General features: G+C 36.1%; 5 protein-coding genes across 5 annotated transcripts; 4 read left to right on the top strand and 1 right to left on the bottom strand.

The window, feature by feature from the left end:
• The first annotated feature begins 648 nt into the window (after window positions 1-648).
• LOC136812424 (acid-sensing ion channel 2-like) lies at window positions 649-2,469 on the top strand. The gene has a single exon (XM_067068922.1). The coding sequence runs from the start codon at window positions 649-651 to the stop codon at window positions 2,467-2,469; it is 1,821 nt and encodes a 606-aa protein (XP_066925023.1).
• A 7,850-nt stretch (window positions 2,470-10,319) lies between these two features.
• Window positions 10,320-15,352, top strand: LOC136812269 (uncharacterized). The gene is made up of 3 exons (XM_067068762.1): window positions 10,320-10,615; window positions 14,603-14,743; window positions 14,973-15,352. Exons 1-3 carry the CDS (start codon window positions 10,381-10,383, stop codon window positions 15,269-15,271), a joined length of 675 nt encoding a protein of 224 aa, XP_066924863.1. The 5' UTR covers window positions 10,320-10,380; the 3' UTR covers window positions 15,272-15,352.
• A 673-nt stretch (window positions 15,353-16,025) lies between these two features.
• LOC136812261 (transmembrane protease serine 13-like) lies at window positions 16,026-23,667 on the bottom strand. Its single transcript, XM_067068751.1, has 12 exons — window positions 23,526-23,667; window positions 22,897-23,001; window positions 22,683-22,694; window positions 22,263-22,388; window positions 21,447-21,554; window positions 19,427-19,543; window positions 18,967-19,104; window positions 18,684-18,752; window positions 18,073-18,313; window positions 17,261-17,469; window positions 16,713-16,936; window positions 16,026-16,428 (listed from the first exon to the last, which is right to left on the bottom strand). The coding sequence occupies exons 1-12, from the start codon at window positions 23,575-23,577 to the stop codon at window positions 16,309-16,311; spliced, it is 1,521 nt and encodes a 506-aa protein (XP_066924852.1). The 5' UTR covers window positions 23,578-23,667; the 3' UTR covers window positions 16,026-16,308.
• A 2,016-nt stretch (window positions 23,668-25,683) lies between these two features.
• On the top strand, window positions 25,684-32,957 carry LOC136812279 (chymotrypsin-C-like). Its single transcript, XM_067068774.1, has 9 exons — window positions 25,684-25,818; window positions 26,226-26,336; window positions 27,184-27,327; window positions 27,747-27,881; window positions 28,288-28,422; window positions 29,583-29,817; window positions 30,128-30,339; window positions 32,060-32,286; window positions 32,552-32,957. The coding sequence occupies exons 1-9, from the start codon at window positions 25,755-25,757 to the stop codon at window positions 32,702-32,704; spliced, it is 1,416 nt and encodes a 471-aa protein (XP_066924875.1). The 5' UTR covers window positions 25,684-25,754; the 3' UTR covers window positions 32,705-32,957.
• A 716-nt stretch (window positions 32,958-33,673) lies between these two features.
• LOC136812228 (uncharacterized) lies at window positions 33,674-38,625 on the top strand. The gene is made up of 14 exons (XM_067068709.1): window positions 33,674-33,875; window positions 34,394-34,516; window positions 34,940-35,058; window positions 35,472-35,603; window positions 35,798-35,881; window positions 36,244-36,300; window positions 36,387-36,446; window positions 36,533-36,592; window positions 36,679-36,738; window positions 37,116-37,175; window positions 37,407-37,466; window positions 37,636-37,695; window positions 37,808-37,902; window positions 38,581-38,625. Exons 4-14 carry the CDS (start codon window positions 35,561-35,563, stop codon window positions 38,623-38,625), a joined length of 684 nt encoding a protein of 227 aa, XP_066924810.1. The 5' UTR covers window positions 33,674-33,875; window positions 34,394-34,516; window positions 34,940-35,058; window positions 35,472-35,560.
• The last annotated feature ends 14,294 nt before the right edge of the window (window positions 38,626-52,919 follow it).

Genomic DNA, 52,919 nt, shown 5'->3' on the forward strand with positions numbered 1-52,919 from the left:
CATATACCTCTTAGGAATACCTTGCTAACAACATCAAAGCTTTGACAAAAGTCTCCATTGTTCTAAGTCTTTTATCTATATCATAACACAGAAAACAGAGGCAAAATCATCGTCAGCTTGTTAAAATTTTAGAGAGGATGGGGTTCACATTATGATGTTCTTATGACGCAGACTTTGGCATAATATTTTTTTTCAAGTCATAAAAAATTATTGGAGTGACAAAAGTGATTCAAAAGTATACACGCAGTTGAAATTCTGCATTTTAGAGTTGAAAATGTTGTTAAAATATATTGCAAAATTTGTTTGTGAATTGCGAGTAATCTTCAAAGTCTATTAATCCTTTTATCTAAACAATTCAAAGAAATAAAATTATGACGTAGTATTGTCGGATTTTTCATACCAATTTTAAAAATACAGGCGGCAACGAATCTCATTCCAAAGAAGCAATAAAAGATAGATGTCCAGTCGTTTATATGTGCATGTTGCAATCATTAGCTACTTCATTCTATAAGTATTCAAATTATATTTCAATCAACTTTATTCAAAAACTTAAATATTTCATGAAAAGCGACGAACTTGATTCAGTTCCACTCACCAATAAAAAGCAGGGCAGAGATTTTGATTTGGTTTTTTCTTCATTTGTTAAACATGGAATCTTCCTTAGCATTGGAAAAAGAAGTGAAGAGTCTTAAAAAGAAAGTTTCAAATTGCGAGCAAGCAATTCACGAATTAAATTTCAAACTTCAACTTTTTCTGGTGGCTGCACAAAATGATTCCAAAAAGCTGGTTAAAAATAAAGAAGTTTTGAAGGAAGTAAACTATGAAACTGTCAAATCTGAAATGAACGGAGGTTTCTTGGACGATGATACCTCGGCAAAGTCTGGTAAATTATCTTTCGTTGAAGTCACGCCACGGACAAACACCAATATCAATGAGCGAAATGGACAAAGTTCTTCAATGAAAAATCTCGAAAATTCTGACGAAAACTCTCCAACAAAATTTGAAACTACAGAGAAAGAAGCAGAGACAAAGTCGAGAAACAACGTGAACATCCAAACAGAAAAAGAAGTCCGTAAAGTTTCTTTTCCATTAAAAAAAGGCGATTCTTCTCAGGAACAAAACAAAGACAACACTATCGATATAATGTTGAAACCTTTGGAATCACATAGGGTGTCTAACAATCGCCAAAGTATTATTGATCATATCAACGAACAACAAAAAAATCATCTGGATCAAATTGAAGAAACAATAAGCAATGAACGACAAAGTTATGCTGAAGGCTTAACAATACATGGAGCCAATCGTATAGCAACTGGTCGACCATTCAGTAAAGTCGTTTGGACCATATTGGTCATTGGTTCGGTGATAACAGCTATCGTCATATCCAAAGAGCACTGGGACGACTTCCTAAGTAAGAAAAGTTTATCCAACATCAAAATCAATGTTCCCGATTCAATCCAAGTTCCTGCCATCACAGTGTGTAATTATGTGGGTATCAACAAAGAGAGACGACGTTTTGAGCGCGGCGCCCCTCATTTTAGACGTCCAAAACTTGTAGATATTCTAGTACTCGGTAACTGTGGCTTCAATTTAACAAGGTGTGGTTATGAGAATTCAACATTAATCCAAATACGCACAAGTCCCCCTGATTATGTACAAGAAGAAACGAGAAATGACTTGGTGAAATTTGATAATACCACAAACTGTTTTACATTAAGCGATTATCTTCAAAAGTCGGCTTCTAATATTCTAACAGTCCAAGCGGTAGCTAACCAGTCCGATATGGATATATGGAGCGAGATTCATATCAATCCGGCAACTGAAACTTTCCCAGAATCGTCACCAACGATATATTGGGTTAGTAAAGGTTTTTATCAAGCAACGATGGAGAAAAAGATCATCACCAATCTTGGCAAACCATACACCGATTGTGTCGAAGGGAAAGGGTCTTATACTCAGAATAAATTCACAGGAAACTACACAGTGACTAAATGTCAGAAAGGCTGCTTTTGGGAAAAAGTGTTCGAAAAATGTGGAGCTATACCAGTGATGTATAAAAGACATATGCAAGAACCACATCGCTTCGATAACAAAACTTTTGTGAATGACACATTCGGCCAAGCTTGTTTGAGTACTATCGAAGATGATTTAAACATAAAAGAACGATGCAACCATATTTGTGATCTACCCCCTTGCTACAGGGAGGATATTAAACTTTACCTTGATTACCATCCGTCACCAAAAGTGAACTATTTAGAACTAGCATTCACTTTCCAATCATTCATTATAGAAACTGTGGAGGAGGTACCAGCGTACACGTGGCATGATTTGTTCGCAAATTTCGGAGGGTGTCTTGGCCTGATGACAGGAGCATCTATTTTGTCATTCTTCGAACTTTTCATTTTCTTTGGGTTAATTGTTTTTGATTTTTTCGATATTTACACAAAATGTACAAAATTGAGGAGTTAGTCCAGGGGAATTAAAGCTTGACCCAAAATCGGCGTACACATGGAATTTTCTGATTGAAATGCCTTCATTGGGTCCTTAGGATCGAAAAACCACCGAGTGCCACCAAGCACACCTTAAGCATTTTCCATAATGGCGGAAATTTCAAAATGGCGAATTTAAAAATTTGATGTTTTCAAACATAGACATATTATATACTGTTGGAAAGGATTTTTCATGCTGAACAACTTTTTTGCTCACGAAAAAGTCTGAAAATGTACTGAATGTGAGTAATAAGCGTCCGGAGTCAGGTAGGTGATGTCAGCATTTTTCGGACATGTGATTTTTTCCCTCAAAACTATCAAGTGTTGCATACCGTTTTAAAGGATTTTTCATGCTGAACAACTTTTTTGCTTACGAAAAAGTAGTCTGAAAATGTACTGAATGTGAGTAATAAGCTTCCGGAGCCAGGTAGGTGATGTCAGCATTTTTCGGACACGTTATTTTTTCCCTCCAAACTATGAGGTGTTACATACTGTTGGAAAGGATTTTTCATGCTGAACAACTTTTTTGCTTACAAAAAAGTCTAAAAATGTACTGACTGAGATTAATAAGCGTCAAAAGCCATGTAGGTGATGTCAGCATTTTTTAGAAATGTGTTCTTGTATTCAAGCAATGATTTTAGTGACGCTTTATAAGAATTTTTTGGAGAAAGTATCTAAAGAGAAGCTTGACAGCAAAACATTGGGTAAACAGTCTTATCAAGCTGATTTTTATCTGCCTCCTTTTTGTGCATGCTGAAAGCATAGTATAAGAAAGCCGCGGCTGGAATGATAACATCTGAATTTCTGTTGTTCTATCTCTGTCGTATTTGATGACTATTTGTTGATCAAGAAATCAGTAATGTAGCATCTTTAATGGTAAATTTTATTAGTTTACTTCTCAGTGCGTTTTAGACGTTAATGATATGCCCTTGATAATACACTTGTATTATAAAATCATTGTAGAGGAAAAATCAACACTAAGAAATTTAAACAAGCACAAAATGGCTGGGCTAAAAGAACTCAAAAATTTATGAGGTGCCTCGAAATGCCTTCACAATATTTCAGTGAAATCTTTTTAAAAATCAATGAAAAAGTACATCAAGATAATACTGTGAAAATTTCAAGCCAGCACCTTCAAAATTTATCATTTAAACTGACAGGAAAGTTGTCATCTTGAATATAGTTCTTATAATTTCAATTTTGGCGAAAAAACTATTGTTTCCACAAAATACCTCTAAAATATGTCTAAGATTAGTTCAAGTGTTCTATTGGGTACAGATTCAAAGATATCTACAATCAGTGTCATAATATATTGGCACTTTTGGCTAATTTACAATTTTTCGAAAATTGAAGTTCGAGCGAGAATGTCAATTTTTAGGCCTTCAACTTGATTTCATCAAGTATTTCGATCTGGGAGGGATTTATGGGTTTCTAGGCTATATTTCAAGCCCTACTAGACCATTTTTGAACTTTTGGATCCTCAGATCCTAAGGTCCTAAGTCTTAAGTCTAGCGTTAAAACTCAGAGTTAAAACTCTACCCTTCGAACCTACTTTAGAGCACTTACAAATCGATTGTGGTTTCAAAACACCCCGGTGAATTTCCCTTTTGTGTCAAATATTGTGTCCCTGATTGTCTTTGAAAATTAAAAATGCCGATTTCTGCTCTGCGGGGGGTCTAAAATTATGAGAAAACCCAAAAAATGTGAAAAATAACCCTTTTCCGACCATTTTTAGGCATTTTCATTAGGTCAAAATCAATTTTTTGTGAAATATTTAACTTTTTGAAAAGGTCCAATTTACGAAAAGTCAAAAACGTGAAAATTTCAGAAAATTTTGACTTTTTTTCAAGTTTTAGCCCCTAAAATTGACAAAAGGCGGATTTTGAGCCCGAAAAATTGCTTGAAACTTGAAATTAGACCCCCTGGTGAGCAGAATTTGGCATTTTTCAGTTTCTTAGACAATCAGGGTCATAATATATTGGCACTTTTGGCTAATTTACAATTTTTCGAAAATTGAAGTTCGAGCGAGAATGTCAATTTTTAGGCCTTCAACTTGATTTCATCAAGTATTTCGATCTGGGAGGGATTTATGGGTTTCTAGGCTATATTTCAAGCCCTACTAGACCATTTTTGAACTTTTGGATCCTCAGATCCTAAGGTCCTAAGTCTTAAGTCTAGCGTTAAAACTCAGAGTTAAAACTCTACCCTTCGAACCTACTTTAGAGCACTTACAAATCGATTGTGGTTTCAAAACACCCCGGTGAATTTCCCTTTTGTGCCAAATATTGTGTCCCTGATTGTCTTTGAAAATTAAAAATGCCGATTTCTGCTCTGCGGGGGGTCTAAAATTATGAGAAAACCCAAAAAATGTGAAAAATAACCCTTTTCCGACCATTTTTAGGCATTTTCATTAGGTCAAAATCAATTTTTTGTGAAATATTTAACTTTTTGAAAAGGTCCAATTTACGAAAAGTCAAAAACGTGAAAATTTCAGAAAATTTTGACTTTTTTTCAAGTTTTAGCCCCTAAAATTGACAAAAGGCGGATTTTGAGCCCGAAAAATTGCTTGAAACTTGAAATTAGACCCCCTGGTGAGCAGAATTTGGCATTTTTCAGTTTCTTAGACAATCAGGGTCATAATATATTGGCACTTTTGGCTAATTTACAATTTTTCGAAAATTGAAGTTCGAGCGAGAATGTCAATTTTTAGGCCTTCAACTTGATTTCATCAAGTATTTCGATCTGGGAGGGATTTATGGGTTTCTAGGCTATATTTCAAGCCCTACTAGACCATTTTTGAACTTTTGGATCCTCAGATCCTAAGGTCCTAAGTCTTAAGTCTAGCGTTAAAACTCAGAGTTAAAACTCTACCCTTCGAACCTACTTTAGAGCACTTACAAATCGATTGTGGTTTCAAAACACCCCGGTGAATTTCCCTTTTGTGCCAAATATTGTGTCCCTGATTGTAGCAACAAAAAAACTTTTTGTGAAGGAAAATAAGAGAACAGTTTCAAAACTATCTACCAATAATAAACTGAGCATCTTGATGTTCTTATAAAGCTCGGAGACAGAGATAGAACAGCAATTAACTGAGAAGACAATGCGGTACATATTCCAGCCGCGGCTTTCTTATACTATGCTGAAAGAGAGTGGTTGCTTCATCTGTCAGTAGTTAATAGTATGATGCCGTATCTTTGTAGCTGGACACCAAAACTATGCTAGATACGCTTAGTATTACCTATTGAACATGGAGAGCTTACCGTAGGAGATTCTTCAAAGGTTTATGAAAGGGGAGCACGTCATGAGGCATCAAGAGGGTTTCGGAACGGTATATGGTCAGACATGTTCATTGAAATCACGTTCATGCGATATGGAAAGGGTCCAGGCGGAATCGTTGAGTGTCACGCTCAAGCCGATCGTGGTCAAGAAGTGGGCAAACAGTCTGCATATAAAAACCTAGACGATGTTATCGTCCGTTACAGTGATAGTAAAGGCGGGAAAAAATGGCGGTATGGCGTTATGGCGGTATACGGAAAAAAATCGGCAGGAGAGTTTCGAAGAAGACTGGCAACTCTACCGACTGTTAACTCTTTTCGGCAAAAAAACCCGTTTGCGAATTCTCTTCGGCTTTGGGCTTTTTTCTTAGATAGTGATTCGTCTTAGACTATAACATAGTCTAATAAAAACCCAAATCTTGGCGGATCTTGATGACATGAGAGATCAACACCAAAATCTCAAGATTTCCACAAGGAGGAATCCAAAAGAAGAATCAAAAGTGACGAGACCGACCGATCTGGTATCAGAAAAACACTGGAAAATGCATCGACCCTTTCAAGGAAGACTTAGATGGTTTGGTCAACATCTTTTCTAGATTCATTGCGAAAGGTGAGGTGAACGTTCGTAACGCTATTGAGGATGGAAAAGACCAAAGAAATGAATTTATAAAGAGCTTACCAGAGGAATTCCACGATAAACTATCCAGCAAAACAATCACCATGAAATCAAGAAAGAAATCTGTGGTTACCAGTGCCGTAAGAAGCATTTTAATATTGGGGGGGCTGAAGTTTAGTGGACACCGCGAGGGCCAACCATGGTTTGGCCCGAGGGGGGAAATTTTGAAAATTTGAGCTCTAGATTGCTTAAAAATACACTCAAAACACGCACATAAAAGACAATTATGACAAATTGAAAAAAAGAGACTTTGCATTTTGCAAAATAACCATTTTTGAAAAAATTATTGGGGGGACATAGCCCCCCTTGCCCCCCTTGCCCCCCCAGTTGCTACGGCACTGGTTACTGGAGAAAGCAAAATTTTCAACACTGAGGTAATCTATTCATGCGTTATGTGTTTATTGAGTATTGGCAGAGTCAAGTTAGAGGAAGTCCTGAGGTTCGAGCTATCACCCATCCCTCTATCAATCTTTCAAAAGAATGGGGACATGAGACCCCCTAACGGTAAATCGCAATTAAAAGAAGCTCTCAAAGTTACTACGTCTCAAAGAAACCAAATGAAGCCAGAGGTCACCATTGTGGATGGTTGCGCAAAATTTTGGGATATCAGTTGGTCAAAGGATGGTACCGTCATAGGTCTGGCTTACAAAATGTACACGTACGTAACTTATCAACTATCACAGGAAAATACTGACGTATTTCTCGTTTTTGATCGATACTTTAAGTATTCAATTAAAGGTGCAACCAGGGAACAAAGGACAGGAAGCATTTCGCACAACCATATTCTGACACTTGATGCATCCCTCCCAGCAAGAGAAGTTACCATGACATCATCGCACAACAAAATTTAAGTAATCGATGTCGTCTCAAAGTATATAGTTGATATGCTCACTGTCAATCGTTTCGAAAATAGACTTGTCGTGACATTCTCAGATGCAACACCAATACAAGTTGAAAACGGCGTCGTCACACCACGGGAGAATTTGAGAAGTCAACATGAGGAAGTGGACGTCAACATCATCAAGCAGTTAATGAATGATTTTTCGTAAGCAAAAAAGTTGTTTAACATGAAAAATCCTTTCCAACAGTATATAATATGCCTATGTTTGAATACATAAAATTTTTGAAAATTTTTAAATCCGTCATTTAGAAATTTCTGCCATTATGGAAAATGCTCAAGGTGTGCTTGGTGGCACTCAACGGTTTTTCGATCCTAAGGACCCATTGAACGCATTTCAATCAAAAAATTCCATGTGTAAGCAAATTTTGGTTTCCCTCAAAAAAGGCAGAAATTCCCCCGGACTAAGTAGGATTGCAACAAAAGTGTAGAGAGCTCTGGACTTCTTTGATTTGTGTGTTTGTTCGACAGTTGCCTTGTGGGTGTCCGGACAATTCCCCCCCTGGTGAATCCCCCCCGGTGAATTCCCCCCTGGTGAATTTCCCCCCCGGAAAATTCCCACCCGGTGAATTCCCCCCTGGTGAATTGCCACTCATATATTTTCATATGTGTTTTTAAGTTTCGAAATCATGGACTGTAACCCCGGGGGGTACTAGGGTTGGCGAATGAGAGGTATGTGCGGACGGGACCTCCGAAAACCGACCCTTACAGAGACTTTTTGATTTTTTTTTTTTCGATTTTTGAAAAAAGTCATTCCCTTAGAGAGACTTTATTACAATTTTTTCTCTGGAAATCAAAAAATTTCCTAAAAATCCTGGATTTTCCAACCCTTAGAGAGACTAATTTAAAACTTTCAATCGAAACAAACCTCCAATTTTAGGGTCAAGGATTTTTACATGATAGTCTACAAAGTTTTAAGAATCACAACGCCCATTTTCTTTGATTCTGAGAAAAGAACTGAAAGATTTTTACATGATAGTCGTCTACACAGATTTTTATAAGATAAATAGTAAAATCGCTTATTTCAAATTACATGATTTTTTAGTTCACCAGGGGGGAATTCACCGGGTGGGAATTTTCCGGGGGGGATTCACCAGGGGGGAATTTACTGGGGGGATTCACCGGGGGGGGAATTCACCAGGGGGAAATTCACCAGGGGGAAATTGTTCGGGAATCGCCTTGTGTTTGTAGAAATTGGAAAATCACAGTATCAAAAGTTTCCTTGAGAAGCCTTTTATGATCGCGAAACAACAATCTATACGTGTATCCGGGGGTTACTACCCTTGCCGATCGACGGGGATGCTCCGCTGAGGTTAGAAAAATGGACCCTACGTGGAACTCGTTTTTTAAAAAACTTTGCCGAAATTTGCGAAAAAAGTGACCCTGAATGGGACTGAAATTCCAAATTGTTCTCAAATTTTCTACTTTTTTCCCAAATTTTCCAAAAAAGGCACCCTACGAGGGACTGATTTTTCTATTTTGGTGTTTTTGCGACCCTAACTCGTGGATGTTAAAAAAGGTACCCTGACCAGCAGCGCAGCCCCGTAACCCATTTTGCCCTAGTACCCCCCGGGACGTGTATAATATTTATCCATTATTGATTGTTTTCTTCATGGGTAAAGTAAACCCACGGTTAACAAAGCATTGTAAATACTTTTGAAAGTTCGAAGGGCGGTAAAACAAGCGCATTGATTGTCTCAATATTACATAACAAACTATTACAAACAACGATGTTTATTTAGACGTCAAGTTCATGTCTTGTAATATTTGAGGTCGCGAAAGTTAATTCCTTAAAATACGTCGGCAAGGATCAAAGAGGGCTTATACTCACGGTTATGCGTATAAAACTGTAGGTTGACTTGCCGATTTCAATCCAAAGATTCTATTCAGATTTTGCTTTCGAACACCGAACACATATTCAGTTTACAGAGTGGGAAGATAAGGAGGACAATGTAGCTACACATCGTCTGTGTTATTTCACCTCTTCGTAATTTTACTTTCGCGGTCCTCAATCACGGTCTTCTCCACCAAGCTAATCTTTTAATAAATAAAGGTGTCAAGACATACGGGGCAACCAGAAACATATAATAAGATTGAATATAAATGAAGAACGCTCATCAATTAGTCTTTCAAGGAATACAATTCTTCCATTAGAATGAAATCGTGTTTTTCGAGGTTCAATAAGGTAACAAATGTGTGTTTAATTTAGACATGAGTGCTGATATAGGGATGTTTCGACGAGTATAGCGTTGGCAGAAGAGAGTGTAACCAAGTAACCCGAACACGGATAGAGAAGTTTTTGATCTGAAATTAGAAAATCTACTTGGCTCAATCCCATCACCCTCTATTTATAACCCTACCTTCCACAAAAGATTTAGATTCACTTAATAACAAAATATGAATACTATGCTGAGAATCTTTCTAAAACATAGGGAAGAGCGTGTGTACCATACTGAGTAAAAAACACTGACCAATATATATCAAAAAGAAAATATGAATTGAGATTGATAAAGATAGATAATAAGATGCCTTTTTGCTTGTTACTGTGCATTGAAAGAACTCTTGATAATGACTCACATAATACTTTCTCCTCCTGTTGTCATCCTTTAATAGATTACAAATCTATGTTTTAGTTGAGTCGAAGAGAGAGAGAGGAAAGAAAGATTTAATCGGTTTGTTTAGATATGACTTGATTTGCTGTGTTGTTCGGTTTGGTGTAGAAACTTAGCGACTTATGTTGAGCGATTCTCTTGAAAATTCTTTTTGCTATTGGTTTATTGGTTGAATTTTTGTATAGCTGTCCCACTAGTCCCAACAGTAGATGGAAAAAAATATATTAGAAATAATAGTAGAGAAGGCAATCTAGTGGCTAAATTTCTGATAAAAAACTTCAAAACAAAGTGAAATGGTGTGTGCCAGCTGGGCGAGGACCAAAGAATTTAGCGCGTCCAGAATATTTTGGGTTGGAAAAAAGCACTTAGAGCTCTTTTCTCATTTTAACAGGGACTTCTTTTCGACCATTTAGAATTAGAAATAATAAAAATGCGGTGTTGCCATATTTTGGGTGTTTCGATTATTTTCATATTGAGTGTCGCTGCAGTCGGCCTACTGGTTGCTAGTGGTGTGGCTTATGATGTGTTAATAGAGGATAGTTTAAACGGCACCTCCAGTTCACGGATAGGATTGTGGAGAAATTGTACAACAATGAATGGTATTGAAACATGTTCCGTTGATGATAATATTTTGGAATTTAAAAGTGAACCGAACATGAGAAGAGGTAGGTTAAGACTGTCCAACACTTAAAAAAGTTTCAAAGATTACCCAATTTTTATTACTTCGACCCCTAAATTGCTTGAAATTGAGTAACTCCAGGCTCAGAGAACGAAGAAGAAGTGTAAAGGTTCTTGAAGACAATATCTTCAAAAAATGGTAAATTTAGTTGTTTTGCGGTTATTTTCACCACATCAATCTAAATACTCGAGACAATAGTTTAGACTTAAAGAATAGAGGTTGAAACCATTGTGGCAAATCTTCCTCTTGCATCTTCAACTCTATATATCCTCTTGACCATTACACCCCTGTCTCACAGCCCCGATGGTAGCCCATGGTACTCAGTGGGACAAAAATTCCTATTGAAATCTCAATGGGGATAGAAATTCAATTGTTCTAAGGTTAATAAACCAAGGAGGATGGTTTTAGAGTTCAATTTCTAAACATTGAATTTCGAATGGGGATGAAATCAAAGCAAATTTCCCATCGGGGGCGAAATTTTTGCCAAATTTTCCAGTGGTCCAACACGGGTCTGTGACACAGATGTGTACCGATGAACCCCACTATTAAAGTGAAAAATATTTTCATAAAGAAGAAAACGAAGCAACAGCCTGAAATACTGTGCTTTTTTATATTTCACATTTCCTTGACAGAAAGCTTTTGACATATTTCCATCACAGTGTAAAAAACTATTTGTCATAAAACAATCAGATTTGATATAATCTCTTAATTTTTGTTTTGATTGACATTTAATTAAGAAACTGTTGGACTTAATTGGATCTATTTCATTAGCACAAACCACAAATTGAGAAATCAATCCTGTCATATACTGAACTATCCTCTCTGACATGAAATTAATTTTTATAAAATCAAAGTGTACGGACATTTAAATCCCTCTACTAAGCAATGTCTATGACGTATAAAGGGAAGGTTTCTTATGAGGGGGGTTTCGGCTCATAATTCGGTTGAAAACAAGAAGTCGTGGTTGGGGGCGCCGTCTTTCGAAGGATGTCGTGGTTGGGGGCGCCGACTCTCGAGAGTCGTCGTGGGTGGGAGCGGCGTCCTTCGAAGGTCGTCGTGGGACAGGTGGTCGTGGCACAGGACGTCGTGGGAGCCTCTCTTTCAATTTTTTCTGGTCTTCTATTTCTCAATATTTTCTAGCTGGTCCTTAAAATATCACTTAATATACCCACACCGCCCTTCGAGAGCCACCGAACAGTGCGGCGACCTTCGAGAGTCGTGGTTGGGGACGGCGAACAGTCCGGCGACCTTCGAGAGTCGTAGTTGGGGACGGCGAACAGTGTGGCGACCTTCGAGAGTCGTGGTTGGGGACGGCGAACAGTCCGGCGACCTTTGAGAGTCGTGGTTGGGGACGGCGAACAGTGCGGCGACCTTCGAGAGTCGTGGTTGGGGGCGGCGAACAGTGCGGCGACCTTCGAGAGTTGTTGTTAAAACCAATTAAGTATAAGCCGGAAGGGCTAAAATTGAATTTTTAGCCTTTCTCAGGCAAGAAAAGTGAAGCAATCCTTATAATTTACTCGGTGTTTATTATCACTAAGGCGATCAGTGAATCACACGTCATTAGAGTTGATGGACCCGCCAAAATAAAAAAAAAACGTATTAATCTTATTCCGAGCTGGTAATTTTGTTAGGTCCTTAAAACTTTAAAATTGGCTCACTAAAAAGATAGCTCTTGAAAAGAACTAACAAACTCAAATATGACATGTTTTGCTTCAGCCAAGGCAGAGAAGTTGAAACATCATCATTATTAGAAAAAAAAAATAGGTTTCCCACTGTATTGAAGGAGTTAACAGGCCATATGAAATAGCTCAGGAATCTGTTATTGCAACTACTTCCCGGGGGGGGGGGTTACTACCCTTGTCGACCGACGGGGGTGCTCCGCTGAGGTTCGAAAAATGGACCCTACGTGGGACTCGAAACTTGCGTAAAAAGTGACCCTGAATGGGACTGAAATTCCAAAATGTTCTCAAATTTTCTACTTTTTCCCCAAATTTTCCAAAAATAGGCACCCTACGAGGGACTGATTTTGCTATTTTGGTGTTTTTGCGACCCTACCTGGGACTCGTGGAAGTTAAAAAAGGTACCCTGACCAGCGGAGCATCCCCGTAACCCATCTTGCTCTAGTACCCCCCCCCCCCCGTGAACTTTTTGCAGCATTTCAAAAACTTTTGCGTTTAAATTTAATGGTGTTTTTTCCGCCGAACTAAGATCAGCATGCCGACATCCGACAAACCCGGTTGATTGACATCCCCTGGCCTATTTTATTTGTTATTAAATAAAATTTATCTTTATCAATTGTTTTCGATCGAAGATTCTCCCATTTCAAATTCATGCTTTTTCTTAATCTTTGTATACCTCTTTTGGTAGCAACACCAGATTTCAGAATTTGCAACTATATATTTCCAGGCGTAGTCAATCGATGAAATCGATGCGGAAAAATAATCCATACTAATCGATGGTCAATCGATGATAATCGATAATAATCGATACGTAATCGATAGTTAATCGACGATTAATCGACGCGAAAAGTTACGTTCCATCGATCGAGTACCGTCGATGAAACGATTATTACCGAGTACATCGATAATCGACGTCGTCAATTGACTACGCCTTGATATTTCCCAGAGGCTAGAGAAAAAACTCAAAAATGTAGCTACTATCGATGTTGAACAACTTAGTGTTGTTAATATAACAGAAACTTTCTGGAAAGGGTCTAGCAATGGAAGCAAAAATTTGCCCCTGAGATCTCAACGATTTCTGCAATACCCTGCAAGCTGTAGATGAATGTTGTCATTTGTAAAAAATAAATTTTGAAGTTTATAATTAAAAATTTACAAAAGTTGCTGCTTGACCCAACCACGACTCTCGAAGGTCACCGCACTGTTCGCCGTCCCCAACCACGACTCTCGAAGGTCGCCACACTGTTCGCCGCCCCCAACCACGACTCTCGAAGGTCGCCGGACTGTTCGCCGTCCCCAACCACGACTCTCGAAGGTCGCCGCACTGTTCGCCGTCCCCAACCACGACTCTCGAAGGTCGCCACACTGTTCGCCGCCCCCAACCACGACTCTTGAAGGTCGCCGGACTGTTCGCTGCCCCCAACCACGACTCTCGAAGGTCGCCACACTGTTCGCCGTCCCCAACCACGACTCTCGAAGGTCGCCGCACTGTTCACCGCCCCCAACCACGACTCTCGAAGGTCGCCGCACTGTTCGCCGTCCCCAACCACGACTCTCGAAGGTCGCCGCACTGTTCGGTGGCTCTCGAAGGGCGGCGTGGGTATATTAAGTGATATTTTAAGGACCAGCTAGAAAATATTGAGAAATAGAAGACCAGAAAAAATTGAAAGAGAGGCTCCCACGACGTCCTGTGCCACGACCACCTGTCCCACGACGACCTTCGAAGGACGCCGCTCCCACCCACGACGACTCTCGAGAGTCGGCGCCCCCAACCACGACATCCTTCGAAAGACGGCGCCCCCAACCACGACTTCTTGCTTTCAACCGAATTATGAGCCGAAACCCCCCTCATAGTTTCTTTTAGTGAAGGGGGCCCTCAACCCACGGAGAAAATCTACCGAAAGATGGAAATTTTCCTCTTGAAAAATGCACATAATAAAACCTGGTGCAGACTGGGATTAACACTAACGTTTTGATTGATAATTTAAAAACCCCATTTTTGGCTGTTTTTTTCTTCACATCAACGGGTCACCTTACTTCTAGAGTCTGTAACTTTTGCTGATATACTTTTTTGTGAAAATATTTCAATAGTTGAAATATAAAAAAGCTTCAAAGTGCCTCTTTACCAAAAATGAAGTTAATAGCATCATCATGTCATCTTCATTTTCAAAAAAAATGAGATCATGATAATTTGTTCTTATCGGCACAAAGGCAATATCAAGGCTAAGTAGTGCGATTTTCATTTTCTCCTACTGCGCAGTTGAAAAACTATTTTCCCTTTTTATTTCATTCAGATAAAGATATCTTGATCGTGATGGACATAGCAGCTGTTGCAATCATTCTGATCGCCATCTTCCTCACACTCTGTGGTTTGGCTAAAAGTCATCGCTCAAAATGCGTCGAAATCACTGCATCACTCTTATTCATTTTAGCAAGTAAGTTCGACTGGAACAATCGCATGTAACACTTACAATCACTCTTTTTGAACAACCCATTCTCAGATATCAAGCCTAGAGGGCTGCTTCAAATGTCCAATTAAATTGTATGCCATTACAAAACATTATCATCACATATATTTCAAATACGTGAAATCCTGAAGTAGCTTCGGTATTGTTCTTGAATTTTTGTTGGATATTTTTGATTTTTCTTCTTATTCTATTTCAGCAATATGCATTCTGTTTATGGTTGTCTACTTAGAAGTTGAAATGATAAAAGACTCTTCATTCAAGCGTGGTTGGGCTGTTTTTACTTTATACGGTGGTCTAGCGGCAACACTCCTGACATCTGTCGAAGCTATAGTCTACGCTTTGTGTTGTTATGATCCTTATTTAGAAGGTATCGAGAAAAGTGACTCTTTAGTTTTACGGTCGAGACCACCAAATTTGGAATACAATAGATCATATAACAACAATGCAATGGACACCTCTTATAACCCATACGCAGTTCCAACGAAGGATTATTGAACTACTTAAAGAGTAGTTCTTATTGCTGGATGACTGGAATAATTTGTTTTGGTGGATTATAGGAAAAACATGGAAACAAGTGTGTCGTACTTTTTGTGAACATAGATCCCATCCGTCACATGAACCTTTTGTTGACATTCAGCTAACGTTATCTCACGTTACGGGCGATATTGGCGTTAGATGAACGTTTTTTACCTATTGTGTTGCCATAAACATGTAAAAGCAATACAATAAAAATATGATGTCGGACAACTTATATGAAATGCAGTTTCAAGAACCTATATTTTATCAGGCAGCCAGCAGGTGCAATTTGCCTGTTCCAAATTCAGTTATGGGTCTATGGAGCCTTTGAGTAAAAAGTCCGCCCATTTGTTGATTATTTTATATGTAAAATATTTTTATATTTATTTTCCATAGCATTCTCTCACGTTTTCTAAACGTGGAATATAATTTGGAAACCAAAAAAACCTTTCAACCCTAGAATCTATAAACGTGTTACTGGGATAAACCTGTATTTTAGTCCGCACAGAAGTTGCAAAAACATTAGAGAAAATTTTGAAAACTGCTTGAGAGGATATCAACAAACGCCAAATCAACCTCAGTAACAATATCAATCTAGTGTGTCATACTTTTGGGGGATGACCAGGGAGTCATATTAAGCATGTTGTCTCTAATCACAAGAAAAATACATTATCCAGTTTAATCCTCGTACCCCAGGACATTTGATTCCATATGAATCTATTGATTTTGAAGATAAATTTTTGAAAATCAATTTCTTCTTTGATCACAATATAAAGTGGTATCAAAATCTTTTTTCTTATACAAAATTATTCAAAATGTTCATATTAAAGTTAGGGTTAGTTTAATCGGATAATTTTCCAAAATCATTAATCAATATTCCTTCCTGGACGAGTCAGAAAGAGGATGGGGCAAGGGTTAGTTTTGTTTTTTTACGTACATAAATTATCATATCCCTTTTTACAAAAACAAAAAAATGTGTGATCCATACCAATACCATCACATTATTGATTGGTTACTCAACCTTCAGCCATCTGTTTCTTGATCCAGTCAACATAGTTACCAACCCTGGCAAACACTGGATACATAATGCGACTGTCACAGAATTGACTTCCCCAACTGACCGCACCTTGTAATGTCTGAAAGAAAAGAGAGAATAATTTTCATAACCCTTTTTCTGACTCATCTTATGCTCTCCTAATAGTCTTTCCTCAAAGTTTAGACCAAATCTCAGTGTTATTCAGTCCATCGTGCAAAATTGTTTTGGTCTTCTCATAGATCATTAGTCACGCTGTGTTGCCAAGTCAACAACAACAGATAGGGCCTCATTCTTAGTTGATAAAAACAAGAATCAATTCTTAAACTAGGATTTCTGATGGAGATTTTTATTAAGTTGAAAGAAATCGAATTGTTCGCAGCTTACCCATTGTTTTTTACTATTTTGGCAAACCAAAGGTCCTCCAGAATCACCACCACAACTTCCTTTGTTTTCTTTGGGGCTTCCCGCACACAGCATGTTCTCGTTGATCATTGAGCGACCATTTGGATCTTTGTTTTTTCCACCACAGATCTTGTTTGATACCAGTGGTAATTTGACTTCCTGCAGCTTCTTTACCACACTGGATGTATCTGAGAATTTTCCCCAACCTGAAAAGACGAGTGATTTGAAGTCAAACTTATACATACCATCAAACACAATTCTCCAAATTCCTAAAGGCACTCCGAAGATTAATTAAAAATTTGGGAAAGCATGAAGGACGGCAAGGCACTTTCTTATCAAAAATATAAACCGTAAAAGAAAATATAGTAGGTAGACTATGTTTTGGTCATTAAACCCTTGGAAAAAATTGTATCAAACACCAAAGTGCAAAAACATCCCCTGGAGTTTGTTCTTTGGGAAATCCCCTGGAAATGTTCGTCCTCCCCACATGTATGAATATAAATAGAATGGTCTGAAAGTCTTTCACTAACCTGATATGTAACATTTCGAATCCAGTGAGACTTTTTCGTATTGCGAGGGAAGACAAGCAACTCCAACAGCTCGGTTCAATGTGGCAGGTTTTGATAATTTTATCACAGCAATATCGTGATCATAGTCGTAATTGGTTTTGTAATATTTCGGATGTGCCCAAACTTTCTCCACTCTGAATCGCTGCTCTCTCATTGTGTCTTTATCATCTCTAAAAGTCAAAAGAGAACTCTAAGAAAAAATGATGTTTCGGGAACATTTTTTCAAAAACTGTAAAGGGGACGAAATATCCAAAATACTAATTTCGTGGAGTCTATTCTGCTTCGGTGAACGACGAATTTCATGAAAGAATTTATGTGGTTGGTCTAGATATTTCATTTGTCAGCATGACATATTTTTGGTGATACTTCAATAACCAACTGGCCGGCCTGGAATACCGAATTTTCCAACTTTAACTTGCCAGTATCCATCCGGGGGGGGGGCACTTATGCAAAATTGGGTACGGGACATGCCACTGGTCAGGTTCCCTTTTTTAGGCTCTGAAGACATCTGACAAGGTCCCAAATCTACTAGTTTTTCGTCTACCTTTAGCCATTTTTGCCACTTGTTAGGGTGGAAGTTAGAAAAAATTTCAATCTAACAGGGTCACTATTTTACCAAAAATTCATATCTGACAGGGTCAACTTTTTTTAACTCCAGCAGCACGTCCCTGTCGGCCGTCAAGGTCAGTGCCCCCGCCCGGGTATCCACCCTAAAAGATCTAAAAGCCCTGATCTAAGTCAACTCTATACGTGGAAACGTTATTAAAACAAACCTATCCCAATCGCCAAGGACAATATCAAAGCCTTCTTTATCCTTCATATAACCATAATCATTGACACAATGAGCTGCAGTAACCACATACTGCTTATCCACCAACGTTCCACCACAAAGAAATATGTCGTAATGATAAATGGCTGCTTGCCATATCCATTTCTCACGTGTAGTAATTTTTCCACCAACAACAAAACTGATGAATGGATTGTTAAACTTGTTGATACCGCACCCCAAGAAAGCTGGAGAAAAAAGTGTTAAGCTCTAGGTCTTTGTATCTAGAGTCCTAAGTTAAAAGCTAAAAAGCTCAGATAGGTAACAAGTGTCTGAATTAGCCTATTTCATAGGATTCGTGTTTTAAGTACATAATATTTTTCTACGTTATGGCGGTGAACACTCTTTTGCGAATTGAGAATATAAGTTTTACAAAGGCAACAACAATAGATAAGAGTTCATGAATCCCCAAGTCAATTTAATGGTGGCAAAAATCAAATTTATGTGCATATTTTCTCTGTGAATTGAATACTGTAGAAAAAAACCGATGTAACAGATGCACGTTTCCTATGAAATAGATTAATTTCAAAATCAAGTTCTTTTAAAAATTTCACGAACCTGAAGGATGAGGTCTTTGTGTAAGTCGAGGTTTCTTTGTTGTGGTCGTTGTTGTGGTCGGTGCCTCAGCTGTAAACAAAATATGGAAAATCAGAACAGAAAAACGAATCAACGGCTATCTAACATTTACGGAATGAAAACCTATCAGAGAATGTGAATCTAAGGAACCTGGATATTTGCTTGCGAACGTGGTAACTTTCAGTATGTAACAACCCAAAGATCCGAGGATAATTTAGTTACTTTTTGTTTTGAAAAATCTCGGCGAAGAAGAGTCTGCACTTACTATAATATTTCTTTGTTGTTTTTCGATGAGGTCTTCTGGTGGTCCTTCTATAATGCGGCCTTTTAGTTGTCTTTCTATAATGCGGCCTTTTAGTTGTCTTTCGATATGGTTTACGTGTTGTCATCGGCTTTTGATGTCCTAGAGAAAAAGGTTGTTCTCTTTTTAAACATTTTATTAACATTCTTGGAAGTTTCGAATCTAAAAAACCTTGCATAGCGTAATGGGAGGCACAGCTAAAACAGGCGCAAAGTTGATACACAAATGCGTGTTGATTTTAAAGACAATATGGAATTCATTCGGGCAGTATGGAAATCGTACCGGATATTTTGTATATTTTTCCTCGCCTAGCTCTATCAAAAAACTTTGGAACTCGACAAAAATATTTTGCTAAAAATGTGATACTCCGATTTATATGAGCTGGCTGGAAAAAATCTTAAGGCAACAAGAAAAACATTTTTACCACATCCACCGACTCTGCAAGATGTTTTGCAATGGACGTTCATGTAGCCTGGATTCTTTCGACATTCTCCACTGTTCGCCCAATTTCGACAGTTCTTGTTTCTGTCCGCACAACCTCCTAAAGATGTACATGGACATTTTTCTATATTTCTATATTGTGTATTACACTGTTAACATAGACACGTGGGACCCCACCCTTATGAGAGCGTTAACGGAAAATCTTCCGAATACTCGAAATTCTTCCTAATTGGAATAAGTGCACTCTTAATTCCCGCTGGATGAGATGTTCTTAAGGGGTCATTGATACAGAGGTCTTTGTCACATGTTGTTTTCATGACCTGCTAAAAATACCAAGCAAGTTTACTCAGCACTTTCACTGAAAAAAAACCTTTTTTCTCTTACGGATTTTAAACGTCATATATACAACATCACATATATGGAAATCTAGCTTTGTCTTAACGCTTAAGTTAACATATTTTTATTCTAGGATTGTCCAACCATAGAGGTATAAAGAAAAACAGGAGTTGAATGTGTCGGTAATTGGTCGTTAAAGTCTTTTGATTTCTTTTATAAAATGTATCAAAAGAAATTCTAAGCTCGCCCGATGAAATAAGACTTTTTAATAGAACTCAAGTTTGCTATGAACATTCTAATAATCAGTATTGAAGATTCTCGCCTTTTAATATACGAAAATTAGATAAAAAATCGTCCACGAAGCAAGTTTATGCTCAATTTCGCTATCCGTTCAATTTTGTTTCAAAAATATATTTTCTCAAGTCAGAAAATGAAAAGTTCTTTATAAGCACACACGATTTCAGACTCAATGTGTAGACATAAAATCGCTGGAGGATTTTGGAGGAAAGTATCAAGCAATAGAGTTCACCTTAAGGAATACATTGATCGAAAAATCTTATCATTTGATGAAGGATTGCCAAGTTTACAGGCCTTTTTTTAGTCCAAATATTTTCTTACACTGATGTCAGAAACAATGAATCTCGTCTCATCTAATTTCTAAAGCTTAAATGAGCCAATAGGATTTCACCTATGGATAAAAGAGCTCATTAAGAATGCACGATATATGAGATTATGAGCATGCATACACCGTAATTTTTTTAATCGTAGGGCGAGCTTGGTTACAATAGCATACTTCTCCTGTTTCTTTATACCTCCATGGTCCAACCAAGAATTTATTATAGACACTGGATAAACAACGAGCTATATTTTCATTGATTTCTCATGTTCTAGTCTGTCCGCAGTAATGACATTATTGCTCACTCTCCTTCCTTCATTAAACGATTTTTCGTGACATTTTAATCATTTTTTTCATCTTAACACAGTCATTTCAATTCCAAAATGAAAATTAAGTTTTCTTTAGAGAGGCTAACGCATCAAAATAATTGCTAATTATGTGTCGTTATGACGTTTCAAGTCGCAAGAAAGCTACGAAAAACATCCTATGTATAAAAAATCGAATATTGACACCATAAATTTTCAAACTTTAACCTCAATAAAACCACCGGTCCACCACGAGCCTCCAAAATATTTTCATATCACGGTGAAGCCAAGACACTCAAGCCTAATATATATCAATCTTAGCTCTTCTCAGAAAGATGTTAGAAAGATATCGCCAACTTAAAATTCTGTGTCATTTTAGGCCTTTTGTTTCATTTTTCTTGTCTGATGACGTTTTTGTCACGCCAGTTTTAATACATGTGTCCGTTAAGTATTTTAGCATTTATTTCCAAATTTTTGGCGAGTAAAAGTACAAAAATATAAAGATAGAGGATTTTTTAGAAATAAGATTATTAATCATTTTTCAAAATCAGAGAACTTCGAGCCGCCATGACAGTTGTCCTGACAAAGCTAGATCCTCGATTGTTTTCTTAAACAAAAGAATAACAATGCTTCGCTCTCCACCGTTTTATATGTTGTTTATCCAGTGTCTATATCAAATTTATGGTCCAACTAAAATCAGAGACTCTTGATAAGAAATATAATTTGGCAAAACATTACAATAATACCTGCCGTTGGGCACTTGTTGCATGTTTTCAAGCAGTTAGCCTTAACATATGGATGGCTACCACAGTGAGACCTCCAACCTGAACATCTAGCATCTTTGTCTCGACATGCTGAAAAAGAAAAACAAAAAATTATCTATACAGTTGTTCCTTTGGATTTTTTCATGAGTCTGCTTGTCCGTCAAAAAATACATCTATGAACCCTTAGGAGCGCGGTTGGGTTTTACAAGTTGTAATTTTCTCGGCGCACGGCAATCTAACGCTGCCTCTAAATCAAACCAAGCAAAGTTCAATTTATGCAGTTGTTCCTTTGGATTCTTTCTTGAATCGTTCTGCACACATCGAACTAAGTCTGGTTGGAAAGATACATCTATGCACCCTCGGTAGCGTGACGTAAGGCATTCTAAGGCTCCCTCTTAAATAATCCAAACCCATTCCCAGCAAAACTTTATCGTCTAAGCAAAACTATGGTCCATATATATGAAGGAAATTTACCTGAGTCTCTGTGGTAGAGTCAAAGCTATCTTTAGCATTCTAATAGCTTAACTTAAACTGACGTTATGCTATTTTAGATTTTTCAATTCTCGCGTTTTCGATATCGTCGTTAGAAAGGCTTTTACATGTTATTTTGTTACCAGTCTCCTCAAGCTGACCGCGAGACTAAGGGTTGATAAACAAAAAGAAAATATCTTCCGTTTGAGTTTAACGAAAAGCCATCCGTCTAAATCAAAGAAGGTCAATTTATGAGAAAAAGTCGTATTAGCCAGAGAACATGAATGAGAATTCTCAAAGAATTGTCTACAGCAATTTCCAACATACTGGAGGTGGTAATAACTGGATTACAGACTGGATTGTTGCATGTTTTGTAGCAGTTCTGTTTCACATACGAGTTGGAGTTGCAAAGGTTTCGCCATGAGTTGCACCGCCCATCTCTATCCACACAGTCTAAAATATGCAATTGATGGTTATTAGTTAGACAACATCTAAACGTTAATGATCTAAATGGGTTTCTCACAAGGGACCAGAAAATTCATACGATTTAAGGAAAATTAATTTTGTTGTGAATAAAGTATTTCAATTTTAATATTAAAAGATTATATTTAAGACTCGAAAATCGATGCTAACCTCTTAAATTTACTAGTTCTTTTCAAGAAACCGTGTTTATCCTACTGTGGGATGGCGTGGTTATTAATCCTAGTTAAAAACTCAAAATAATTTGAACAACAATGACATACATACCTCCAGCTGAAGCTAAAAAAATAAAAATAAAAGAAATTAGAGCAAAATAACGATAATACCAGAAAATACGATCTACATTAATAAGGGTCAAATTATATTCCCAAATGATGGGAGCTATAGTAATGGTGTTTGGCCAAAAACACGAAATTGGTCAAAGAAAAACCTCAGGGTAGAAATTCATGTTAGAATCGGTTATTCATTCGAGCTTTCTTACCTACATAACATTTTCCACACGTGCGTTTACAATTTTGTTTGACATGCGCATTAGAGTTACAATGATGCTTCCAACTTGAACATCTGTTGTCTGTATCTTGACAACCTGAAGATGGACAGAGGGAAAGATAAATAACCGATATTTATTTGAAGAGAAATGACTGGGGCTACTGACAGATCGGGGAATATACTGGCCCAACGCTTCTTTTGGACCAGTGACTCTATCTTAGTGTAATATATCTGATTATAAGATTAGAGACTTCCTTTACTGATAGAAAGTTAAATCGGATTCATCGGTTGCAGGCCACTAAATATAATTTTCACTGAAACATCTACATGCGCGAAAATTATTTCCAAACTTAAATACTAAAGACCAGCGTATGTGAAAAAATAAACTGATAACCTAGTTTCATTCAAAAGCACACTGATTGTTAGCCAGGCATCACAAGATAGGGTGAACCCTTTTCCCCTTATCATGATAAAAACAGTGTCACATCTCTTCATGTATAAAGCATCACAGGTTTATCTAATCATTGTCACCCTCGCTTTTGACTACTGGGCAACGTGAAGTTATTGGTTCCAGTCAGATCAACAGGGAAGTGTTTTCCACCTGATTTTTGTTTATCTTACCGTAAGTTGCAACCACAAAACAACCAAACAAAAACAAATAAAGCCTCAACATAATGGGCCAAAATAAATACTTTAATGGCGTTAATTCTTTAAACGCCTTATATCTTTAGACGATCCGAGTCCTTAATCCGTCTGAAACTGTTTGCTAACTATTTTCTAAGCGAAATTTTCCATTTTCTATAAAAACAGAAATTTTGTCATTTACGTCGTAATGTTTTGATTATCAATCTCACACCTTTTTAAAGATTCGGAAGTTTTTATAAGAACAAATGTCTGTTTTTTGCCGAAATTCCAAAATCAGAAAAATCTCAGTGGAATCGATATTGAAAAACTACTGAGAGAATACTCGATTCTGATTACATTAGCCACCATTTGCTTAATTTAGAGTTCCAGAGATGACTGGTGACCTCGTAGAATTCATAAACCTACTTTAATATGGGACTTGCTTTTTCTTATGGCAAATTGAAATCAAGATTGCGTATACTGTGTATATTGCTGACAGACAAAATCCATTTTATCAAAATTAAGTGATTGAGGCGTGAAAGTGTACCTATAACGTCATCGCGAAGAAAAACATATCAAGTTTCCTTTTAACGAGATGATATGAGAGCCGTGCTACAAAAATAAAGGTTATTTATTTCTTTATTTAAGCCCTTTTGACCTTTAAGTTTCTGTTTTACTGGTAAAGATAGACTGAATGTTGATTGGACCTAACTGATAGGTATAGTCAACAGATTCACTGAAAAAAAACAGAGGAAAATATAAAGTTTATTTGATATTTCGATTGCGTATTGGCAGCTGCCCACGCAATAGTTTTTAAAAGTCGAGTCAATATCTCATTAGAGTGCAAAAATGTCATTATTTTATTTAGTGACGAAATCAGTCCATTTTAAAAATTCTTACTCCATCAACCTTGAAAATAGTGGCTGAAGTTGACCATCCAACAAAATGCTTTCCAAAAATCCATTTGTAAATTGCCTTCCGTGGTTGGGTAAAATTTTGAAATTCAAACCATTTTCCTACCAACGGACAGACAGAAGAAAATTTTAAGTTAATACAGTATGGAAGCATCCAGGTTGGCTCAAGAGTGCGATCAACTTTTTGAGGTCATATTTCAATAATATAAAGTATCACGTCTATCGATTACACAAAACGTGTATATTAAGTGTTTATTAGTTGTCTTCTCATGATACAATTCAGATCTTCAAGATTCCAATAACTGGGTAACATTGGTGACGCAAAAGCCCTCCCCCATAACGGGTTCCCTTACAATATACTCTAGTCAGTACTTCCGTGTTATGATGTCCATTCTCTCTAGAATACGCCTATCTAACCAAACTCCAAAAGGTTGAGTTCAGACGTCAAAACATGTTTTTCTGCGAGCGCGCAAATGATTAGACTGGAACCCAATTCCATTTATGCAGTTTTTTGCGCAAGGTTTTAGGCGTTCAATGTGTCCGAAAAAAGGAACAGTTCAAAGATCCATTTTAGAAGTGCAGTAGGTTGAAGTTTTGAATAATCTGTGTGTGGTGGAAAAATCAGTGTTTATATTGGTTACACAGACAATAACGAACAAAACCTACAAATTTCATGCATAAAAGCAACCAAAGAACAAAGAATTGCTTGATTTAGAAATGAGGTTAGGCATCCTACCATATAACAGAAGCCGAAAACATTTAGAGGGACCAAGTTGGCGCCCTGCCTTTTTCAATTTCCTGCCTTCAGAAATATCCACCCATGAAAGATGATATGATATGGAGGTACTTAGGTTGGAGCATATCGAGTGTGTAATCATCAAGGGCCAAAACAGGCCGTTTCAGAGACTAAATTTTCGTAAAAAAGTAACCCTTAGAGACACAACACTTTCAAAGAATTTCCTGGTAAGCCGATCCTTTAAGAGACTATTGATTTTGTTTTGCTTTTCTTACCTTTAGAAAGACCTGGGAAGGAAAAACTGACTAAGTATAACACCCCCGAGAAATTGGGTGCTTTTGTAAAACAATGTAAAGAACAGTCCAAAAAGATATAGATAACTTCGACCTTATAAAGATTAGGGTGCAAAACCATTGAAGCAAAATGTAATTGTCGATAGAAGTAAAACAGACGTATAAAATATGATATTTTGTGGTGTAACTTAAAAATCTTGTCGTCAAGACACAAACTATAAACTCTTCACGATATGTCATAGTAGGCGTAGAGCTTTGCATAAAAGAACTGTCCATATCAATAATGGGTTGGTTACATTTAGTGACCCTGTTGGTTCTTGGGTTTGCATGCATTCAATGCCAGGAAAGTAAGTGTTTAGTAAGTGCTTCATAATCTACTATTTAGCTGGTAGTTGATAATATACTTGTCATCTCTTTGCTTGCCAAACTTTTAGCTGCCTTATGCTATATACTCTATCAGGCTTTTGAACACGAGACCATTAAATGTCCATGTTCAGTTTCCCAGGGTTTTCTAAATACTTTGTGAAATTTAACGGGGAAGAGACCATTGTAAGGGTATAATAATCTAAATAGGAGAAAAACCACACAGGATCGACCAATTTTGTTGTTATACTTATACCTTCTCCATTTCAAGCCATTTCTTTCCTTGAAATACATCATTGTGCAAAAAAATATCAAAACTTGGAAAAGTACGTTTGCTTTTTGAATCAGAAACATTTTAGTTGCATGAAACCCTTCAAAATTCGTTCTATAGCTTGCGAAGACAAGGACGATCAATGTCGAAGGTGGTACAGTTCTTGCAGTACCAATAAATATGTCAAGATTAATTGTAAGAAAACGTGCGGTACATGCCCAAAGAACAAAGGTACATTTCTTACACAACATTTTTTGAAGACGATTTGGAAGTTCCCCAAATTGTCATTTCAGTTTAGATCTTTGTCGTGGTCGATTGTACGATTTTGTATAAATTTTTGCATAAATTCATTCTTTAAAAACATATCCTCGCAGATCCTCGGACTCAAATGAACAATATCTCAGATCTCTTGAAAGAACCTTAAGGATAATTTGTCTCGATATCTTCTTAATTCGAAGCCAAAAAGGATAATAGTTCCCATTTTTGGGTTCCTACTTTGAGGTTCCTACTTTGGGTTCCCACTTTGGGTTCTTACTTTAGGGTTCCCACTTAGAGTTCCCACTTTTGGATTTCCATGTTTGGGTTCCAAATTAAGGGTTCCCACTTTTGGGTTCCCACTTTTGGGTTCCCACTTTTGGGTTCCCCCTTTTGGATTCCCACTTTTGTGTTCTCACTTTAGGGTTCGCAATTTGGGTCCCCACTTACGGTTCCCACTTCAGGGTTCCCCCTTTTGGGTTCCGACTTTTGGGTTCCGACTTTTGGCTTCTGATTTTGAGGTTCCAACTTTTGGGTTCTAATTTTTGGGTTCCCACTTAGGGGTTTTCACTTTGGGTTCCCACTTAGAGTTCCCACTTAGAGTTCCCACTTTAGGATTCCCACTTAGAGTTTCCACTTTAGGTTCCCACTAAAAAGTTCACAGAACGGTTGCAGCAGGTGGAAAACACCGATGTTAAAGCTCAGTTTGGCTGACTAATTATTAGTTCTACTTTGAATTCGAGCTAAATACGAAGATAAAGACTGTGACTACTCTGCTTTTCTTAAACGCACCTGAATTCACAACATTGATTTTTGTCTTTAGATGCTGCTGAAGAAACAGATTCAGAATGCAAAGACACATACGCCAAATGCTACATCTGGCAAAACCAGAATTGTAAAAAACGACCACTTCATATCTATTTGCGAACACATTGTAAAAAATCCTGTGGATTGTGCAAATCACCTAGTAAGGCTGTCCTTAGTTGTTGGTGTTTTGAAAACCTTTGATAAGACTTTCTGTATGATGGGTAGGACCGATTTTGGGAAATTTCCACTCCCTGGTAGGATATAAAGTAGATTGTTGAACAATAGCCAACATGTAGAAACATCATTTAATTTAACAATATTCTTTAAAAGGAAAATATTTATTGAAGGATGCTTATGAGAGAAAAAGGAGCTACTCTGAAACCACAGATATCACATTTCTTTACACACTAGATAGGCTAATTTCCCTCCCTATTTTCTCGTCGAAATGTGTCTAGTTTTGAAGTCATTAGTCCGCTGTGAGTTTTCTAATTTACCATAGTAGTTACAGATCAATGTCTGAAATCTTCCTTAATATCGCGTTGTAACTTTATATAATCTACAATTTTCATTTTCATCCAGGTTCCTTCTCGTCGTGTATAGACAGTAACAAGAATTGTGGGCGTTGGGCGAAGGTTGGATATTGTGAGCGAAATAAAGGCTTCATGTACACATACTGTAAGAAATCGTGCAGACAATGTAAAGCTGACGAAAATGGTATGTTCATTTATAGAATCAGAAAGAATAATCCTGTGCTGCAACATGGTCACTCATGCAATGATATTCTTTCTATTAGAAACATCATCCTCTACTTTCCAATCAGCATATATTCATAGTGGTTATGATAACCCATATGACATTTCCAATCTTCTTCTGACAGTTTTATGTGGATGGATGTTTCAATGATTTTATGGTGGTTTTTGATAGAGAAATAAGCTCTTCAAAAATGCTTTACAATAAATAAAATTAAGTCTGTTGAATTTTCAATTCTTATTGCGATAAAGTGTATAATCTTACAGTGCTACGGGTTCGTAGTTCTTGTATCTCGTTCTTTAATTTCCCAATTAGTGAATTTATGATAGCTACACCAATAAAAAATGACTTGTACAGATTTTTTCCATAGTGAAGCCAACGGTATCATTAAGAACGACTTCATCAGAAAAGGAACAGCAGAAACAAGGACCAAAAAGACCAACCACGACCACCATAACGACTACCACAATAACAACCGTTCCTCCATATGCCTCGAGAAATGACGGTATTTTTCTTTTGTTGACAATAGCAGAATCAAAAAATCAAAAGATCAAAAAATCAAAAAAGGGGTTGGGTTCAGTGGCGTTGTGGCAGGGGGGGCCGGGGGCCATGGCCCCCCCAGAGGAGCTTGTTTGAAGGGGCGCCAAAGAGCAAGGGGCGCCAAAAGAGATATTTTTCAAACGCCCCAATCTTAAGAATCATACTTTATGCTTCTTAAATTGCGCCCAGGACCAGTTTTACTGAGATAATTTTAAAATACTTGCAATTTTTTTCGTTCGCTCGCAATACAGCTAATTTATTGGTAACTTCTATACAATCTAGCTAATTTACAAGTTTTTTTGTGTACAATATAGCATTATTAAAGGGAAATCTAACTGCGCCCCAAGACCAATTTGCTGACAACAATATTGAAATCATAAAACATCAATTTTTTCGCTCGCTTCGCTCGCATTACACATTGTTTTTTTAAGTTTCTTTTCACTCTAGCAAGTGTCAGATTTGTCACTATTTTTATTTAGTGATTTAGGGTCTTGCCAGTCGACTTTTGAAAATTTTCTAGTCGGCCCCAACCATGGTGGGGCCTGTTATTCCCTTTTCCATTCATCAAAGATGTATCTACTCTTCTCAACTAAATATTTCCTTCCTCGTCATACCTAGGCAAATGAATTAGTAAAAGTTTAGAAACTGGTGGGTGGGGGCACCACTTTGGAAAATTGGGAAGGGGGCGCCATTTAAAAAAAATTGACTTTGGCCCCTCCAGAGAGATTTTCCCACAACGCCACTGGTTGGGTTTCAGTTTAACATAGCCGAATGATATCCAATCTGAAGTTTATTTAGGAAGAACATACATTTGACCATTTTGGAAGCTGGTGAACTTGAACCAAATCTCTTTTTGGCAAGGGCGAAATATGTTTATCAACTTGAACTAACCCTTTTGTACTATGTTGATACATGCATGCCACACACATCAAATACATATGTAATTAAATATTGTGTACCTATTTGTGGACACTGGTTTTTAAGATGTTTGCATTACTATAACCATAGCAATAAGTGCGAGGCCGGACAGCCTAAATTCATAGTGCCTCGAATAATACTTCCCTGGGCTGACGCGATTAAAATGACCAAAAGGTGCCCAATGATATATCAGTAATAATATTTTAGCTACCTGTGGCTACAATACATTGAGCAAACAGATTTCAGCCTTCATTGTCGGTGGTGAAATCTCCAGTCGTGGTAAATGGCCTTGGCTAGCTGCAATCTATCTGTATGGTGAGCACCATTGTGGTGCGACGTTGATACATCCACAGTATCTGATGACTGCAGCACATTGTGTTTTTGATGGTGGATTCTATAAAGAAAAAGAAGATATGCATATTGTGTTGAACGATTTTAAAAGGTATGAGGTTATTCTAGGTTAGATAAGAAGTTAACCCATCTTACTAACTCGACTCACACAAACAATGGACATCAACATTTTACTTTCCCAGTGAAAAGGTGCAGCAGGAAATTCAAATAACTCCATTTTTGAATCAAAACTTAGAAGGGGTTTCTGATGCATTTTTCTACAATGAAAAGTCAGCAAAGTACCACCATATTTTTAATATCCCACAAAAAAGTCACATAAATCTGTCACCTCTCACTCACTGTTTCGAACCTACTCTTCACCAATAGACCCTTTTAGCCAAAAAGTATTGACTTTATCATAGAAACATAGACGAGGGTGGCGAGCAAGTCATACAAGTGGAGAAATACTGGGTTCATCCACAATATGCAAAAGCATACACAATACAATTTGAACATGATATAGCAGTCATCAAGTTGAAAGAACCTGCTAAATTGTCGAATACAAGTGTCAACACTGCATGCCTACCACAACGAAATGAGAAGATTCCACTCAATTCAAAGTGCTTCATCACAGGTATAAAACAATTTATTATCACAAAAATTATCCATAGTCCTGAGCAAAATATTTTGTTTATAAAGTAACATTCTAAACCTAATGGACAATTTGAAATCTCAAGTCTTTGAAACTGACTGTTGTGCGCAGATTTGTAATACTTGCGCAGATTTGTAATACCTGCGCAGATTTGTAATACCTGCGCAGATTTGTAATACTTTCTGCGCAGATTGGTAATACCTGCGCAGATTTGTAATAAATTTTGCGCAAATTTGTAATACTTGAGCTGCGGAGAAATGTAATACTTCTCTGCGCAGATTTGTAATTTGGAAATTAGATTTTTACTTCGAGGGCATATGTTTCCCACAAAGAAAAGTTTCGAAAAAAAGACTTAGAAAATAATCAGAAAATCACACAAAGGTTGTATATCTTTTGTATGAACATTAACTTTATAAGAAACAAATCAATATATTTTAATCTAATGGAAATTGGCTTTTGGCAGTTGGTTCTTTCAATACAAACATGGGATTTTGCTTATTTTAAGTATTTTCATTTTACTTCGAAATAAACAGTTACCGACAAGAAATAATTTTTATTTTACGAGTTGTTGATTAGTTTCTTATAAAAGCAGTTCTTATAAAAAATGTACATGTTGATGTTATTCTTCGTACCTTGTTTACTTCGAAATAAACAGTTACCGACAAGAAATAATTTTTATTTTACGAGATGTTGATTAGTTTCTTATAAAAGCAGCTCTTATAAAAAATGTAAATGTTCATGTTATTCTTCGTACCTTGTTCACTTTGAAATAAACAGTTACCGACAAGAAATAATTTTAATTTACGAGTTGTTGATTAGTTTCTTATAAAAGCAGTTCTTGTAAAAAATGTAAATGTTCATGTTATTCTTCGTACCTTGTTTACTTCGAAATAAACAGTTACCGACAAGAAATAATTTTTATTTTACGAGTTATTGATTAGTTTCTTATAAAAGCAGTTTTTATAAAAAATTATGTCCGCGCTTTTCTCATAAACAATTTTTATATTACCAGATAAATTTCTTATAAAAGCACTGCTTAGAAAAGAAATATTAATTGATTATTTATTTGATGTGCTCGATAATCACAACTTTATTTGGGTATTATTTTCTAAGTCTTTTTTAGTGCATTTTGTTCGCAGAATAGAATTTGGTTACCAATAAAAATATCAATTCCAAATTACAAATCTGCGCAGAGAAGTATTACATTTCTGCGCAGCTCAAGTATTACAAATTTGCGCAAAGTTTATTACAAATTTGCGCAGGTATTACAAATCTGCGCAGGTATTACAAATCTGCGCAAGTATTACAAATCTGCGCACAACACTGACACATACATAACTCACAAGTAAAATTATTGTTTTCTAATGGAAATCAAAGTCGATATTTCGACCGTTCCAGTGCAATATTATTTTCATAATATATATCGATAGTTCTTTTTGAAATTTATATTTATATTAAAGTTTCAATGTCAATACGCCAAAGATTGCGTGATTAACCAAAACATTGAAATAGGTATACACATTTTTCTTCGTCAAATCTTTCATTAACAGCTTTGAGTTTTTCATGTAAATGAAATTTCTTGGTATATCTTTTACTCCCAACAGAAGTTGGCTCTGATATGATTTCAGGTCGAAAAATGGTTAGAGTTGTTAATGTCTTTTCTAAAGTTTCAATCCTTACTGAGATTTCTTAATCTATTTAGGGTGGGGAAAAACGGACGGCAGTTATTTGGGTGAAAAATCAGAAGTACTTATGGAAGGCCAACTTCCTTTAATGACGAATAAAAAATGTGCAGTCAAGAATCGATTCAAAGGAAAACCACTGATCAACCATAATATGATGTGCGGTGGCTCAGAAGGGAACATCCTGAGCACGTGTCAGGGTGATAGCGGTGGCCCATATGTCTGTATGAACGCATCCAAACGATTTGTAAGTCATGTTAGATCCAATTTGAGAAATTTTTCTGTTATTACTCCTTTAATGGGAATAATTGCTCTCCATAAAATTTTTGAGTACCTTCTGAAACTGCTGTTACTTTTAAAAGTAAAAAAATAATCTACATTCTTCAATCTTGTCGATTCAAGCTAAAATTCTATTGACATTCAATTAAAATAATGTTTCGAGATTTAAGATTCGAGATCTATTGTTCAAAAGTCATTTCGATCGACCGTTAAGACTCCTTTCTTTATTCTAGGTATTGCAAGGAGTTGTCAGTTTTGGTCATGACGAATGTAAAACGTCTAAATTATTCCCAACTTTTACACGAGTCAGTCAATATGTCGATTGGATTTATAAAACAATGGACGAAAAGGGCGACGATGAAAATGATTTGGGCAATGTCAATTGATATGCTATGGAGAGAATAGCACTAACTATATCACATCTATTGTTTCGAACATGTCCAACATGTCAAGAAATAATTGGCCTTGGTAAATTGGAACAAATTAGAGGAATATACATACATTTTTTGAGCAAAGGATGAACTTCGAGAACTTTTAAAGACGTGCATATTATGGTATTTTCTGTATACTCAAGATAGAATTTTATGAAGTTTTGTATAAAATATAGAAATTTTGAAGAACTATCTTGTATAAACTCAATTCGAGAAAACACGTTTATGATGAGTGTGGACTTTGTTTTCATGTGGAAACCATATCAGTGTAACTATAAGTCAAGCTGCATGGCGGTTTCCACATTCAACATGTTACCACTCGTAAAAAAGAGTGCACTCTTTGTAAACGCATTAAGTTTAAAACCCAGAAGGGGCTAGAGGTGAATCCTTAACCTTTCTCAGGCAAGAAAAAGTGAAACCTTAAGATTTGCGCCGCATTTCAAACGACAGATTGAATCTAACCAGTTCTTCGTTTCTGTGAGTCATATTCTTCAAAATCTAGCAAAGGATTTTATTTTTAATCTGGCATTTGTTGAAAACCAAGCTGGTCATGCGTTTTGGATAGGAAATAAGTGATTTCATTTCCCATCCTGGAGTGTCGGGTCTAGCACCTTCGGGGCTTTGAGGTCAATAGGTGGACGCGCTTTAGCCTTGCTTTTGAACTTGACAATCTAGTCTAACACAAAACAACCATTTATGCGGGAAAGAAGAACTTTATAAAATGTCTATCAAATTCCCCCAAACTTTTGAGAGTGGTTTTAACTGTTTGATAGGGGTTCTTGCGTAAAAACATCGAGGTGACGAAAACTCGGTTAGGACAAATAATATCTGGCTCTACGTCTGTTGTCCGCAATTATAGTTGTGTTGAAGGATGATCTCCTGCTGTCCACTAACGATAATGTTACTTCTTAAAAAGCACCGACAGTTTGGTGATGGTGATCTATCATTTTTTTTATTTTAACCTGGTAGTGTAAATTTGAAATGAGAGGAAATTATTGTTGACAATTTCAGCAATTTTTGAATTAAGTTCATCACACTTCAAAGAAAGGACGAGATATCCTGGCTATGAATTGGTTAACTATATGTTTAGTTGCTGTGACGTACGTCATAGTGGCTAAATCGCAAGGTAGGACTCTTAGACAATTCTTTCGTCCGTTGGATGGAGAGTATTCGCGGAGAAATATACATATGTACGGAGCTTATAGCCGTAATGGGCGACAGTAGAAGCTTGAAACATAGTAAAAACATCCACCACTTCTTACTCCGACCCGGTCTTCCCTTGCATTCCGAATTCTTTCCACTTCCTTGACTTAATGGTTTTTATTTCTAAGGCCCTCAATATGTTGATTAAGAGACTGTTTAGTAATCAACGAAAAGACGATTTCATCTATATTCCCCCTCTATTGACAATTGGAGCAAAAGAGGTCACGCAACACTCTCAAATACAATCAAAAGCGACAAGATTTCATTTCTAGATTGAATTTTAATAGATGATTAAGGAGTCTTTCTTAAACATTTTTGGAAACGTTTTCCTAATTTATCGTCAGCTTTGAAAATTGACTTTTAATGTAACTGATTTTAGTGAAAAAGTCTCAATTTCAAAAGGCAACTATTTTGACACTAGATCTTTCGTTCCACCTACAGTATGCATTGACTCGAGCAGAAGATGTGTATATTGGTCACGTTACTGTAGAACAAGCACATATGTTGCACTACAATGTAGAAGGACGTGTGGACGGTGCCTTATCCCTCGCCCAAGACCAGTCGGTAAAGTACCTTGGACGCATTGGACGAGAACAATCGAAATAGTTGTTTGTACAGGCCCAACTTACCCTAAAAATCAAAAATTCAAAATCAATCACTTTCCTCAATCACTTCTTTGTTCGAATTTCTATCCGGTTGAAATTTTACCCTTGTTTCTATTCTTTTCTCACCTTACCTTATTTGAATTTGAGTAAATTCATACGTAAAATAACAAAACTCTTTCAGGGAAAGAAGTCAATTTGAGCAGATTTGAGATATATTTTGGCAAAAAGAGGCAAATCTTTTACAGTCGAAATTTCTCCTTATCTACTTAACATGGACCGTCGTCCGATAAAACATCTGTCACGTGCAGAATTAAACAGCTATAAGAACATTTTTGAGTCGTTTTAGGGATATTTTTGGGTTTATTTCCTTTATATCCGCCAGTTCCATCTAGAAGATGTTTCGATATTGACCGTCGTTACGTGTGTACTGGAGGAATCACGGCTATTGTCGAAGATATTATTATCAAAATCGATGTCAAAAAACTTGTGGTGTTTGTAGAGGTAAGAATTTTTTCATTGCAAAAAGAATGTTTCAATGATTGGGATTAGAATATAGTTCTGGGATAATGCAAAGTACAAGATCTCAATGCAATAGATACATGTGTTATCAAGCTAATTCCTTTACGTTTAACTGGCCTAACTTAAGAGAGTTTTCAGGCTTATACAACAAGATTCAACCATCATTTAGTTGACAGCATCAGAAGAGAGGAAAGAGGAATAAAGATAGCTAAATAGACGTAGTCATAACATCGGGTACGGACCCACAAATAATATAAATCTGTACTAAGCCGTCAGAAGATGACAACAATATAAACATAAAGATATGCAATAAATTATGGGTAGCCACTTGCTTCATATCGACTTAAGATCGTATTGACTAAAATTCATTAAACTACTTTTGTCTCTATCATTAGCACTTCCAACGACAAGAGTATGCGTGGACAGAGACTCGAGATGTCCTTTTTGGGCAAGACGCTATCAATGTTTCCTCAATTCAAGATATATGAATCGGAATTGTCAAAAATCTTGTGGAAAATGTCCTAAACGTAACGACTACAACATACTATTACCATTTAAACTATGAATCAGTGCCCTTTTTTGAGTATTCGTCTGCAATCGAGGAAAACGTGAAAACGTTGGGTGTAAATTTTGAATATTTAGTGTACAATCTTTTCGCCATTTTCTTAAGTCATTCGATCTGGGTAAAATTATAGAGATCAGCACCTTTTCTATTTCATAGCAAAACCAAAACCAAAGCCAAGGCCAAGAACAACAAAGACAACGACAACCACAACAACCACAACCATATCTACGACCACTTCAAGTAGAAAAAATCCACTTATCCCAAAGCGTACCTCGAGGGAACCTTGCCCTTGTTGTAGATGTTCAAAATAATAGTAATAGAACAGAACGATAACAGTAATAGAACTAGCCGTCATCCGGGTCGCACCTGTCGATTAGAGTGTGCCTTACGCATGACAAAGCCCTTAGGATGGTGGGTAGGGTGTTTTAGGGATTTATTCAAACTCTAAGAACGAAAAATTACCACTTGAAATCGATCGAAATTCAACAAGTGAAATAAGAAAACAAAGAGAAACAAACGAGTAAAACAAAAATTTTAGGAATGAATTTCACAAAGACGACCATCAAAATCAACAAAATCAACTTTGTTTCGCTCATTTTCAGCTGATCCACCACCACCTGTTCCAGAAGTTACAAAACCTCCAACTCCAAGAGTTACAAGTAAGTCGATATCTGAATCTTAGAAATCCCTAAAAATATTAGTCAGCGAATCAATCTTAAACATAACAAATCTCTTTTGACTTTAGCTGATGGAATCCCGCCACCTGTTCCAGAAGTTACAAAACCTCCAACTTCAAAAGTTACAAGTAAGTTAATAACTGAATCTTAAAAGTAACCCAAAATATTAATCAGAGGATCAATCTTAAACATAACCAATCTCTTTTGACTTTAGCTGATGGAATCCCGCCGCCTGTTCCAGAAGTGACAAAACCTCCAACCTCAAAAGTTACAAGTAAGTCAATATCTGAATCTTGGAAATCCCTCAAAATATAAAAGAGAGGATCAATCTTAAACATAACAAATCTCTTTTGACTTTAGCTGATGGAATCCCGCCACCTGTTCCAGAAGTTACAAAACCTCCAACTCCAAAAGTTACAAGTAAGTTAATATCTGAATCTTAAAAGTAACCCAAAATATTAATCAGAGGATCAATCTTAAACATAACAAATTTCTTTTGACTTTAGCTGATGTAATCCTGCCACCTGTTCCAGAAGTGACAAAACCTCCAACTTCAAAAGTTAAAAGTAAGTCAATATCTGAATCTTAGAAATCCCTCAAAATATAAAACAGAGGATCAATGTTAAACATAACAAATCTCTTTTGACTTTAGCTGATGGAATCCCACCACCTGTTCCAGAAGTGACAAAACCTCCAACTCCAAAAGTTACAAGTAATTCAATATCTGAATCTTAGAAGTAACCCAAAATATTAATCAGAGAATAAATTTTAAACCAAAAGAATTCTTTTGACTTTAGCTGATGGAATCCCGCCGCCTGTTCCAGAAGTTACAAAACCTCCAACTTCAAAAGTTACAAGTGAGTCAATATCTAAATCTTAGAAGTAACCCAAAATATTAAACAGAGGATCAGTCTTAAACATAACAAATCTCTTTTGACTTTAGCTGATGAATCCCGCCGCCTGTTCCAGAAGTTACAAAACCTCCAACTTCAAAAGTTACAAGTGAGTCAATATCTGAATCTTAGAAGTAACCCAAAATATTAAACAGAGGATCAATCTTAAACATAACAAATCTCTTTTGACTTTAGCTGATGGAATCCCGCCGCCTGTTCCAGAAGTTACAAAACCTCCAACTTCAAAAGTTACAAGTGAGTCAATATCTGAATCTTAGAAATCCCTAAAAATATTAAACAGAGGATCAGTCTTAAACATAACAAATCTCTTTTGACTTTAGCTGATGGAATCTGAATCTTAGAAGTAACCCAAAATATTAATCAGAGAATAAATTTTAAACCAAAAGAATTCTTTTGACTTTAGCTGATGGAATCCCGCCGCCTGTTCCAGAGGTGACAAAACCTCCAACTCCGAAAGTTACAAGTAAGTTAAAAGGGACATAACAATGATCTCAGCGTATCTGTTTTCTTAATATTCACCATAACCTGTGAAGAATTGACCTGATATTACAACACTATTACTATTTCACTTTCAGCTGAAGAATTACCCATCATTCCACCAATACCGCCAATACCTCCAATACCACCAATCCCACCAATCCCAGCGAATCCTATGAAATGCCGTAAACAGGTCAGAAAAACACTTTTGTTTGTTTTACTTACTTAGAGAGCGTTCTAGTTCACAATCGTTCTAAACATTCTTTCGACAGCAACGGTATTTTGATAAGTTTCAATTAAAAAAAAAGTTCGTTCCTAAAGTCTGTCACAAAGCTTTCTGAAAACTTTACATGGTCTATTTACGAGCTATATTAAAAAAAGCCCACATACCTTTATGTTGGAAGTTCTGAAGCAAGGGAGCTTTAGAGATCTCAAATCAGACCCACTGAAATTTTTCATAGCTACCCCAGCGGAATTCTAAACTTCCCCGGGCTTCCTTTTATAGCCCAACGGCAAGCTCGTTTGTAAAGGAACATCACGCGTAATTTACAGAGGTGAAAACGATGAAGCGAAAAAGAATTGAACAACAAAATACCCAAAGAAAGTATTTTAAAGATAAACCCATAATTCACAAATTATAATTATATACAAATATCCCTTAGCAGAAAATTTGACTAGCACTTCTTGATTTTCAAAGAAATATATTTAAGATTTAAAAAAATCAAGTGCACTGATCTTTTAGGAAAGTGAATCGCAGCATCGCAGGGTATGCAGGGTATTAGAAATTTGCTATTAGAAATTATTCTGTGACCCTCTTATCGATTCTCCGCCGAAACAATTATTCTCTGTATTTATTTTTTGTCATTTAAAGAACGCATCAATTTCACTAATCCTTGGGAATATTTCAGAGCCATAGTAAAATCTGTCATATTTTACAGCTCAATGTCCTTGTAATGACATTTGTACTTTGGAAAGAGATCAATGGTGATACCCAGGGATGTCTAGAGTAATACTGATTAAATGCTGGACGGACCATATTAGCAATGCGTGGAAATTTACGGATAAATACCTCGTGTGATATCAATGGCTCGAAAACCACGTCTTCTAAGTTTCGCTGACCACTGCTAGGAGACTAAAAACAAGCTATTCTTCGGGAGCCCCTGCATGGCAAAATATAAAATTGAAGGCAAACCAAAACCTACACCGACTAACTAAGAGATGATGCAGGCTGCTTTGAGGAAGAACTTCCGAGTATCGGGAATAGTGGGAAGAACATGTCTTTGCAAGCCGAGTACACTCTACATGGTCGGTTTTGTATGTAGGGATATTTAGTCTCAGGTACTATAACCCCCTTTTAGTAAATTTTATTTGATAAACAAATTTCAGTCAAATCGAACAACTCAATTAGTCAAGACGAGATTTGTCATAACACTTGTCAATCTTGAGATTTTAACCCCCACCTCTCCAAGATGCTTCCTCTAGTAAAAAAATAGGAAGATGCTCGAGGGGTTTAATATTTCTTGCCTTGTGTTATCATAATTTTGCACACGTCATAGCTTAGCTTAGAGGTCTTTCTCTGCAACACCAAACCGCATCACTGGTTTATGTATAGAAATTCTTCTTCACATTTTGCGTGTTAATTTCATGACAGCTCGTTTAAAATCTGAAATTTAATATATTTGCAAGGTAGTCTGGATAAGACCACATTGTGGCCTGTACGTTAAAATTTTGCACTTTGTTTGTAACCAGAGGGAATAAACAAGCTGTCTAGTATGTATATAATGTGAAGATATGAAAGCAAAACTCAAATAGATGTAGTATAAAGTAAAGAAACACAAAGAATAAAAGTTGACTGTTTGGCCATTCTTGAATGCGGCAAGACAAAAGCAGCAATGCATTGGTTTGTTTGCCTGTTGCTATTAGCAACCCTTATTGTGGTAGCGGAATCACAAGGTTACATTTGTTAATTATGGGTTGGATTAACTTTTTTTTACGCGTTACGTTTTTTGGTTTGCTCATCAATTGAATTTTCAAAAAAGGGCATGACTTTCGAAGGCACAAAAGAAGAGGAACATTTTTTCTCGAATAAAATCGCCGTAACATTTAGAGACGCATGTTGACCTAGGTTGTACGCATTCCCAATATATCAGTCTTATCAAATTTGTGTAGTGACGATGCAATGAAAACGTTATAAATCGAAAAAGGTTCCCAAATTTTGGAACTCTCGGACGTGAGTTTTATACACGGCACGCATACCCTATATCGAAACATATCAGAGGGGATGCGTACAGCCAAATACTGTCCATATTGAATTTTCTTCTCTCTCTTCCCATTTTGATTAATTGAAGACAATTTGGCCTAAATTTGTTTAAAGAAAACAAAAACTGATGAAGCTCTTGCCTCTGAGATAAGTAAGTTAGTCGTCAAATGAGAAAAAACTAACACACCAAGAAATTTTGTTTATTTATCCAGAAGTTCGCCATTTCGAGGTTTGGTTTATGAGCTTTTTTTATAGTATGCCGAGACAGAGACAGACGATGTCCGACTTGGCGTCCTTATTGCAATTCAAATGGACATGTCATTAGACATTGTAAGCAAACATGTGGCAGGTGTCCAAGACCAAGAGGTACGTGGATTCAACAACTTAATACTTTTTATAAAAATTTGATACTTTACAACCAGCAAGAGTTCAATGAAAATTTTATCCCACCGCAGGGAGCCAAAAGCGACCGAGGATGGCATTCATAGCTTCACGCTTAAAGATAGTTGGACAAATAGCTCACAATTTTGCGAAATTGTTTGTCACTTTTCTTACACCGGTTAAATGGTTAACCGGTTAGATGGTAGCCCGGTATTATGTTTGTCTTTTTCTTATCCCTAGAGAATTGATGAATCTAGGAAATTCCCTTTTTTGGGAAATTCCCTTTTTTACACCACAAGTAGTAAGCGCTCCGCGTAGGTTAAACAAACGCGTACGTTAGTATTTTAACATATAAAAGCATGGACTGTTCTTAATACACCCTTCTCGAGATGCATAAATTTATTGTTGTCCTCGTTTTCAAACAGATTTCTTGCTATAAAATTACATATTCACAATCATAATTGTGTTGTTTACACCTCATGAGACATTTTGAAATTCAAGTAATTTTGTTTTAGAGTTAATGTTTGCGTTTTGGGAATTTAAATTGGTTAAATGTATAATTTCATAGCAATGAAATCTGTTTGAAAACGAGGAAAACAATAAATTTATGCATCTCGAGAAGAGTGTATTTGTTCTTAGGTTTAAAATACACTCTTCTCGAGATGCATAAATTTATTGTTTTCCTCGTTTTCAAACAGATTTCATTGCTATGAAATTATACATTTAACCAATTTAAATTCCCAAAACGCAAACATTAACTCTAAAACAAAATTACTTGAATTTCAAAATGTCTCATGAGGTGTAAACAACACAATTATGATTGTGAATATGTAATTTTATAGCAAGAAATCTGTTTGAAAACGAGGACAACAATAAATTTATGCATCTCGAGAAGAGGCCAAATTTCAGCATTGTATTTTTATAAAATTATTCTTATAAAAAAGCGTGTAAGGCACGGATGTCACCCTTAGTAGACGCCAAAACAAAATGGGCTTTACTATTGAAACTTTAACTGTAAATCACTCCCTTGACACATTTGTTAGCATTTGAAGACTGAATTTTGTCTCAGATCAGATGAGAAGTCAAAAATTACTGTATGGCTAATACCATTCCTTTTGAAAACAAATTTAACTCTATCTGTTTTTGCTGCGGTGGCACTTTAATGAAAGTTTATGGCTAGTGTAAAACTTTAATTATTTGTGTTTGACTCAAAAAGTCGCATTCTCAAGTAGTAATATCTACGGTTCCTTTCTCTGTTACATAAAATCTAACCAGAAAACGCCGGCTCTCTTTGTTAAACTTGATGAAGATTGCTGCATTGATAACAGAATTCGTAAGACCCAATAATATGCCAAAAAGTAACCAAAACTCCAGCAAATTTCTATTGTAGAATGTACTAGTTTTATTATAAACGAAAAGGTGAAGTAAATTAACTACCAGGTAAATCGTGTAGAAGACAACCACGGTGAATAAGATTCTCTTAGTGAGTGAAACCACGTTTACTCGAATATCTTCTAGTCTTGTTGCATTTGTTTCGGCGCAGTGTTGATTTAGAGCTTTCACGGCTAAAATGTTTAATACAGCCATTGAAAAAACTACCACTCCATCAATAAGATATACGGTAAAGGAAAATATGTTGTATGTCCCAAAAACAGTTCCAAAGCAAACCAAGCTGGCATTAAATAAAGATACTATGATCACCAGAATAGCGCATCTGTTGATATTCTTTTTACACATCTTCGTCTTGTATTCTTGTAAATATTTGATTCGGGCATATCGATCGAATGCTAGTAAAGCGATTATAAAAGCAGATACATGACCAAAGAAATTGTTCAAGAATTGACCTAAATTTTCTAGCCAACATATTTGGCGATCTTTAAAAGCAGTTAATAATAGGATGTAGATAATTGGTGTTGTGAAAGAGATACATACATCAGAAATACTCAAATACAACATGATTCTCATCGCTGGAGATCTATATTGTTTTGTTTTCACCAGAGTTACAATAACCAGTAAATTCATGACAAAGTTTGCCAAACCATTGATTGAAATAGCGTACGACATTAAAAATGTACGCTGAATAGGTGATAATGTGAATCGGGTCGCGTAAGCATTTGAACAGTTATTCATAATGTCATAGACTTTAGTGGAAAACCCCGAAAGGCCTCAAGATTTCAAAGATGTTCACAATTTTCTTTTTTTCATTATTCGACCTCTTGAAAAAGATATTCAAAAATTTAATGGTTAACATTTTTTTTTCCAAATAACGAAAGAAAGATTTACAATGATATCGCTAAAATGGAAAAAACGACGATGACCAATTATTACCCTTATCCACCTTTTTAACATGAAAAGCCCTTTTTCTTAAATTATTAAAAAAAACCTTGGGATATTTGAAAACGTTAATTACCCGAAGCCTTTGAAAAGCAGAGCACGCTGTTTACAAAAGTTTAATTTACAATAAAATGTGATGAAAAATTCATTCAGCCCTTTGTTTCATCCCTCATTTTTCATTTTCAAAATTTCGCGGAAAAGAAGGAACCTCAATTTTTCTCTCTTTCGGACTAAAAAAAACAATACTGTAACCCAATATTAAAACGGTCCTACAGTAAAGGCTCACTTAACACATATTTAACTAACTACATGCTTAAGTTTTATTTGCAAAATTTTGGCTACCTTCATTAGACATATCGATTAAATCTGAAATCGGTATGGCATATTAATTTGTTTGAGTTAACTTTTTGGTATTCAATATCCAAACACAGCATAAGTTGAAATACCTACCCTGAGTATCAGAGGCCGAATTTTTAAAGTAAATATTAACCTCTGACGACCAAGTGTAGAAATTTTACCGCGCATGTGTCAGTCTAATCACTGTAAAAAGAATCAATGATGAAGATCAAATATTACCATATTAATGTGTGACAGTATGCATGTTTATTATTGACTAATCTCCCAGAAAACTTTATAGCAAAGTTCATGGTTTCTTTCAAAAGAAATCTTCTACATGATTCCCAAATTTATAACAGTAATTACTAAACTATTAATTATGGTAATGTTACTTCAATGGAATCGAAATAATAGACACCTTTATGTTATGATTCTCGATCGCTGACTCTTTTTTAAAGTGTTGATGGAATTTTTAAGTTGTGTTTTCAACGACGTGAATAAAAATGCGATCAACTTTGAACTAAACTAATATGGGCACTTTTCTCTGCGTTGATTGCACACTGAAAAGATTTGCTTTTCGTCCTAACAGGTCGGAATATGATTTTGGCATGTGATTTCTAAGGTATGAAATACCAGGTTAAAACACCCCTGTCTCAGTGCCCCGGTGGCATGATTTCAGTACATGATTTTTTTCAGTACATGGTTTCAGTACATGATTTTTTCCTACGTCACTGCAGTAATCAAATTTTTATTGCACTCATTTGAAATCATCCTAAATGGCTTGGGAATTCAAGAACTGTTTTTTACTGTCGCTGTCTTTATTCAATTTATATCTCAATTCACAAATGAGTGCAATAAAAATTTGATTACTGCAGTGACGTATTTACAAAGCCTAAATACAAAGATAACAAAATGTTGACGAAAAAACGTTCAATAAACATCTCTTTTTGCATTTTAGTCCATTGTTATACTTATACATAATTCACATACTTAACAAATCAAATCTTAGCAGCTTAGTAAATAAGGAACTGGTTAAGGAACTTTGAGGCTGAAATTCTCTCGAAAAATAAGGAACTCCAGGCTCGGAGCCAACTTAAGGTTCCTTATAAATGTATACTGAATATCATTTTGAAAAAGAAAAGAAGAAAATAATGCAATTATTAATTATTTTTTAACGTAAAGGAAAAAATTTATGACGCCCCTTGTTTGCTAAATAATGAAATTAAAAATTTGAAACGAAAAACCAACAACTAATATCAAATTTATTGAACAAAGTTTCCTCAAAGTTATATGTATAATTTTTTTCAATCTAGACAGGTTAGGGGCCTAGAGCCTTTTGTTTTGCTTTATATTTCTAGGTTAAAGGAAATTATCGCATAAATAGGTTTACATGTAATCTCCGTAATACAACACCGATCGACTTGAAAAACATCCAAGATTTAGGCTACATCATACATATATGATTGCATCATATCTTCCTTCGTTTCGAGCTTAAAACTTCTACTCTTCGGGATATGCGCACTGCTCTTGTTTTGAATATTATATTTCTTCGGATACATCGCATGCTAGTGGCCGCCCATAGCAGTGCCTATAGACCAAGAAAAAGGCCTAAAAGTCTGGTGGTGTAAGATCTGCTACGAACCACAATGCAATGAAGAACATAACATTCGACATCGCATGTGAAACAGAACTGTCAACAACGTTTCTACTAACCGAAAGCGAACGCACTTTTCTTATCTGTTATGTCATACTAATGGATGGTTTGGCAAACTTTGTCATGAATCTTCTGGTTGTTGCGACTCTAGTGAAAACAAAACAATATCGATCTCCAGCGATGAGAATCATGCTCTATATGAGCATCTCTGATGTTTGTCTCTCAATAATAACACCTCTTGTTTACGTTCCTCTGTTAACCGATTATAAAAACGGCCAATCCTGTATTGTACAGATGTTAGGACAATTTGCAATTCAATTTTTTGGACGTATATCAGCTTTATGTATAATGCTTTTAGCGTTTGACAGATATGCTCGAATCACGTACTTGCAGCATTATAAAAGTAAAATGAGTAAAAAACGAATCAATCTACTGACATTAACCGTTATCATTGTTTCCATAGTAGGCCCAGGCCTTTTTACTCTTGGAACCTTTTTGAAAATGTATAAATTATTTGCAGTATTGGTCTTTTCAATTGATGGGCTGCTTGTTTCTATATCTGCTATATTTATGGTGAAAGCAGTATTAACGTTAAATCAACAAGATATACTTTCAACACGACTTGAAGATATGCGAGTAAACTTGGTTGCACTTACTAAGGCAATTTTATGTACTGTGACAGTATTTTATATCATTTACATCAGCGTGAGTTTGACCTATCTTTTTGCTTATCACACAATTGCATCATTGCGCTGGAGACATATCCTAGAATTTTCGCTACATTTTGGAACAATGTTATGTATAACTAACTCACTGGTTAATGCGATTCTATTCGTCAAATTTAATAAAGCAAGTCATAAACTGATTTTATGTATTCTTGGTAAGCACAAGAAGAGGGTAAAAACAAAATCCGAAAGTCGGCGTAGAGTTACAGGTATAAATGATAATAATGTGTAGAGAATGAAGAAAGTCTTTCTACGATGGCCTTGAGGTTTCTCTGCTTCATGAAAAAGTTCTGAAAGTTTCTAGTTGCTCTTCTTTTAGTTTTTACTACCCTTCTTGAAGTTCATTTTTCAGAAGTAGAGAAACCTCAGGGCCATCGTATATATCCATAGGCGGTTTTAGACCATGTCGTGCTTATCAGAGAAAGGGATTTGTAATTGTAATTTCATTGTTTTTTATCGAGCGTTGCACTCCTTCGCATGTCTCCGGTGTACTTATTGTGGGTTTACCAACTGACGGTATGTGCGGCGAAGAAAATGGCTTTTAGAATCTCACCCTTAAAGTGCAGAAAAAAATCGGTGAAATTCATACCCTTACGGTGCATTTTTTTAAATTTCAAACTCTTTTAGAGCAAAAAGATTTACGAGATTTACGAGATTTACGAGCAATATTTCCTAGATTTGTTGAAATTTCCACCCATACAGTGCATTTATCAAAAGTCCACCCTTACAGTGCATTTCTGATATTTTGAAATACATACCCTTAACCGCCGCACATACCCGTCGGTCAATTTGCCTGACTGCCCCCCCCCCGGGACTTGCTTTATTAGAGAGTTTCCGCAGTCACAACGGCAACTGCAACCGCAACGTAAAAACACCAAATGCACACCTTTGAGCTGTCAAAACTCTGAGTAAACCCCAATTAGCTGTTTTCTCTTCTCGTGCCCGCCGATGGTTATCTGGCACCCAGATGGTGAAATTTTTATCCGACACGCTAAAGCTCTGAAGGTCGGGAAAATTTTTAAAATCTGGAAGGTTTACATTACTGAATTTTGCGAGACCGCGTCAAGAATTTTGCAGCGGGAGGTCTGTATCATTTTTAAGCTTTTTTCCTTGTGTTATATGTGTAAGTTTCAAGTATTAAATTTTTGAAATCCTGATTTTAAGTTTGTTACCAATAACATTTCAAAATATTTCTGATCATTACAGTATTTTTAGATTGCATTGAAAAAGAAAAGCTTTGAGATTTACCATTTTTCGTTACTTTAAAAAAAATGATAGACGTTGTCGTTGTAAAAAATAATTTCAGAATCAACAATGAGCAACAACTAGTCTAGCAAGCTAGACGACTAATTCATACATAGTAGAAATAAAGCAAAAAGTAATAAAGGGAACAATTTTAGTCGTCTAGAAACCTTTGTGCACGAACTCCAAACAAACTAAATCCCGTATCATTATTATTAGTATTGGTATTATTAGTATTACACGCATTATAAACGACTCCAGTCTAAGCAACAACAGGAACGCTGATTTTTTTAACACCTACATGCGATTTCACACGTTTTCGCGTTGCCGTTGCAGTTGCCGCTGTGACTGCGGAAACTCTCATTATTGTTTACTTTTCGAGAAAAAAAATTGAGGAATATAATTTCAAAAAGCAAAGTTTGTGATGAATTATGTGATATTTCTCTTGAAATTATTTGCTCGAAATAAGTTACAGTACCCTCTTTGACGTGAAACTTATAGAGTAATTTTCAAAGAATTGGATTTCTTTCGTTAGTGCTTTTTCATGGTTTTCGAGGAATTCTTTCACATTACATTCAATTTCAAGGTTTTCAAGGTCCCGTAGACACCCTGTTAGTATTTAATTTCTCTTTTTTTTAAATATCGTTCACTTAAATAGTTATCCTGAAATGAAAAAAAATCCATTATTTCCGGCAACGTACAGACCGGTCCACAAAGTACTAAATTCTCCTAAAACCGAATTTTTCTTTATACTCGCCTCCTTTATTTGGTAAATAAGCCTGCAGTAACAAATTGGAAGTGAGGAATAAATGAAAACATAGCGAGAGGGCATTATAAAAGAAAACAGAAACAATTTTAAATTAATTTTTTCCATCATTAGCTAAGCAATATCCACGTGATATTGTCTTGTGATTTTATCCTTATTATTCAAAATACAATTTCGAACTCAGCTTGGTTGCCAAAACAGTCGTATATAAAATGATGTTCCGATTGCTCAAATGATCTAAAGTCAAGGAGTGTGCAAGGAGAACAAATCAAGACGAAACGATACTGGATATTGCAAATTGGAGGAACAGACATAAAATTTGGTAGAAATGAATTCGACGTTGCAATGTGAAACTGCTTTGTCTCAAAGATTTATTCTCTCAACTCCTCAACGTAAATTCTTAATAACATACAATATACTTATCAATGGCTTGGCAAATTTTGTTTCAAATTCTCTGGTCATCGCAACTTTGGTGAATACAAAACAATATCGATCTCCAGCGATGAGAATCATGCTGTATATGAGCATCTCTGATGTTTGTCTCTCAATTATAACACCTCTTACCGGAGTCACGCTTTTGACCAAATACAAAAACCGTCAAAATTGTTTACTAGAAATCTCTGGACAATTCCTATGTCATCTTTTAGGCAATTATTCATGTCTTAACATCGGGCTTCTTGCATTTGACAGATATGCTGGTATAGCTTATTTGCAAGAATACAAAACTAAAATGTCTAAAAAACGTATAAACCTATTGACTCTATTGGCAATTTGCTGGTCCCTGTCCATAGCTGGTTTCATTACTTTGGGAACGGTTTTGAATATGTATAAAACATTTGCACTTTTGGTATTTGTAATCGGTGTAATAGTAGTTTTTGTGTTGGGTATAATCAATTTCATGGCCATGAAAACCTTAAACCATCATTGTACAGAGATACATTCGAACAGACTTGAAGATATACGAGTTAACATTGTTTCACTGACTAAAGCGATTCTACTAACCGTGATTATCTTCTATACCATTTACATTGGGCTTAATCTACTTCACATTTTCGCTTATGACAAAACTGAATCATTGTATTGGAAAGGATTACTAGATTTTTGGCTTTTATTTGGACTACTGTTGGGTTTATCTAACTCGGTAGTCAACGCTTTGTTATTCATTAAGTTTAACAAAGAAAGTCATAAATTGTTTCGAAAGATTTTCTGCAATAATAGCAAAAGAAGAATAGATGTTGGTTATACGAATAAAGACAATAACACGGGGAGACAAAAACATAATTCAAATGTAATGGTCCTATGAGAATGTGAAACTTTTCCCATTTGCATAGCTTCAGCCAGATTTCTAGGTCCCCCCAACAAAGAAAGGTCCCGCCGATAATTTAGCTCCCCCCAAAAATTTGCCTTGTGCTAGGTCCCCTTAAACACTTGGGGAAAAAACAAAAACATTGTTCTCCCACCCCTGTAGAGAAGTCAATATAAAATATATGCGAGTACAGTACTGATAAATGAAAAATCAATTTTACTTGTATTAATATTTATGTTTACAAATATTTTTTTTTATATTTGATTTAATAGTAAGATAAGAGATATTTTGAAATTACACGTTTTTTTTTATTAGAACCTAGTTTATAAGAACATATAGGCTGAAATTAATCGAAAAATTAAGAACATCTTAAGAACATGCCCAGCCTCACTTTGGAAAAAAATGACAAGAAACTACAATTTTTTCCTCTTTTTAAGCAGTTTTAACCGAATTTAGGGGTGGATCTTCAACAGTCGAGAGTCAAATATTGTCCAAATTTTGCCAAATTTAAGTGCTCTTAATTTTGTATCATATTGTCGATTTATAGTAGTCTGAAAAATTAAGAACGCATTTAAGAACATTTTAGGCTGAAAATGGCTAAAAGAAATAAGTACATCCAGGCTGAGCCAAATTTTAGGTGTTCTAATAAAAAAAAAAGTGTAGCTGAACAGTCCCCAGAGTCTCAGTCAGATCATCTAGCCCCCCCCCAACAATCTAGGTCCCACCAAATATTTTGGTAATTTTAGCCCCCAGGCTCTTTAAAGGCCAAAATATTTCTTAGCCCCACCCCCCCCCAAAAAAAAAAAATAAGGGGGGGCTGAGGCTATGATTAGCATTTTTGGTCAGCCTAAGCTGAGCATTCAAATAGGTAAAATTTTCTTCCACCATAAGACGGCAAAAAAAAATCCGATTTTCCGATCTCACTTTGATTTCTAAACTTTCTTCCGATCGGGTTAACTATTTGGGTACTTTTAGCGTGCGTTGTTTTTACAGATCATAATGTAGTTTCAAGATGGCGGCTCAAGCGATAGTCAGATGTGATAAGTCGATAAGTCAGTGTTGTACCAAAGTATTTCCAGTGTAAATCTGTAGCAAGCTTCGATTTCTGTCATTTATTTTTTTAACTCGGCAAATCAAACACATGATTTTCATCAAGGGGATTCTTTTTCTACATCCTTTGAAGGTTTAAAGCCGTTTGCTCAAGTTTTTGTTTATGTTGAATTTTCTGATACTTTTTATTGCTGCTTTTTAATAGTTTTTGCAATAAAAACATATTTTTCTTCTTTGCCTCTAGGGGGATTGATGGTGTTATAATGTTATTGGAATTTGATAAAGTTTACAAAAGTACAGCTACTGTATAAATTTGATATAAAGACTGGATGCAATCGTGATTTTTTGGACTTGGACGTGTTTGTGATAAAGGCGAATCGCAAAAAACTGTTTGGTTCCCATCATTTCTACTTTAAAAAGTGGGAGTCGTTTGGCCAGTCAGTTGAAAATATTTTTCTGTTAAGAAGCAGCTATACATCTTGTTGAAAGGGAATTCGTGTGGACTGATCCGAATTTTAAAATTGAGAAACCGTGGATAAACTGGTGTTTTCGGTTTACTCTCCATTAGCATGCGGCTCTCTACTTCGATTTGAAAACTTTTAAACACAGAGCGTGCAGAGGTCGACAGTGGAAATCCAGCAAAGCAGCGGAAAAGCTTTCCGACTCTCCAGCTCTACCTGCTGACCGTAAATCAGATGACGGGAACCAAATGATGACATCACATCTCCTATTATTGGACTTGCAAAATTATAACAAATGGTCTTTGGAATTTGATCATTTATATTAATATTAATATATACAGTTCTTGTTGAAATTGATCAAACTATTTTTCACGCAGTTCCGGACGCAGATTGTGTTTTTTTAACCTTTTCTAAACTTGGCGCACATTTTGACTGAATGATGGAATGGAATGAATGGCGATAACAGTTTATAGATATCTCTTATCAGACTTGCAGAAAGCGGGCTGCCGTCAAGTTACACAACATGCACACTCTCGTCACAACTTGCACAGCCATAACAAACAGATCAATCTGGTCTTCATTTAACATTGTTTTAAAGTTTAAAAAACACTGCCAGTGCTTGGCACAGAACAGAGGACTCCCAGTTGAAATTAATTGCTACACCGCTGCCCTGTTGAATTTATTTATTATAGTTGTGTGTTTATTCCGCCAAGGCGGTAAATCAATCGGCCAAATTCATAGACCAATCAAAAGCGAGTTTAAAGCAAAACGGGGGAAAAATGAGCTTCCCCGCATAGTTATGAATTTTAAGTTTTGCCTTCGATTATCATTTGCGACCAGCAAAGTCTTCAAGATGGTTGTGTGCATGTTATGACTTGACGGTACTAAACTACAAAATTTATTTACCCAGACTGGAGGGGCCAGCCATATAGTACGTGCACAGTGAAGGGGGGAGAGGGGGTTTAGCAAAAGCGTACATCTATTGTTTAAACAAAGTCATTTCTATTGCTCTCTGCGTACAAGGGGGGAGGGGGTGTCAAATATTTGGAAAATCTTTGCGTACGCACTATATGGACAATGCTAAAGAGAAGTATACTTTGAGCTTCTCGCGGGGGGGGGGGGGGTTGGAGGAGCTCTCAGGCTTGTTTTAAATCATAATTTTAAATCAAGTTATCAAATGTTTCACATTTTGTACATTATTCAACATATTTAGTCTACTCTGTTTCAGTACATCTCGTACATCTGTTAACCCACTTATTAAAGCTATCTAGCTAAGCTCTATTGCAATCGGCGGAGTCGTAGTTTTTGCGTTCGATCAGACTTAAGGATATATACATGTAAGCATTGTTTCACTAACTATTCACTACTTTTAATTGATTAATTTCAGTTCTGAAAGACAAGGTGAAGATATACTTTGGTTATTCAGCCATAATACTACAACGATTTATGCATAAAAAACTTATGACTTTGTGCATGAACAAGATTTGGACCTGACAAGCTGACAAAAACTTTTGGCAAGCAGACCATGTTGTTTGTTTCATAATACCAATACCAATACCAAAAAATATCATAAAATTGATATTGGAGAATCTTTGTGCATCAGGAGTAAAACATTCTTTATAATAAGTTATTTCAAAATATTCATATAATTTCCTAGCAGCCAGATTGCTACTCAAGCCTTGAGAATTTCTCAGAAAATGAGCTGGAGCTTAGACCTGGAGCTAAAAAAGTCCTAAGTGATAAAAAATTTTCTTTTAAAAAGTAAAATCTGTATTATACCCATAATAAACGAATTCTTGACAACTTATATCCATGATGATTCAACCAGTTGGTAACATAGGCTTTGGATTGTGGAAACTCGTTATTTTTTGTCCATATAGTTTGTATTAAAAACAACCAGAAAGATACCAAAACTTTCCATGTGATAAATCGTACCAAGAAAACCTTTTCCCAAAAGGCAAAAGTTCATTCACCTCAAGTAACAAGCTTTAGTAATACACGGGTTGCAAAATTATAGAAGTGCAGTCAAAATATGTGATTACTCGAATAATCGCACGATGAGTTATTTTTTCTTCTTTGGCGCGCCTTCAAAGAGAGCAATTAATCGTTAATTGCATCCTGTAGAGAGCAATTAATCGTTAATCACACTCTTCAATGAGGCGCCAATATTTACAAAATTGATTTTAATGTTTTTTCTTACATTTTTTTTGCATCGAACGTTTTAATTGCATTCGAAATATATTTTGTGAGAAAGAAAATCAATAAACAACAATAAAAGAAAGACATAGAGAGAAGAGAACAATATAAAACTCTCAGTGTAATTTCTGTAATTTACTTTCCTAACTGGGAAAAAGTAGTGAAAGCCATTGTGCGATTAGCTCGTAATCACATAATAACTCGTACAATTCGAAAATTGCACTCGTGATTTTTTTGTTTCGAATTTTCCTCGTCCTTTCGGACTCGGAAAATTAATAACAAAAAAATCACTCGTGCAATTATATTCGAATTGCACTCGTTATCATGTGATTACATATACAAAGTTCACGGTGATTTTATTCCCATGTTACTTTCTTTAAAGCTGATAACTTTATGAGTGTCAATAAATTTGAACCAATCAGAAATGAATGTCATGTAACAAGCACATAAAAATTTCGAGTAAAAACGTGATTTGACTTCAAACTTTATTTTTTCAACC

Source organism: Clytia hemisphaerica, unplaced genomic scaffold (genome assembly GCF_902728285.1).
Source record: "Clytia hemisphaerica strain Z4C2 unplaced genomic scaffold, Clytia hemisphaerica genome assembly, whole genome shotgun sequence".
NCBI lineage: Eukaryota > Metazoa > Cnidaria > Hydrozoa > Leptothecata > Clytiidae > Clytia > Clytia hemisphaerica.

Bases quoted from the DNA above. Each gene is read 5' to 3' on its own strand.
- LOC136812261 (XM_067068751.1), bottom strand. From the start codon at position 23,577: ATGTTGAGGCTTTATTTGTTTTTGTTTGGTTGTTTTGTGGTTGCAACT. The intron at 19,544-21,446 runs GTATTATTGTAA...GTACATCTTTAG, and splicing joins CAACAAGTGCCCAACGGCAG to GAGGTTGTGCGGACAGAAAC. The intron at 17,470-18,072 runs GTTTGTTTTAAT...TTTGACTTTTAG, and splicing joins GTCCTTGGCGATTGGGATAG to AGATGATAAAGACACAATGA.
- LOC136812269 (XM_067068762.1), top strand. From the start codon at position 10,381: ATGCGGTGTTGCCATATTTTGGGTGTTTCGATTATTTTCATATTGAGT. The intron at 10,616-14,602 runs GTAGGTTAAGAC...TATTTCATTCAG, and splicing joins TGAACCGAACATGAGAAGAG to ATAAAGATATCTTGATCGTG. The intron at 14,744-14,972 runs GTAAGTTCGACT...ATTCTATTTCAG, and splicing joins ACTCTTATTCATTTTAGCAA to CAATATGCATTCTGTTTATG.
- LOC136812424 (XM_067068922.1), top strand. From the start codon at position 649: ATGGAATCTTCCTTAGCATTGGAAAAAGAAGTGAAGAGTCTTAAAAAG.
- LOC136812279 (XM_067068774.1), top strand. From the start codon at position 25,755: ATGGGTTGGTTACATTTAGTGACCCTGTTGGTTCTTGGGTTTGCATGC. The intron at 25,819-26,225 runs GTAAGTGTTTAG...TTCGTTCTATAG, and splicing joins ATGCATTCAATGCCAGGAAA to CTTGCGAAGACAAGGACGAT. The intron at 30,340-32,059 runs GTATAAAACAAT...TAATCTATTTAG, and splicing joins TTCAAAGTGCTTCATCACAG to GGTGGGGAAAAACGGACGGC.
- LOC136812228 (XM_067068709.1), top strand. From the start codon at position 35,561: ATGAATCGGAATTGTCAAAAATCTTGTGGAAAATGTCCTAAAC. The intron at 35,604-35,797 runs GTAACGACTACA...TCTATTTCATAG, and splicing joins TTGTGGAAAATGTCCTAAAC to CAAAACCAAAACCAAAGCCA. The intron at 37,176-37,406 runs GTGAGTCAATAT...TTTTGACTTTAG, and splicing joins TCCAACTTCAAAAGTTACAA to CTGATGGAATCCCGCCGCCT.